Source organism: Oncorhynchus gorbuscha, linkage group LG05 (genome assembly GCF_021184085.1).
Source record: "Oncorhynchus gorbuscha isolate QuinsamMale2020 ecotype Even-year linkage group LG05, OgorEven_v1.0, whole genome shotgun sequence".
In the NCBI taxonomy this organism is placed as follows: domain Eukaryota; kingdom Metazoa; phylum Chordata; class Actinopteri; order Salmoniformes; family Salmonidae; genus Oncorhynchus; species Oncorhynchus gorbuscha.
Window position 1 is genome coordinate 20,350,406 of NC_060177.1, and position 72,089 is coordinate 20,422,494.

At 41.7% G+C, this 72,089-nt stretch overlaps 1 protein-coding gene across 1 annotated transcript; it reads left to right on the plus strand.

Annotated features, from left to right (window-relative positions):
• The first annotated feature begins 28,091 nt into the window (after nt 1-28,091).
• LOC124035425 (mucin-2-like) lies at nt 28,092-58,820 on the plus strand. The gene is made up of 49 exons (XM_046348872.1): nt 28,092-28,143; nt 28,451-28,513; nt 29,538-29,799; nt 30,081-30,195; nt 30,458-30,548; nt 30,646-30,752; nt 31,989-32,205; nt 32,301-32,426; nt 32,826-32,943; nt 33,042-33,180; nt 33,717-33,827; nt 33,968-34,037; nt 34,271-34,408; nt 34,512-34,676; nt 34,786-34,880; nt 35,109-35,235; nt 35,344-35,599; nt 35,773-35,825; nt 36,107-36,207; nt 37,008-37,159; nt 37,236-37,374; nt 37,684-37,794; nt 38,204-38,383; nt 38,525-38,764; nt 38,845-39,001; nt 39,118-39,246; nt 39,944-40,094; nt 40,211-40,254; nt 40,342-40,572; nt 40,768-45,288; nt 48,487-51,684; nt 51,824-52,041; nt 52,175-52,346; nt 52,591-52,838; nt 53,064-53,247; nt 53,335-53,527; nt 53,723-53,901; nt 53,995-54,064; nt 54,153-54,283; nt 54,626-54,660; nt 55,865-56,033; nt 56,183-56,281; nt 56,397-56,437; nt 56,713-56,835; nt 57,075-57,173; nt 57,399-57,527; nt 57,833-57,872; nt 58,022-58,145; nt 58,435-58,820. The coding sequence occupies exons 1-49, from the start codon at nt 28,107-28,109 to the stop codon at nt 58,637-58,639; spliced, it is 14,103 nt and encodes a 4,700-aa protein (XP_046204828.1). The 5' UTR covers nt 28,092-28,106; the 3' UTR covers nt 58,640-58,820.
• The last annotated feature ends 13,269 nt before the right edge of the window (nt 58,821-72,089 follow it).

Here is a 72,089-nt window from a genome sequence, read left to right on the forward strand (position 1 = left end):
AATATTAGTGTGAGAGATTGGAAGTTTTTTTGTCTCACCAAGTGTAATTCATGTGTATCTTGGAGGGTACCAATGAGCTACAAATATTTGCAGAAGAAAAGGGCTGACAAATATTGAAGTATGGACACCCAGCGGAGACTGTGTAATTACATACGCAAACAGACGTATATGTTAAGTGTTTCACCACATAAGGTCTAATGTCCAGAACTGTTGCAACAAATCTGAGTCACTGCTTCCTGACGCTCCCTGCGGGCAGCCACTCCACCTGTGTATCTAGAGGTAGGTAGAACCAGTACCTTGTCATTAGTGATAGAAGCCAAAGTACGAACTTATGCTCGAACATTCCACAATTCCTCAAACAATTTGAGGTTTCTAAATTCTTTATAGCTACGTATAAGTATGTATAGTAAAAACTCAAAAAAAAACATTTGAAGAATATTGTTACTTCTTGGGAGATTAACAAAGCCTTGCATACTAATTTAGGTAACATAACATCTAAAGTGGGAATGAAAAGCTCCCACTTGTAAAGTTAAGATATACAACAAAAAAATAGATTTTTCAGTTGTGAACATCATAACATCACACCAAATGTAGCGTATGTAGCTACCACACTTTGTTTAGTTATGGCTACATATGGTTTTGTCTGCTTGGTTACAATAAAGACGTAGACTAACGCCCAGGTATGTCTGGCTCTCAGTGACACACAATGTACACTGACAATCTCCTCCCAGAAAGCACTACCCACTCCACCCATGTAGTTCTAACCACAGACCTATGGGTTCTAACTGTAAAATGAAAAGCTCTGCGTGCAAAATATCGGAGAGAGGGACACATTGCTAATCATTTCTAAACTGTAAAACAAATATGTATGAAAATACCCTCAAATAAAAGGTGACATTCTGTACTATTGCCTCATGTAAAACATTTGATCTCAAATCCAGAATGCTGGAGTATAGAGCCAAATAAAAAAATGTAGCTTCACTGTACAAATAAATACAAAGGGGAGTGTAAATACACTACCAGTCGAAAGTTTTAGAACACCTACTCATTCAAAGGATTATATTTTTTGGTTACTACATGATTCCATTTGTGTTATTTCATAGTTTTAATGTCTTCACTATTATTCGACAATGTAGAAATAATAAAAAGAAAGAAAAAACATTGAGTAAGTAGGTGTTCATAAACATTTGACTGGAAGTGTATATATATTTTGCTTTATAGCAGAATTGATTAAATAATTCTCCTTTGCACTGCTCTTGAGAAATTGTTGTTCTGATAACTCATGGCAAATATAAGGCCTACTGACCTACATATAAGGGAGGTCTCCCATCAAATGATTAGTTTCAAATGATAATTATATCACATAAATGACATTAAATACAGCTTTAATACTTATTAAATGGACATGTATTCATGAGTGCCAGGATCCAGATCCTGTTCTTGGAAACGTAATGCATACACATTTTGGCACCGCAACCATTGCTATGACCAGCGTAAATATTTACCCTGGTGAGTCTAAGGAGTGGCAGTGAATGAAGTGGGAATGACCATTTAATGGCCATTTCTTCAGGTGATTAATGAGCTATGGGATGATTAGATTGCTTCACCTTTCAATTAAGAGGTTAGGGCGTCAGTGCAGAGTCCAAATTCTCTTGTCTTACATGGCTAGATGGGCTGACATTTCCTCCTATTGATTAAATTAAAATGTTGATATAATTTCAAGATGAATTGAAAGCTGCAATACAGTACATACAGCAAGACATAAAGTTGTTAGATGGTTCCTCATCCAAATAGGAGTCTGTGGGCCAGGATAAACTGTAATCCATTCTCTAAACAGCCACTGTAAATATCAGCTAACTTTAGCCACTGCTTGCAAAATAATTGATGGAACTGGTGGGTGCATGTGTGCAATTGTCAAAATGTCACAGTCAAATAAACGGAAATAATCATCATATTTGGTTTGATGTTAATAAAAGGGGATTTGGCTCATATTGAGGCTCAAACCCAGGACATCTGCCTTGTGAACCTCCTGAAATGTGAACCTCCTGAAATGCATTACATTTACATTACCGTGCAACTGAGGACACTTCAGGCTGTGGAGTAAGTTTCACACAACCCCATGTGCCTTACACATGTCCCTTCCATTGATTGTTAGTTAGTGGTGGCTAATGTCAGCTGAAGTTTGTAGTGGCTGTTTAAAGAAAACCGAAGCATGAAATACATTTTCTCCTGACCCATAGACTACTTCCAGGGTAAGCAACCATCTAACATCAAATTGTTGTAAATGACCGAATTTCCAATGTGAGGTTAGGGCAAGCCTAGTTTGCACTATTGGGACTATTCCATTTGTTCCATTATAACAGGCAAGTTAATCTCAAGTATTTGATGTATGTATTTGACCCAGCTCTGGTATTTGACCCAACTAACTTTGATGTATGGTATATGTACAGTCCTGGATATCTGTACCGATGACCCAAAATAATTATTAAGTTCATTATTGGCCATAGGGATATACAGCATAGAGCTCTCTGGCTGTTGTGTCCAGGTGTGTATGGCCCTTCTAGTGTGTCGTCTCCATGGCACTGTGTGCAAATGACTGAATTTGTAGTATATAAGTGTGTATATACAGTCGAAGTCGGACGTTTACATACACCTTAGCCAAATACATTTAACTCAGTTTTTCACAAATCCTGACATTTAATCCTAGTAAAATGCCCTGTTTAGGTCAGCTAGTATCACCACTTTATTTTAAGAATGTGAAATGTCAGAATAATTGTAGAGAGAAGGATTTATTTCAGCTTTTATTTCTTTCATCACATTCCCAGTGGGTCAGAAGTTTACATACACTCAATTAGTATTTGGTGGCATTGCTTTTAAATTGTTTAACTTGGCTCAAACATTTCGGGTTCACTTCAACAAGCTTCCCACAATAAATTGGGTGAATTTTGGCCCATTCCGCCTGACAGAGCTGGTGTAACTGAGTCTGGTTTGTAGGCCTCCTTGCTCACACACGCTTTTTCAGCCCACAAATGTTCTAATGGATTGAGCTCAGGGCTTCGTGATGGCCACTCCAATACCTTGACTTTGTTGTCAAAGTATTGTTTAGCAATTCTGCTATAACTTTGGAAGTATGCTTGGGGTCATTGTCCATTTGGAAGACCCATTTACGAACAAGCTTTAACTTCCTGACTGATGTCTTGAGATGTTGCTTCAATATATCCACATACTTTTACTGCCTCATGACGCCATCTATTATGTGAAGTGCACCAGTCCCTCCTGCAGCAAAGCACCCCCACAACATGATTCTGCCACCCCTGTGCTTCATGGTTGGGATGGTGTTCTTCGGCTTGCACGCCTCCCCTTTTTCCTCTAAACATAGCAATGGTCATTATGGCCAAACAGTTCCATTTTTGTTTCATCAGACCAGAGGACATTTCTCCAAAAAGTACGATCTTTGTCCCCATTTGCAGTTGCAAACCGTAGTCTAGCTTTTTTTATGCCGTTTTTGGAGCAGTGGCTTCATCCTTAGTGAGCTGCCTTTCAGGTTATGTCGATATAGGACTCATTTTACTGTGGATATAATACTTTTGTAGCTGTTTCCTCCAGCATCTTCACAAGGTCCTTTGCTGTTGTTCTGGGATTGATTTGCACTTTTTGCACCAAAGTACATTCATCTCTAGGAGACAGAACGTGTCTCCTTCCTGAGCAGTATGATGGCTGCTTGGTCGCACGGTGCTTATACATGTTTGTACAGATGAAAGTGGTACCTTCAGGAGTTTGGAAATTGGAAGAACCAGACTTGTGGAGGTCTACAATTTATTTTCTGAGTTCTCCGCTGATTTCTTTTGATTTTCCCATGATGTCAAGCAAAGAGACACTGAGTTTGAAGGTAGGTCTTGAAATACATCCACAGGTACACCTCCAATTGAGTCAAGTAATGTCAATTAGCCTATCAGAAGCTTCTAAAGCCATGACATAGTTTTGGGGAATTTTCTAAGCTTTTTAAAGGTACAGTCAACTTAGTGTATGTAAACTTCTGACCCACTGGAATTGTGATACAGTGAATTATAGATTAAATAATCTGTCTGTAAGCAATTGTTAGAAAAATTACTTGTGTCATGCACAAAGTAGACTTGCCAAAACTATAATTTGTTAAAACCTCTTACAGCTCCCCCCCTACTTTTTTCAATTTCCGCATGAAGACATATCCAAATGTAACTGCCTGTAGCTTAGGCCCAGAACCAAGGATATGCATATTCTTGGTTTCATTTGAAAGAAAACACTCACGTTTGTGTAAATGTGAATTGAATGTAGGAGAATATAACACAATAGATCTAGTTTAGATAATTCAATGAAAAAAACACACGCTTTTTCATTTTTATTGTTGTATCATCTTTAAAATGAACAAGACAAAACAAACATTCAGCTACGATGATGGGGACAATTTCAGTGAAAAACATAAGAGGGCAACAGTACTTGTGCAAAGTTTAAAAATGCTAACTTCCAACATGAGTGTGCTACATGACATTTATCATGAAGTCACCCAGGTGTCCCACACAAGTAGCCCAAATGTACCCAAGTGGCCAAATTGGTGAAGTTATACATTTTGAATGGAATAACTATATACAAAATACCAAAATAGTATTCTAACACACCCCCCCAAAAAATGGAGAAAAAACATGAAAAAAATATATACATTTACAAAATAACACTTTCAATATTTGGAAGACCCTCAGTCCTCTACACAATATTGTGCTGCTGATGCCACGTGCCATAGCAGTCTCTTTCTGCTGTAAAGCAGAGGGTCACCAAGCATGTGGTGCAGGTGATGGGGGACTTCATTTTGCAAAGAACACAGCGACGCCTCCATGCTGTGTCCTTTTGGCCCTGAGGCACATCCATGCCTGCAGAAATACATTTGCGCAGATGAACACCACTTGTGGCAGGAGCAGAAGGGACAGAAGTAGAGGGGCGACAACGTGGTGCTGTGTTGCTGTAGCCAGCACGCTCCTTGATGAGTAGCTCTTTGAAGGCAAGCTGTGACAAGGGGGGCTTTCCACAGCTCTTAGCCATTTCCTTGTGTAGGATGGAAGGTGTTTGGGAGTTTCCATCGGTGCCACGTCGGTGGAAAGTCCAGACCAGGGTTCCACGGTGTGCATTCCCCCCGAGTATGCCGATTTGGCAATCGCTTTCAGTAAAGTGAAAGCGACTAAATTACCACCTTATCGACCGGGAAGGGATTGTACGATAGATCTCCAGGTAAACGCTGCGCTTCCCAAAAGTCACGTGTACCCATTGTCCCAAGAGGAGACATTAGCGATGGAGACATATGTCATGGAGTCTCTGAGACAGGGGTACATTCGGCCCTCCATCTCACCCGTCTCAAGTTTATTTTTTGTGAAGAAAAAGGAGGGAGGTTTGCGTCCGTGTATTGATTATAGAGGTCTAAACGCCATCACAGTGGGGTATAGTTACCCTCTACCTCTCATCGCTATGGTGGTGGAATCATTTCACGGTGCGTATTCGGAAGGGAGACAAGTGGAAAACCGCATTTAGTACCACATCGGGCCACTATGAATACCTCGTCATGCCGTATGGGTTAAAGCACATATGTCAGAGTCAAGGCCCGCGGGCCACATCCGGCCCGCGAGAAGGTTTTTTACGGCCCCTGGGATGATCTTGATTTATTATTAGAACCGGCCCGCAGACCGCAGCAAGCCGGCAGCCCGCAGATCTTTTACACGCACCAATACTACATTTCCCACAATGCAACGGTGACGCACCGAGCAGTAGGCTGCTTCATTTCAATATTTATTGGCACAGCAGTTGTCAGCATCACAGTAAAATTAACTTGAGATGAGATGGAGCTGCCTTGGGAAAAACTCGTGGGTTTGACAACCGACGGAGCACCTGCGATGTGTGGACACAGGAGCGGACTGGTGGCGAAGATACGGGAAAAGATGCAAGAGGAAAATGCGACAGGTGAGCTGACAGCTTATCATTGTATCATACACCAGGAAGCGTTGTGCGGTAAAGCCTTGAAAATGGAGCATGTAATGAGCATCATCACGCGCACAGTTAACTTTATCAGAGCCAAAGGTTTGAATCACCGCCAGTTCAAGGCATTTCTGACGGAGTTAGAAACGGAGCATGGTGATTTGCCTTATCACACAGAGGTGCGATGGCTAAGCCAGGGAAAGGTGCTTCAAAGATGTTTCGAGCTTCGTGAGGAGATTTGTCTGTTCTTGGACAGCAAAGGGAAAGACACAACACAACTCCGAGACGAAATGTTTCTGTGTGAAATGGCTTTTCTGTGTGACATTACGAGTCATCTGAATGCAATGAACTTGCAGCTGCAGGGTCGGGATCGTGTCATCTCTGATATGTACAGTACAGTGAAGGCATTTAAAACCAAACTGACTCTGTGGGAGACGCAGATGCGGAAAGAAAATTTGAGCCACTTTCCCAGCTGCCAGACCATGAAAGAGAAGCTCTCTACCAGTGCGTTCCCGAGCGCACAGTTGGCTGATAAAATAGGTATGCTTGCCGCTGACTTTCGACGCCGATTTGCTGACTTTGAAGCACAAAAAAGCAGGTTGGAACTGCTCGGTAACCCATTTGCTGTTGACGTGGAAAGCTCACCACCAAACCTCCAAATGGAGTTGATTGACCTCCAATGCAATGATGCACTGAGGGCAAAATATGCGGCAGTGGGTGCTGCGGAGTTCGCCCGTTTCCTCCCCGACACAATGCCCCAGCTGCGCATCCAGGCTGCTCAAACGTTGTCTATGTTTGGCAGCACATACCTGTGTGAACAACTGTTTTCTTTGATGAACTTGAACAAAACATCACACAGAAGTCGACTTACTGCTGAACACCTCCACTCAATTCTGAGGATTTCCTCAGCTCAGAGCCTTACCCCGAACATTGATGAACTTGTGGAAAAGATGGGACACCACCAAGTATCACCCTCAACCTCAAACAAGTGAACATTACTGTGCAATCACATATTTAGAGTTTTTACTCAGTTCAAGTTTAAAAGTTAAAGTTTAATATTTGTTTTCACTGCATGTTACTTCTCCTTAAACAAAGTGTTGTTTTTGATTAATAGATTTTTGCACTTTATTTTATTGTATTTCAATCCAATTATATTTTAAAAATATTTCAGTTGAGTGGATGATAGAAAATTGCTATTATTGTTTTTTTCTTTGAAGTAAATTTAGCCCACTTTTGCTAAAATAGAAAATATAGGCTACTGATGGTGCCTTGAATACCGGTTTCTTTCATTTAATGTTCATGTTATGGGGATTTTTATATAAAGGAAATTTGTCTTTTGTGTCTGTTGAAAATTAAAGATTACTGACAGAGCCATAAGAAAATATTGCTTTATTTATCTGATCATATTCGAATATATTTGTTAGGTTTTCAGTAGGTTCAATTAGGTTCACTAGACTATATGCGTCATTTAAAAAATTTTCAATGAACATTCGAACAGTCCGGCCCTCGGCTTGTAGCTAAATTTTTTATTTGGCCCTCCGTCCATTTGACTTTGACACCCCTGGGTTAAAGAATGCTCCAGTCGTTTTTCAATCCTTTGTAGACGAGATTCTCAGAGACCTGTGCGGGCAGGGAGTGGTTGTTTATATCGATGACATTCTGATCTACTCGGCCACTCACACCGCGCATGTGTCTCTGGCACGCAAGGTGCTTGGTAGACTGCTGGAGCATGACCTATACGTCAAGGCGGAGAAATGTGTGTTCTCTAAACGAGCCGTCTCCTTCCTGGGTTATTGCATTTCCACCTCGGGGGTGGTCATGGAGGGTGACCGCATTAGGGCTGTGCGTAATTGGCCGACTCCGACCATGGTAAAAGAAGTGCAGCGGTTTTTGGGTTTTGCCAACTACTACCGGAGGTTTATCCAGGGTTTTGGCCATATAGCTGCTCCCATTACCTCACTGCTGAAGGGGGGCCCAGTGCGGTTACAGTGGTCAGCAGAGGCGGACAGAGCTTTCAACAAGTTGAAGGCGCTGTTCACCGATACACCCGTGTTGGCGCATCCGGACCCCTCTCTAGCATTCATAGTGGAGGTGGACGCGTCCGAGGCTGGGGTGGGTGCCGTGCTATCACAGCGCTCGGGTACGCCACCAAAACTCCGCCCCTGCGCTTTCTTCTCAAGGAAGCTTAGCCCAGCGGAGAGTAACTATGATGTGGGGGACCGGGAGTTGCTAGCGGTGGTCAGAGCTCTGAAGGTGTGGAGACACTGGCTTGAGGGGGCTAAGCACCCTTTCTCATCTGGACCGACCACCAGAATCTGGAGTATATTCGGGCAGCTAGGAGACTTAACCCATGTCAGGCAAGGTGGGCCATATTCTTCACCCGGTTCCGGTTTACATTGTCTTATAGACCGGGCTCCCAGAACGTAAAGGCTGACGCACTGTCCCGCCTTTACGACACGGAGGATAGGTCCACTCCCATCCTTCCCGCCTCAAGGCTGGTAGCACCAGTGGTTTGGGAGGTAGACTCAGACATCGAGCGGGTGTTACGTGCGGAACCCGTGCCTCCTCAGTGTCCGGCGGGGCGAAAGTACGTGCCGCTTGGTGTTTGGGACCAACTGATTCGGTGGGCTCACGTCCTACCCTCCTCGGGTCACCCTGGGGTGACGAGGACAGTTGGGAGCCTTCGGGGGAGGTATTGGTGGCCTACCTTGGCTAAGGACGTTAAGGTTTATGTCTCCTCCTGTTCGGTGTGCGCCCAGAGAAAGGCTCGTAGGCACCTTCCTAGAGGGAAGTTACAACCCCTCCCCGTTCCACAACGGCCATGGTCACATCTATCCGTAGATTTCCTGACCGATCTTCCGCCATCTCAGGGGAACACCACGGCTCTCATGATTGTGGATCGGTTCTCCAAGTCCTGCCGTCTCCTCCCGTTGCCCGGTATCCCTACAGCCCTACAGACTGCGGAGGCATTATTCACCCACATCTTTCGGCACTACGGGGTGCCAGAGAAGATCGTTTCTGATCAGGGCCCCCAATTCACGTCCCGAGTATGGAGGGCAGTCATGGAACGTTTGGGGGTCTCTGTCAGCCTGACCTCCGGTTATCACCCTGAGAGTAATGGGCAGGTGGAGAGAGTGAACCAGAAGGTGGGTAGGTTTCTGCGGTCAGGATCTGGGCCAGAAATCACTACGCCACTCCTCTACTAACGTGTCCCCTTTTCAGTGTGTGTTGGGGTACCAGCCGGTCCTGGCACCATGGCATCCGAGCCAGACCGAAGCTCCTGCGGTGGAGGAATGGGTACAGTTCTCCAAGGAGACCTGGAGGGCCGTCCAGTAATCTCTCCAACAAGCGAGTGGATGGCAGAAGAGGAGTGCTGACCGCCACCGCAGTGAGGTGTTTGTACCGGGGGACAGGGTCTGGCTTTCGACCCGAAACCTGCCCCTTTGCTTGCCCTGCCGGAAGCTGGGTCCGCAGTGTGTAGGGCTCTTTAAAGTCATGTTGAGAATAAACGAGGTGTGTTATCGATTACAACTCCCTTCCTATTATCGTATTAACCCCTCGTTTCTTGTGTCTCTCCTCAAGCCGGTGGTAGCTGGTCCCCTGCAGGACAGTGAGGTGCCGGAGGTCTCCCCCCCTCCTTTGGACATTGAGGGGTCCCCGGCATATACGATACGGGCCATTCTGGACTCAAGACGCCGGGTGAGGGGCCTGCAGTACCTCGTGGACTGGGAGGGGTACGGTCTGGAGGAGAGGTGCTGGGTACCGGTGGGGGACATCTTGGATCCATCAATGTTGAGGGATTTTCATCGCCTCCATCCGAATCGCCCTGCACCTCGCCCTCCGGGGTGACCTCGAGGCCGGTGTCTGCGCGCTGCGGGAGCTGCGTGTCAGGGGGGGGGGGGGTACTGTCACGAGTCTGGTTTCCCTTCCCGGTTGGGTGGCGCTCGGTGGTCGTCGTCACCGGCCTATTATTTGCCACTGATTGTCTTTCCTCCCCCTCCTTGTATGTTTATTGTTAGCACCTGTTTGTGAATCATTAGTTGGGCTTTATTCGGTTATGTAGTAGAGGAATGTGTTATGTAGTAGAGGAACGTGTTTGTTCCTGGTTGTGTATTCTGTTGTACTATTTTCGTCCCCCGTGTTTGGGGCAGTTTGGTTGTGAGCACCCTATGTTGCGTTAGTGCATTAAAGAGCACAGCATTGCACTCTCTGTTTCCTGCGTCTGACTCCACACCCACGACACCCATAGCGTTACACAGACCAGCTGTATCTACTGTCTCCATTTCACTTTGGCCATTGTTGTGGGCCTGCCCTCCCCTCAACAGCCTCAAATAGGCTATTTCATGTGGGGGTGGGTTGGGGTGGAGCAGCAGACACACACATCTCGGCCATGCTCCCTCTAATCCACAATATGTATATATACACACACAAACGTAGGCTATGGGTCACACACATACATACAAACGTACCCCCACCCACAATGTATAGCCAACGTGTACTTTACACGTTTCATTACATTTTTATATATTGCTACTAAAATAAAATAAAAACCACAAATAATATTTGATATTATTAATTTCAAACAACGACATTAGCATGAGAAGAACTTACCAGTCCAAAACGATGTCCTCTCCGTTGAAAGAATATTCCTCCATTTGGGAATCAAAGCTATGCTAGCTAAATGAATCATCCTCCAACAATCTCTGTCTCACTTTCCCGATCAATTTATTCTAAAATTGTGTGTACATCTGTATATCTAGACTTAGATTTAGCTTTCCCTGACTTAGTCGCCATACTGATTGATATATAAACAGCTGAAGATGCGGTTTACCAAAAAAGTGCTGTGCGTAACATGCGCTCCTTCCAGTATGAATCTTCAATGGCGAATGACTCTCTTTACGCCAGAGTTTACTACATGGGTTGGTCTTCCAACACATAACCATTGCATATTGCCATTAACCTCAGCTCATTGGCTATCTACCCAGCTAGATTTCAAGACGATCAGTGGTCATTGGGTTAAAATATAATCAACGAAACAGAGGTCATATCATTGGTGCACAATGATGTCATTACTTTTTGTCTTCAAATCGGTTTCTTTCAGTCAATACATCCCGCAAAATTACCCATAAAGTTTGGTTGTGTTACAAACAAACCAGTTGATTGCAATGAAACCAAACATGACTTGAAAAGTCACGTTTAGTGTGTGTATTTACATCGAATGTGTCGTCGAAAATTGAATGAGACGGAATTCACGACAGAAGCGGTTCACAAAATGTTTCGTGTTAGGTTATAAAAATGGATTTTATCAAACAAAAGACCATACATTGTGTAACAATGAGCATTGGGATTGCAAACAGAGGAAGATCATCAAAGGTAAACAAGTTATTTTATTGCAATTTGTGATTTTGTTACGCCTGTGCTGGTTGAAATAGTTTCTTTTTATGTGGCTCTGTCCTCAGATAATCGCATCGTATGCTTTCGCAGTAAATCCTTTTTTAAATCTGACAACGCAGTTGTATTAGCAAGATACTAGGCTTTCGAAACATGTGAGACACTTGTATTTTCATGAATGTTTAATATGACTATTTATGTAGCGATCACCGTATGTTGTCGAATTTAATCCCGCTAACGGGTTCGGTGCGCAGAGGTTAACAAGAAATTTGTGGAGTGGTTGAAAATGAGTTTTAATGACTCCAACCTACGTGTATGTAAACTTCGAACTTCAACTGTATATACTGTATTTTATACCATCTATAAGAGAGACTGGGAAAAGCAAGAGCTGAGACACAAAAACGCTGGTTGACTTGACAAACAAGACAAACTGACAACAGACAACACAGGTATAAATACACAGGGGAAGACGGGTGACATCTGGAAGGGGGTGTCAACAATCCCAAAGTCAGGTAAAACAGATCAGGGTGTGACAGAGACAGCCTACAGGGAGGAGGTGAGGGTACTCAGAGTGTTGTCTTAGGAAAACAACCTCTCATTCAACGTCAATGAAACAAAGGAGATGATCGTGGACTTCTGGAAAAAGCAGAGGTAGCACCCCCCTATCCACATCGAAGGGACAGCAGTGGAGAAGGTGGAAAGTTTTAAGTTCTTCGGCGTACACATCACAGGCAAACTGAAATGGTCCACCCATACAAACAGTACGGTAAAGAAGGCGCAACTGCGCCTCTTCAACCTCAGGGGACTATTGTGGCGTATTTTCTGTAGGGAAGCTAATGATCCATCATGTATGGCATTCCTGGGAGTGTGTACACTTACATTCTTTATTACCATAGCATTTTTGTATGTTCTTTATAGTTATGTACTTGAAAATGTATACATTGACCAATTTGGCACCTTTGGGCAAACTCCTGGAAGACTTGATACAAAATGTTGTGTAGTGATGTAATTCTTTACTGGATCAGTCTGAAACTTTGCACAAACTGCTGCCATCTGACTCTTATCTCAATGTATGATATTTCTCTTGCATTTCAAAGATGATACTTTTTTTTAAACGCATGTTTTTTTCTATGTATTTTCTTTTACCCGATCTTATGTGTTATATTCTCCTACATTCATTTTACATTTCCACAAACTTCAACGTGTTTTCTTTCAAATGGTATCAATAATATGCATATCCTTGCTTCAGGTCCTGAGTTCAAGGCAGTTAGATTCGGGTATGTCATTTTAGGCTAAAATTTAATCGGATCCCCGTAGCACTCCCTTCTGTCATCATGAAGTGCTTTCAGAGGCCAGTCAAGGATCATATCACCTCCACCTTACCTGTCACCATAGACCCACTTCAATTTGCTTACCGCCCCAATAGGTCCACAGACAATGCAATTGCCATCACACTGCACACTGCCCTATCCCATCTGGCCAAGAGGAATAACTATGTAAGAATGCTGTTCATTGACTAAAGCTCAGCATTCTTAAGCTTGAGGCCCTGGGTCTCAACCCCGCCCTGTGCAATTGGGTCCCGGACTTCCTGACGGCCGCCCACAGGTGGTGAAGGTAGGGAACCACATCTCCACATCGCTGAACCTCAACGCTGGTGTCACAAACCGGCTCGAAAGGGAGACAACGTGGAGATAAAGAATAACAAAATATATTTATTAACTGAAGTAAAGTAAATACAATTAACAATGGTGTGTGTAATCAGTAGTCAGTAGTGGAAGTGAGTGGTTGCGTGTATACATATGGTAATGAGGGGTGTTGAAAGGTGCCAACGCAAACAAACAAAACATCCACAAAAATGCCACAATGAAAATCTGTAAGTGTGTCTGCATGGAGAGAGTATCTCCAATGAATGGGGAAGAGGTGGATTTATCCTGGGACACACTCGAGCCCAGGTGTGTCCCATTTCTCTGACGACCCTCCCGGCTCCGCCCACCGACATCCTATTAAGGAAAACAAGAGCAAAGAGAAAGAATTCGACAGACAGAGTTTGAGAGTCGTCACACTGGGTCCCCACAAAGGTGCGTGCCGATCCCCCTCCTGAACTCCCTGTTCACCCATGACTGCATGGCCATGCACGCCTCCAACTCAATCATCAAGTTTGCAGACAACACAACAGTAGTATGCTTGATTACCAACAACAACAAGAGAGCCTATAGGGAGGAGGTGAGGGCACTGGGATTGTGGTGTCATGAAAACAACCTCTTTCTCAAAGTCGACAAAACAAAGGAGATGATTGTGGACTTCAGGAAACAGTAGAGGGAGTACCCCCCCTATCCACATTGACGGGACAGCAGTGGAGAACACATGACGGAGAAACTTAAATGGTCCACCCACACAGACAGTGTGGTGAAGAAGGCGCAACCGCTCCTCTTCAACCTTAGGAGGCTGAAGAAATTTGGCTTGTCACCTAAAACCCCCACAAACTTTTAGATATGCACAATTGAGAGAATCCTGCCGGGCTATATCACAGCCTGGTACAGCAACTGCACCGCCCACAACCGCAAGGCTCTCCGGAGGGTGGTGCGTTCTGCACATAGCATCACCGTGGGCAAACTAACTGCCCTCCAGGAGACCTAAAGCACCTGATGTCAAAGATCATCAAGGACAACAACCACCCGAGCCAATGTCTGTTCACCCTGTTACCCTCCAGAAGGCGAGGTCAGTACAGGTGCATCAAAGCTGGGATCGAAAGACTGAAAAACAGCTTCTCTCAAGGTCATCAGACTGTTCACCAGCAATCACTAACACAGAGAGGCTGCAGTCTACATACAGACTTGAAATCATTGGCCACTTTAATAAATGGATCACTAATCACTTTAATAATGACACTTTAATAATGTTTACATATCTTGCATTTCTCACCTCATTTATACTGTATTCTATGCTCTCTATTGCATCTTAGTCTATGCCACTCTGTCATTGCTCATATATATTTATATTTACAGTTGAAGTCGGAAGTTTACATACACGCAGGGTGGAGTCATTAAAACTAGTTTTTCAACCACTCCACAAACAAACTATAGTTTTGTCATGTCGGTTAGGACATCAACTTTGTGCATGGCACAAGTCATTTTTCCAATAATTGTTTGCAGGCAGATTATTTCACTTATAATTCACTGTATCACAATTCCAGTGGGTCAGAAGATGACATACACTAAGTTGACTGTGCCTTTAAACAGCTTGGAAAATTCCAGAAAATTATGTCATGGCTTTAGAAGCTTCTGATAGGCTAATTGGCATAATTTGAGTCAATTGGAGGTGTACCTGTGGATGTATTTCTAGGCCGACCTTAAAACTCAGTGCCTCTTTGCTTGACATCATGGGAAAATCAAAATAAACCATCCAAGACCTCAGAAGAAAAACTGTAGACCTCTACAAGTCTGGTTCATCCTTGGGAGCAATTTCCAAACGCCTGAAGGTACCATGTTCATCTGTACAAACAATAGTACGCAAGTATAAACACCATGGGACCACGCAGCCGTCATACCGCTCAGGAAGGAGACGTGTTCTGTCTCCTAGAGATTAACGTATTTTGGTGCGAAAAGTGCAGATCTATCCCAGAACAACAGCAAAGGACCTTGTGAAGATGCTGGAGGAAACAGCTACAAAAGTATTATATCCACAGTAAAATTAGTCCTATATTGACATAACCTGAAAGGCCTCTCAGCAAGGAAGAAGCCACTGCTCCAAAACCGCTATAAAAAAAGCCCGACTATGTTTTGCAACTGCACATGGGGACAAAGATCGTACTTTTTGGAGAAATTACCTCTGGTCTGATGAAACAAAAATAGAACTGTTTGGTCACAATGACCATCATTACGTTTGGAGGGAAAATGGGGAGGCTTGTCAGCCAAAGAACACCCTCCCAACCGTGAAGCACGTGGGTGGCAGCGTCATGTTGTGGGGGTGCTTTGCTGCAGGAGGGACTGACGCACTTCACACAATAGATGGCATCAAGAGGAAGGGAAATTATGTGGATTTATTGAAGCAACATTTCAATACATCAGTCAGGAAGTTAAAGCTTGGTCGCAAATTGGTCTTCTAAATGGACAATGACCCCAAGCATACTTCCAAAGTTGTGGCAGAATGGCTTATGGACAACAAAGTCAAGGTATTGGAGTGGCCATCACAAAGCCCTGACATCAATCCCATAGAAAATTTGTGGGCAGAACTGAAAAGCTTGTGCGTGCAAGGAGGCCGACAAACCTGACTCAATTACACCAGCTCTGTCAGGAGGAATTGGCCAAAATTCACCCAACTTATTGTGGGAAGCTTGTGGAAGGCTACCTGAAACATTTGACCAAAGTTAAACAATTTAAAGGCAATGCTACCAAATACTAATTGAGTGTATGTAAACTTGTGACCCACTGGGAATGTGATAAAAGGAATTAAAGCTGAATTGAATCAGTCCCTCTACTATTATTCTGCCATTTCACATTCTTAAAATAAAGTGTTGATCCAAACTGACCTAAAACAGGACATTCTTACTAGGATTAAAAGTCAGGAATTGTGAAAAACTGAGTTTAAATGTATTTCACTAAGGTGTATGTAAACTTCCGACTTCAACTGTATGTCCTGTTTTGTTTCATGCCAAATTAACTGCATAGGCCAACGGCCTAGGACTGATTTTGCAATTTAGGTCTGTCCAGAAAGGTACATTAGCAGGCCACTCATATCGTGTAGACCTATCTTGTCAGGATTTAGTCCGGTGTTAAGAAAGGCCTACTGTAGGTAAATATGGACCTCTCCTTCAACTTCCCGCCCATTAATGCTGTAGCCTATTTTACATTGGTGTATGCTAATATTAGTGTGAGAGATTTGAAGGTTTTTTGGGGCTCAACAAGTGTTATTCATGTGTATCTTGGAGGGTACCAATGAGCAACAAATATTTGCAGAAGAAAAGAGCTGACAAATATTGAAGTATGGACACCCAGCAGAGACTGTGTAATACACTAACAGATGTATATGTTAAGTGTTTCACCACATCTTCTGTCCAGAACTGTTGCAACAAATCTGAGTCACTGCTTCCTGATGCTCCCTGCGGATAGCCACTCCACCTGTGTATCTAGAGGTGGGTAGAGCTTTTGAACCAGTACCTTGTCATTGGTGATAGAACCCAAAGTTTGAACTGATGCTCGAACGTTCCACAATTCATCAAACACTTGTTTGAGGTGTCATGGCGTTGGCCTGGGGGATAGGTTTATGACAGTCATAAATACCTCTTCCCCCCTTTTCCTCTCTCTACCCTACTGACGTTACATTTGCAAACCCCTTTGGTTAACATAGAGATTCTGGAAGCATCAGAAGGTGGGGGGAAATTAACTATATTCTGGTAATCCGACCAATTGAACATATGCGGTGGTACTTAATGAATATGATGTCAGTTCGGTTGTCATCTGAGACATTCTCATCAATGATAAGATGACATAAACTCTACAGTGGAAAGTCTAGACATCAGAGTTATCGGATTCACATGGAATTGTTGTTCAATTTAAATGTTTGAATATTAAATTATTCGTGATGGGATGAAATATAATTTTAGCTTCTAAAATGTGAGATTTGGGTTTTCATAAGGTTAGGGCTATGCTCAATCAGTGGCCTGCCCCTGTGAAGGGACATGGGCTATAAAAACTCTGGGCAGCACGGCCTTCCATCTACCACCAACCTACTGAAGCACAACTCAGAGTAAATATTAATTACATTTTCCTTTTCCAAATGGGCGGTAATTTAGAATGCATAAGATACTGTATTTATGATAGCACAGCTTCTCCCTGTGTCCCTCAGTCTTCCTGCTCTTTCACTCAACCCCAGCCCCTTTTCTTTTGTGTAACCAGCTGTCATATCTGTTCTGCCCGCTAGGGACGTTTTCCTTTATGATGTAATTTGTAATCAAGTTATGATTAATTATGTGTATGTGTAATTCTGTGTGATTAGTTAAACCCAATTTTGTATTTCTGATTCAACTTGTTAGCCAGGGTTCGTACAGATAACATAGAATTTACAACTTTCAGACTGCTTTTGATGTAAAATATTACTAGGTCTTTAAGAGTTTATTCGGAAGATAACAGCTCTACAAATACTATTTCATGGTGCCCCGACTCTCTAGTTAATTACATTTACACGATTAGCTCAATCAGGTCATATTAATTACGGATAAATGATTTTATAGAATAGCATGTCATATCACTTAATCCGGCATAGCCAAAGACACGACAGAGGTTTCTAAATTCTTTATAGCTACACATATGTAAAGAAAAACTCTTCACACATTTTTTGAGGATATTGTTACATCTTGAGAGGTAAACAAAGCCTTGCATTGTTGTCAGGATTTGGCCAGGGTTGTTCCGGTTTTTGGTCACTAGATGCCCCCATTGTGCCTTTTGACCTTTTGTTTTCCCTTGATCCCCATTATTATTTGCACCTGTGCCTCGTTTCCCCTGATTGTATTTAAACCCTTTGTTTTCCTCTGTTCTTTGCTCTGTGTTTGTATGTTAGCACCCAGCCCTAGTACTCTGAGAACTCTTGTTGATCCCGGTGGACTCTCTTTTGGAATTCTGTTTTTTTTGTTCTTGTTTTTTTTTTTTTTTTGAGTATCTTTTGAGGCTTTTTGAGCTTTACCTTCCACCTTGTGGATTTACCTTTTTTGTCTTGGAGGATTACCTTTGTTCTTGTAGGATTCCTTTTGAGGTTGTGGAGTTACATGTTTTCCTGAAGAACTTCACTTTTTACTTCATTAAATACACCGTCTCAAGTACTGCTGTGTCTGCCTCATCTTCTGGGTTCTGCCGACTATTCATGGCTCAGTTGGTTAAGTGACTGTTTCTCACTCCGGAGACCTGGGTTCGTAACCGGGTCCTGACACATTGTATTATTAATTTATTTGCTCAGAACTAATATAGGCAACGGCATTAACATCTAAAGTGGTAATGAAAAGCTCCCACTTGTAAAATTAAGATATGCAAGCAAACAGAGTTTTTTTTTTTTTAGGTGTCAACATCATAACATTTACACCAAATGTAATGTATGTAGCTACAACACTTTGTTTAGTTATGGCTACATATTGTTTTGTCTGCTTGGTTACAAAAAGACGTAGACAAACGCCCAAGTTTGTCTGGCTCTCGGTGACACGCAATGTACACTGACGATCTCCTCCCAGAAAGAAATCCCCACTCCACCCATGGAGATCTAACCACAGACCTATGGGTTCTAACTGTAAAATGAAAAGCTCTGTGTGTAAAATATCAACATGGTGTGAAGAGAGGGACACATTGCTGATCAGGGTTTTCACTTAGCAAATGTTGTATTAGGCTGAATTTATACTCCCCTAGACATTCTCAGTAGAGGCTTTGTGACATCACCTTTCACTACACAGAGGGCTAAGTACAGAGATTTTGGTGCATGCCGTAAGTTAAAGCTTTAAGTACTGGTGTCTTGCTACCGTGAACGTTTGGTGGAGTATAAACCCAGCTTCAGTCACATGTTTGTTTAAAATACTTATGAAACCTTCAAATGGGGGGACAATATACATCAAGTTATTTAATTTCTAAACTGTTAAACAGATATGTATGAAAATACCCTCAAATAGAAGGTGACATTCTGTAGGCTGGACAATAGAACGAGTCAAAATTCACCCAAGGCTGAAAAACGGCATTAGAATGTTGGCTAAGCTGGAACACTAGCATGAGCCTTGGAATCGAAAGTTCGCAAAACCTGTTTTGACTGGAATGATTCTTAGATTTCCATTTCGCCTAAATGGCACAAAAACATTTAGCCCTTTTTATTTTACCAGTACAATCTGTTCGCTGGACAAAACTGGAAAAAAACAACTTGTGAAGAAAGTGAACATCTGCACTTCGATGATGTCAACTAAGCTTATGCCTGCGTAATGAGTTGGGAAAAAGGAAAACTTCTGACTATTTCTGGTCTAGTGATCGATGACATACGAGCTCGCTGCCCAGACTTACATAATTACAAAGAGGAGATTCTCTCGATTAAAATTGTGCCAGACTTGAAAAAATCTAAATATATACATTCTGAGATATTTGGCGAAATAGACCGGCATGCCTCTCCATAGGAAAACAATGTGGGGAGCTCAGCGTCCCAAGGGCAAAAAGTATTTTGGGGCTAGCATTTGATGACAACCGAGCTCGCTGCCCAGACCTACATAATCAGAAAGAGGAGATTCTCATGATTAAAATGGCGTCCGACTTGAAAAAATCTAAATATACACATTGCTATATTTTCCCTATAGGAATTAATGGGACGACCTCAGAGTTCCATGTGTCATTTTTTGTTTTTGTTTACATTTTAACTATAAACAACGTGAGCAGGTCTCATTCCCAACAATAGCAAAGCAGTCATTGTGACGTAGAACAATATGTTAGGAATAGAATGTTCGGAATGCAAGTTGGTGCCACGGTGTTCAAATGAACTAATAGGAGCTGGCAGGGTGAAAAATACCCTAAAATAAGTAATTACTTCAAAACGACGGCAAGCAGCTGGGAATATGGTCATATTATGAAACTGGGCTCCATGGCGGATGCAATGAACTCGTTTTTATCAGAAAAATGTCACATGTCCAGCCTACATTCTGTACTGTTGACTCGTGTAAACATTTGATCTCGAATCCAAAGTGCTGGAGTATAGAGTCAAATGAAACATTTTAGCTTCACTGTACAAATAAATACGAAGGGGAGTGTATGTCTATATATATTGATTTACAACAGGATTGATTGAGTCTTTGTAAGACTGCCTAAGCGATTCTCCTTTGCACTGCTCTTGAGAAATTGTTGTTCTGATAACTCATGGCTAAATATAAGGCCTACTGACCTACATATAAGGGAGGTCTCCCATCAAATGATTAGTTTCAAATGATAATTATATCACATAAATGACATTAAATACAGCTTTAATACTTATTAAATGGACATGTATTCATGAGTGCCAGGATCCAGATCCTGTTCTTGGAAACGTAATGCATACACATTTTGGCACCGCAACCATTGCTATGACCAGCGTAAATATTTACCCTGGTGAGTCTAAGGAGTGGCAGTGAATGAAGTGGGAATGACCATTTAATGGCCATTTTTTCAAGTGATTAATGAACTATGGTATGATTATATTGCTATATCATTAAAATAAGAGGTTAGGGCATCAGTGCAGTCCAATTTCTCTGGTTAGATGGGCTGACATGTCTTCCTGTTGATGGAATTAAAATGTTGATATAATTTCAAGATTAATTGAAAGCTGCAGTACAGTACATACAGCAAGACATAAAGCAAGAAAGGCTTTATTAAAGGGGACGTTCAGGATATTACAACTTGTTAGATGGTTCCTCATCCTAATAGTAGTCTGTGGACCAGGAGAAACTGTAATCCATTCTCTAAACAGCCACTGTAAATGTCAGCTAACTTTTGCCACCGCTTACAAAAAAAATGATCTAACTGATGGTGGCATGTGTGCAATTGTCAAAATGTCACAGTCAAATAAACTGAAATAATCATCATATTTGGTTTGATGTTAATAAAAGGGGATTTGGCTAATATTGAGGCTCAAACCCAAGATTTCTGCTTTGCCAGCCCTCCCGAAGTGCATTTCCGGTCAGTATCATGCGAAAAGCTGACTATTTGCTTGTGCAAGTGGGGACACTTCTAGCTGAGAAGTAAATTTCACACAACCCCATGTGCCCTTCACATATGCTTCCATTGATTGTTAGCTAGTAGTAGCTAAAGTTAGCTGAAGTGTGTAGTGGCTGTTTAAAGAAAACTGAAGTAAGAGTTACATTTTCTCCTGGCCCACTGACTACTTTCAGGGGAAGAACCATCTAACATCAAATTGTAAAATACCGAATTTCTAATGTGAGGTTTAGCCAAGCCTAGGTTGCACAATTGGGACTATTCCATTAGTTCCATTATAACAGGCAAGTTAATCTAATGTAACTCAAATATTTGACAAATTTATTTGACCCAGGTCTGGTATTCTTCTTGCTTCAACTTTGACCCAGCTAACTTTGGGATCACTAGAAATGTCCTTGTTTTCCATGAATATAAATAAAATAAAATGAGTTGCAAAATGAATAAGAAATATAGTCAAGATGTTGACAAGGTTATAAATAATGATTTTAATTTAAATAATAATTGTGTCCTTCAAACTTTTCTTTCGTCAAAGAATCCTCAATTGCAGCAATTACAGCCTTACCGACCTTTGGCATTCTAGTTATCAATTTGTTGAGGTAATCTGAAGAGATTTCACCCCATGTTTCATGAATTAATTAATCTCAAATTAAACGACGTCCATAGGGTATGGCAGGGCGTTGCAAAATGGTGAATTTCCTTCCTTCTTCAAGATCCCTTTTACCCTGTACTAATCTCCCACTTTACCACCACCAAAGCACCCCCAGACCCTCACATTGCCTCCACCATGCTTGTCAGATGGCGTCAAGCACTCATCCAGCATCTTTTCATTTTTTCTGCGACTCACGAATGTTCTTCTTGTGATTCAAACACCTAAAACGTAGATTTGTCTGTTCATAACACTTTTTCCCCCAATCTTCATCTGACCAGTGTCTGTGTTCTTTTGCCCATCTTAATCCTTTCTTTTTATTGACCAGTCTGAGATATGGCTTTTTCTTTGCAACTCTCCCGAGAAGGCCAGCATCCCGGAGTCGCCTCTTCACTGTTGATGCTGAGACTGGTGTTTTGCGGGCACTATTTAATGAAGCTGCCAGTTGAGGACTTGTGAGCCGTCTGTTTTTCAAACGAGACACTGTAATGTACTTACTCTTGCTCAGTTGTGCACCGGGGCCTCCCACTCCTCTTTCTATTCTGGTTAGAGCCAGTTTGAGCTGTTCTCTGAAGGGAGTAGTACACAGCGTTGTATGAGATCTTCAGTTTTTCGGCAATTTCTCACATGGAATAGCCTTAATTTCTCAGAACAATTATAGACTGATGAGTTTCAGAAGAAAGGTCTTTGTTTCTGGCCATTTTGAGCCTGTAATCAAACCCACAAATGCTGGTACTCCAGATACTCAACTAGTCTAAAGAAGGCAAGTTTTAATGCTTCTTTAATCAGAACAACAGTTTTCATCTGTGCTAACGTAATTGCAAAAGGGTTTTCTAATGATCAATTAGTCTTTTAAAATAATAAACTTGGATTAGCTAACACAACATGCCATTGGAACACAGGAGTGATGGTTGCTGATAATGGGCCTCTGTACACCTATGTAGATATTCCATTAAAAAATCTGCCGTTTCCAGCTACAATAGTCATTTACAGCATTAACAATGTCTACACTGTATTTCTGATCAATTTGATGTTATTTTAATGGACAAAACATTTGCTTTTCTTTCACAAACAAGAACATTTCTAAGTGACTCCAAACTTTTGAACGGTAGTGTATATGTTGTACATGTTAGGGATGCAATGGTACAGTGGGCCACGGTTCGGTATGTATCATGGTTTGTGGGCCACGGTATGGTTTTGGTGTCTTTATATTTAAGAAAAGTGTGTGCTTGTATGAATCTCATACGAGTTTGCAACACGTAGCTCTTCATCTCCCAATCCAGTACATAGTGAACGGTCACAGTGAGGTAGGTTCCAGTACATAGTGAACCGTCACAGTGAGATAGCTTCCAGTACATAGTGAACCGTCACAGTGAGGTAGCTTTGAGTTGCTCTGGAGGTCCAACTATCAATGGTGTGAGCTAGATAGGGTGTCTGTGTCATTTCTTTTTCAATTTCTCTTTGTGATGTTTCATAGTTTGGGAATTACTTTGCTGCTGAAATGTGTATTGGAGAGGACATTGTAACGCGGTTACATTTTTAGCACCAGGTGATGAAATCCCGAGTCAGTAAACCACGAATAGGGCTGCAAATCTTTGGCTATGAATACTCCCACTGCTTTCGTTATTTTATTATGTTTTTCTGAATTTGTTGGAAATTTTTGTTGGAAGGCAGCAGCGAGAAATTGTTGTGTTTTCGCAAACGAGTGAACTCTCCTAGCTCCAGCTCCACCTGCAAGGGATATGGCCGGGTGATTGTGACGTAAATGACACATTATGTAAGAAGTGTTTCCACTCGAGTAGAGGGCAGTGTCAAAGCAATGCTTGCAGACTGTACTTTGTTTGTTTACAGTCTTTTTACCCTCCTCATCGTATTGAACGCTGAATCCAAAATGTTCCCACACAGCAGACTTGAAAGATGGCGGTGCCTCTTAAAAGTTGCTTCTCTCTGTCTTGCTAGCACTCGCCATTGTCACGTTGGAGCTGAGAGAATATTTGTTTTTAGTTTCCCATATCTTCATGGGGCCCCTTTAGGGAGGTTTCCTACTGAGATATCATTGCACGTTGTCCATTGGTTGTTTAATGGGGAAGGGGTTGTGGTTACTGCGGTTGCCACATTTTGAGACATTGCTGTGGAGTATTCTTCTTGTGGCGTTAAAAATGAATACTGGTATAATGTACAAACTGATTTATTTGGTAACACTTTACTTTAAAGTAGGCTACACATACAGTATAAATCAATTATTTGTAGTTTACAAGTGTGTATATAAGTAGCTAAAATGCCTTTATTGTGTCCTATTAGCGATATATTAGGCTCTAGTTAAGTGTTTTCTAATTCAAGTATTATAAGTCATGTGTTAGCCATAATAAAGGCAATATTATTTAATAAAGAGAAAGTTACACAAGAAACATACTTTTTGTAGACATTGTCCCATTCCTCTATTCCCTCATCAACTCATCCCACCCGTCTGACTTCAAAATGGCCCGAGTTGCTTTTCCCCTCAAGAAACCAACACTCATCTAACGTCAAAAACTATATACCTGTATCCCTACTTTCTTTTCTTTCCAAAACACATGAGTGTGCCGTCTCTGATCAACTTTCTCGTTATTTCTTTCCGAACGACCTTCTTGACCCTAACCAGTAAGCCGTCAAGACGGGTCACTCAACCGTGAATGCTCTTCTCTGTTTCACGGAGGCTCTCCGCACTTCCAAAGCTGACTCTCTCTCCTCTGTTCTCATCCTCCTAGGTCTATCTGCTGCCTTCAACATCGTGAACCATCAGATCCTCCTCTCCACCCTCTCAGGGCTGTGGGTGTCAGGATCTGCACACTCTTGGATTGGTTCCTACCTGGCAGGCCGCTCCTACCAGGTGACATTGAGAGGATCTGTGTCTGCATCACATACTCTCACTACTGGTATCCCCCATGGCTCGGTTCTAGGCCCTCTCCTCTTCTCTCTATACGCCAAGTCGGCTCCGTAATATCCTCACATGGTCTCTCCTATCATTGCTATGCTATGACACTCAACTACTTTTCTCCTTCTCCCTTCTGATACCCAGGTGGGGGCACGCATCTGTGCGTGCCTGGCAAATATCTCAACGTGGATATCAGCCCACAACCTCAAACTCAACTCAACAAGACGGAACTGCTCTTCCTCCAGGGGAAGGCCTGCCTGCTCAAATACTTCTCCATTACGGTTGACAACTCCGAAGTGTCGCCCTCTCAGAGTGCAAAGAACCTTGGCGTGACCCTGGACAACATCCTGTCATTCTCTGCAAACATCAAAGCAATGACCCGCTCCTGCATGCTCTACAACATCTGTAGAGTATGACCCAAGTTCTCTCCTGTTACCCCGCTCCTCCGCACACTCCACTGGCTTCCAGTCAAAGCTTGCATCCACTACAAGACCATGGTGCTTACCTACGGAACAGCAATAGGAACTGCCCCTCCCTAACTTCAGGCTATGTTCAAACCCTACACCCCAACCCAAGCACTCCGTTCTGCCACCGCAGGTCTCTTGGCCCTCCCATCCCTACGGGAGGGCAGCTCCTGCTCTGCTCAGGCCAGTCCAAGCTCTTCTCCTCCCCACTGAAAGCTACGTTATTAAGGAAAATTTTACTTTCTATGCCTGTGATATGTGGTTGTCTGTAATGGATTTCCTCCTCCTCTTCCGAAGAGGAGAGGCGAAAAGGATCAGAGGACCAATATGCGGTGTGGTAAGTGTCCATGGTTCTTTTAATACGTAAATGTACACATGAACAACTGAATACAAAAACAAGAAACGTGAAAACCCCAAACAGTCCTATCTGGTGCAAACACAGAGATAGGAACAATCACCCACAAACACAGTGAAACCCAGGCAACCTAAGTATGATTCTCAATCAGAGACAACTAATGACACTTGCCTCTGATTGAGAACCATACTAGGCCGAAACATAGAAATACCCAAATCATAGAAAAACAAACATAGACTGCCCACCCCAACTCACACCCTGACCATACTAAATAATGACAAAACAAAGGAAATAAAGGTCAGAACGTGACATTGTCCCACTGAGCTATCTTAAGATGAATGCAGTAACTGTAAGTCAATCTGGATAAGAGCGTCTGCTAAATGACAAAAATGTAAAAAATATGCAAATGTATTAGCTGTCTCAATGTGGAAATAATAATGACATAGTGTGCTACTTGCAGAAATATTGTCCAGAAATTACCTCATTGGGCAGATCAAATACATATGAAGAGCATCACTATCCAAATTTACATGGAGATCACTGTACACTAGCAGCAAATGCTAATACATAGAGGTCATTCTAATTTAAAGATACTATCAAAGTTTGTTTGCTAATTGTTATTAGATTCTTATGTAGATGCTTTTGAGTACCTAAAAATAACTTGTTACCATTTACTTTCAAGGATACGACTGTATGTTTAAATTGGTATCAATATCCTTAATAATCTTGGCAAAGGTCTAGTTGGGGATACAGTTTATGTAGAATCTTTCTAACCCTTGTGTGAAATTCATGAATAGCTCAGTGACAATTGCATTTTCAAATCATCAATCACATGATGCTTTGCAACAAGAACACATTTTTCAACAATACCTTCCGTTCAATCACAGTTTTAATGGCTGCACTTTTAATCCTAAAGGGAGTTTTCATGGCAAAACACTCATTTTGAACCTCAGTTCTGGGTCGTTCCATTTGATTTCATTCACTTTTTGTCCACACCCCTTTTGATTTGAACAAAACCTTCCATAAATATTTGCCCATGGTAGAAGTGGTACGTAGAATTGCTCAAAGTTTACCTATTTTGCATACCCCATCTTACAATGAGATATCCATGTCTTCAGCACTGGAAAGGGTAAATGGTTGAGTATGTCATCATTTAAAACCTTGCAGACAGTGTTGTAAGACTATTTCAACTTAAATAGGAATGGCTGTTCTATTATCTATATTTCTATGATTTCAATTAGGCTTGTATGGAAGATTGACAAAACAATTTAAAACAACTGATGTTCCCATTCAAGTCAACATTCTCTGATGTGGAGACCTCCAACCATCTTTGTGCTACCATTTGAAAGTAGAAATGTTGATTTTATCTGTCAAAACATGACACTGTTGTCAGTCACAACATAAACACCTCAGATGTTCTAAAATACACTCTTAAGCTACAACATATGCGAAGATTGGAGTACATGCATTTTTAGATAATTGATGTTAGAGGTAAAAAAAAATATTAAAATATTTTTTTCAATTATTATAATAAAATAGTTTGACTACCCTGTTTGCAAGCTTTTCAATAATATCAAATTAAACTGTTGATCTTTTCCAGTGACGAAGACATGGATGTCTTAGGGTAGGTTGGGGTATGAAAAAGGGGTCAATTTTGAGCACCTCTATCTCCTAAATGTTTGGCATTCAGGTCCAAAGGGTTACTTTCTGACTACTTCTACGATGGGCAAAAATGTATAGAAAGTTTTGGTCAAGTTAAAAGAGGTGCAGTCAAAACGTTGTTGAAATCAAATGGAACGACCCTTATACAAGAATATTGATATAAGGACATGAGGTGGTGGAGCTACATTCCACAGCACCACATTATCACATTGTGCATTACAACAATACTAATGGCATTTTGAAAACATTTCGTGTTTATAAAACAATTAATTAGTAATGTAACCAAGGGTTTTCTTTCATATTAAGTCATGAGCAGTATTGCCATTGTGTGTAAAAACTCTTTGTGATAAGAGAAACAATAAGAAATCGTAGCCTCAGTGTAAGGACAATAGATTGAGTCAGTAATCACTCTTATCAGAGGAACACACCTGCAGCGTGTTATGTTGGTCTGTTGAATGAGTCATCAAAAGATAAACAAAACATATTAACACAAACACTTTTTGACCTGTTTTGGTGTTTATTCAGTCCATATATATATATATACACATGTATAAATACAATCAATCTAATGGATAACTAATGCAACAATAATGGTTATGGACAGTGTCTCCTGAATGATGGGTCAGGGATATATCCTCCTGGGTTGTGGTTCAACTGAAGACTAGGTTGACACATGCGTTTATTTGGTTGGTCACGATAAATATTGGAACTTGGTCACAAGATAAACAAATCTAGGAACCACTTGTTGATGACACCTCTTTCTGTGCAATGAGCAAATGGGGTTTAAACCTCTTATACTGAATTGAGAGGGCCATGAACTCCTTTGGATGGAGCCACACCTTCACGTCTATTAGAACTTAAGACCCTCCTTTCACTCAAGTGGTATAAAACTAAGCTAAATACCTTTCTCATACCACCCGTGTTCACTACCCAGAGGATGACCATGGGGACAACACAGACACCCACATGGGTGTTAATATGGATGGCTCTGGCGATTGGTTTAACTGCCTCTCAAAGTGGTAGGTAGAATCCATGATTTTGTTTTACACGAAACCTTGTACTAGTGTTGACAGGGCTAAACTGTATGTTACTGTATGTCATAGCGCTCTCATAATAGCTCCAATGTTTATCTCATTGGACAGCCTAACAATGAGGGAATATGCTCAGTCCTGCCTTTATGTGCCTTTTAAGCATGGGTTATGATTGATGAACAGGTAAATGTAGGATTGGCAAGATAACTACATAACAGAGCCTGAAATATACAGGATTCCATAATGATTTACAGTAAAACTTCATGTAACGTAATAACATACACTTTGATTTCAGAGGATACGTCAAAGGCCACAGTTAACATCATCCCCTCAATGTCAAGGATACCTGAGATTGCAGGTAAGCTTCATAATACATGTGCTATACAGATGCATGAGCCCTGAGGATGATGACAATTATTAACACTGCAGCTTTACATATCTACAATGGTGAAAGGACAATAACCATGATGGAGACAGTCATAACAAGTAGTGCAACAGGTTTTGTGGATTAGCTGCTGTTTAAAAGCAAGAAGTAGGCTAGCTCATTCATTTATGTTTGAAGTTCATAAACATAATAGACATTGGATGTACTTTGAAAAGTCTTGGTATTTTAGTTGATTAAATATTGAATTTGGCGTTTACTACTATAGCCCATAGAAACGCATTGAATAACACATTTATAAATGCCATAAATCTCTGGAGACATAAGAAATCCCAGGAAACATTTGTGTTTTTTTACGCATATTTAACCCCTTTTATTTTGTTGGCACAAAACTACCTCCATACTTCCATTAAGTTGTATGGGTTAACTTCAGACGAGTCCCGTGACACTTGTGGGGGTCGTACACCAAACGGTTCAAACGCAAAAGACAGAAGTTGGCACATCGGAGGTACCGACATAAGACGAGTTCCATGACACCAAAGAGTGGTCATATTAGCTAATAGGCAAAATCGTTAGGACGCTAAAGACGTTTTGGTGAGAATACCGATTTTCAGGATGTCCCCTGGTGTGACAAACAGCTCTGTGCCTCTGCTACTTTCAACCGCAGATACGGAAAGTTGACATATGTGGATGCGGTAGATTGAGACTCAGACCCATGCAAAACAGATATCCTTAGCTTAAACTGACAGATTTTTATGAGGATTTTTTATTATGTTAATTAGATTGACACACTGGTGCGTCAGTAGACTCTTTTGTGAGTGAGTAAAGCATATCTAGCAGTCAACCAATGGACTCCTAGTTAAAAGCAAGGTTTTACGAGGGGCAAAAATCGGAAATAATATCTGCTCCCTGTTACCTATTCATTTCTTTCTAAATATCTAAAGATAAAACCTGCTGAGTTGTATGCTATCATAGCTGAATTGGTTTTCCTTTTTCCCAGGAGTGAGTCCTATACATAATGGCCAAGTCTGCAGTACGTGGGGTAACTACCACTTCAAGACCTTTGACGGAGACATCTTTCAGCTCCCCTCCACCTGCAACTATGTTGTGACCTCACTGTGCCATAGCAGTTATGAGGATTTCAACATCCAGATGAGGAGGCAGGTGGTGGACAACCAGCCCACCATTAGCAAGATCACCATGAAGCTGGATGGCACAGTGGTGGAGCTTTCCAAGGGTTCCATTGTTGTTAATGGGAATAAGTAAGTTCCTCAAGAATTTCTCATGGAACTGTATTTTTTAATCAGTGCTCAAGTAGTTGGATGTCATTTTGTTGTCCCAGTCGCGTTGACTTAACAGATTAGACTCAACCTTATACTGTGTAATTATGCTCAAGCACATATTTACAGTGAAAGAGATGAGAATGTTGTTTTTAAAGTACCAATGAAAATGTCTCAAAATGAAGTCAATTGAGCTAATGTAAAATTGGTTGGTCTGACTAAGTTCTAGTTGAATCTAATGCTTTGTCTTCCTCTTCCTCCAGTGCCACCTTACCATTCAGCCAGTCTGGTATTCTCATTGAAGAGACTCCCTCCTACATCAAGATCAAAGCAAAACTGGGATTGGTAGCCATATGGAACCAGGATGATTCCTTCTTGGTAGTACAACAATTATGCATTTATGAATATTTCTAGGTGGAGTTAGGTTTTGCGGTGTGGTCAATGTCTACATTTGTGCTGTGGTGGGCACTGTGTTAACAACAGTTAAGGTAGTCCTAATCGATAGTTATTTTATTAAGGAATAGGTTGTCACTCCTGTTAAATCTTTGTTTTGTTACAGTCATTTCCCGTTTTTGTCGAGTGTTATGCGGTTATGGAGGTAAAATGTCACCCTGAAATGTCTAATGGTTTTCTATTTCAGGTGGAGATGGACATCAAATTCAGAAATAAGACCTGTGGTCTATGTGGAGATTTTAATGCAATTCAGCAATTTGATGAGTTCTATAGCCATGGTACATTTTCACTGACAATATCAACACATCAAAAATGGCATATTATTTGGAATACAGTTGACATTTAACAATAATTGGATTTATTTTTATGCCAAAGGTATGAAATTGTCCCCTGTCGACTTCGGAAACTTCTGGAAATTGGATGGTCCCACTGAAAGCTGTACTGAAAACACACTGCCTTCAAATCAGAAATGCCCCAATCTGGTAGGTTACACTTTATTGCTTATGATAAGAATAGGGATATTGGCTAGGCTGCTGTGTACTTAACAACATGTGGGGCCTGAAATGACTGACTCCCTTGATAAAGATTTGCAAAAATGACTGTATACTGCTACAGTATATTGTGTGCTCCATTTCTTTGAAAATTATATTATTTTATACTAATACAATTGCTCTGAGAAAGAGATTTGTTTATACGTCATATTTTCTTTCTCTCCAGTCAGGGGTCAAAATAATTGACACCCCTGTTTTCAATACCTTTCAATACCACACCTTGCAAATAATGGCACTGAGCCATTTTCTAAAATGTTTTATGAGTTGAAGAACACATTCTGAGGGATTTTAGACCATTCCTCCATACAGAATCCTTCAAAATCCTTGATATCCTTTGTATGTGCTTATGGACGGCCCTCTTCAATTCAAACCAGAGATTTTCAATGGGTGTCAAGTTCGGGGACAGAGTTGATTTTGAAGACAAATATATATTTATTTGGGGATTTTGATGTGTGCATGGGGTTATTGTATTGCTGGAAGATCCACTGAAGGCCAAGTGGCAGTGGCAACAAGGTTTTGGCAAAAATGTCCAGGTACTGGGTAAAGTTCATGATTGATCTTTACAAGAGCCCCAGGACCAGTGGAAGCAAAATAGCCCCTTTTTGCAATGGCCATCTCAGTCTCTCTTTGAAGCCCATTGGAAATCTGGGTTTGAATTAAAGAGGGCAGTCCATAAGAACAGACAAAGGGACATCAAAGATCCTAAACAGTGAAGGCTGCTGAGGGAAAGACGGCTTGTAATAATGTCGGGAACGGAGTAAAGGGAATACCATTCCACTAATTCCGCTCCAGCCATTACCACGAGCCCGTCCTCCCCAATTAAGTTGCCACCAACCTCCTGTGGTCCTAATTTGTTCTCCAACTCCTAAAACATTTTGGAAAAACGATTATTGCAGTTATCCTCACAAGATGAAGTACTGAAAAAGACAGTGAAATAGGGATGTCAATCATTTTGACCCCTACCTTTCTGAGATTATTTTTATTTACTTTTTAAACAAAATCTATTTCTAGAAGCAATCGTATAAATATAAAATAATATATTTGACCAAATCTGTTTTGCATTTATTTTATACAGTAATTTCTGCTCTTCTTTATCAAGGGTGTCAATCATTTCAGACTCCACTGTATATGTCCTAATTATAACATCTCTCTGTTTTTGTTTGATAGAAACCAGTTTGTGAGCAGTTGCTCTCCGGTCCTGCCTTCAGCAGCTGTAAGGACTTGTTGGCCATCGACTCATTTGTTGAGGCCTGTGTATCTGACCTGTGCCACTGTGATAACAGCACCAACTCCTTCTGCCTGTGCAACACCATCTCAGAGTACTCCCGTCAGTGTGTTCACGCAGGGGGGAAGCCCAAACAATGGAGGACTGAACAGTTCTGCTGTAAGCATGCCCTTACTCCCCGTATCAACATTCAAATCGCACATTGGTTGGTTGCAACAGAGTACTCATATTTTGACATAACCTTGTCTTTGCAGATAAGACATGCCCCTTCAACATGGAGTACCAGGAGTGTGGAAATCCCTGTGTTGACACCTGCTCCAACCCTGAGAGAGGCCAGCTGTGTGAGGACCACTGCTCAGATGGCTGCTTTTGTCCTCCAGGTAGGCAGACATATTTAAACGTTCTCTGCACATCCTCTTCTTCAAAGAGATGTAATAAAAATCCATTGGAATGGAGCAGACTGTATACTGATAGAATGCAAAGCAATTGATTCCATATTGTGGACTGGACTCTGTTGCGTTACAAAGGCAATTACGAGTTTGGTGTTTTGTAATGGCCTGGTATACTATCTGATTAATGTGGTATTTAGTTCCTGACACAAGGACAAGCCAGTTGATCAGAATATGTCATGGAGATTCAGAAATTGTCTGTCGAGACAGAAAAATACTGTGAATTTAGATTTTGGAGTAAAACAAAAGACATCGTTACTAGGTGTTGCCTATGTAGGGCAGTAGGTTGGGATGGAGACATAATAAACACATGTATGCTCTCACCCAAAGGAACTGTTTTTGATGACGTCAACAAGAACGGTTGTATCGCCTTGAGTCAATGCTCCTGCCGCCACAATGGAAAAACCTACGCACCCGGAGAGTCTTATTCAAGCACTTGTAAAGATTGGTAAGAAAACCAGGCTAAGAATTCTGACTTGAGTCTAAAAGGTATTCCAGGGGTGACCATTTGTAAGTTCCATTGAATAATTTATATTTCGCCCTTAGTTCTTGTGCTGGTGGTCAGTGGAAGTGTGTGGACAAGGACTGTCCTGGCACCTGTGCTGTGGAGGGCGGATCCCACATCAACACCTACGATGGAAAAACCTACACCTTCCATGGGGACTGCTCTTATGTTCTGACCAAGGTACAGTACAGTTTCCTCACCAAAGCTCTGTGTGCATGAATCTCATTCACATTAAATACATTTTGAAACTTGCTACCTTCTTTGTAGTTATTATGTCTGTATTACAGCTTTGCCTCCATCTTCTTTACTTTTCTTCTGATATATCCAGTTTTTATGATGAAAATTGTAATATAGAAAAGGGCTTTCCAACCATGTTCCCGGAGTGCTACCCCCCTGTAGGTTTTCACTCCAACCCTAATTTAGCACACCTCATTCTAATATTAAGCTGGTTGATGAGCTGATTCAGGTTAGTTACAACTGCGGAATGAGATAAAACCCACAGGAGAGTAGCTCTCCAGGAACAGAGTTGCGGAGCCCTCATATAGAACAGTACTAATCATCTTGCGTTGATACATTTATCTATGGAGAAATGTGGGTTGTTCATGTTTAGTCTGTCTCTTGTTTTACACTGAGATATTCCTTTTTCAAAATAATTCAAAGGATATTTCCTTTCATTAAGGGAAATATTTGTAACAACTTATTTATGTTTTTTTCAGGACTGTGATGGGATGCAATTCACTGTACTGGGTGATCTGGTGCAGTGTGGGCTTTCTGACAGTGAGACTTGTCTAAAGGCTGTTACCCTGTCCCTCTCAGAAGGAGCCACTGTAAGTATTCTTTGACTGACATGCTATCAGCCTTTGACTGCAGTAAATGGTTTTTCCCTAGTGTTGTTAGGTTTTAGACTTTAATGTATAATTTGAATATCATGAATAAGCATATGGTTAAACAATGCCCCTCTATGCAGGTGATCAACATACAACCCAATGGAAAAGCCTTTGTAAATGGAATCTATTCTCAGCTGCCCCTTTCTGCTGGTAAGTTACAGTTGCACATTAAACATACAGTACAACCAATGTAGTCATGACTAGGCATACATGAAACTTGTGTCCTGCAGTTAAAGCACATCATTGTATGGGGAATACATAATGATACATGGGAATGTTGTGATGGTGATGCAGCTTTATCATTCAACACTGACACATATATATTACTTAACATTAAATTCTGAATCTTACTCATTCCTTCCTCTTCCCTTTGTTCCTTATAGCTGGAGTAACTATTTTCAGAGCCTCCTCATTTTTCGTCATTGTCCAGACCACCTTTGGCCTCCAGTTGGAAATCCAACTCTCACCAATCATGCAGGTCTATATTGCTGCAAGCACCGTTTGGCAGCAGAGAACTTGCGGTATGTCTCATCATCCGTTGACCAACCACCACAGTCCACTGAGGTGTTCATGTTCTGGGAATGATTTATATTCCCTGTATATAAATACATGCTCACCCTACAGGTCTTTGTGGAAACTTCAACAACAACCAAGGAGATGATTTCAAGGTCCTGAGCGGAGTGACTGAGGGCACAGCCATTGGTTTTGCAAACACCTGGAAAACACGAGCCAGCTGCCCAGACATCAAGAGTAGCTTTGAAAGCCCCTGCAGTTTAAGTCTTGACAATGGTATCTGCATGGTTTATCACCTTTCCATGTCTGTTTTAATTGTTATGGAGAACGATGCAAGTGTTTCTTAAAGTTGGCCTAACTGTGGTTTATTTTTTCACTTTTTCAGAGAAATATGCCCAGCACTGGTGCTCTCAGCTGGCTGATCCTAAAGGGTTGTTTGCTAAATGCCACACAGCAATAAGCCCAGACATGTACAAAGAAGTGAGACCATTTCACCATACTATTCATTTCACACAATTTCCTGAGCATAACTAATTCACAAATGTATGTAACGTGATGCCAGCTGTTATGGGGAATTTGAGAATTACGTTGCTTGCTGTTAGGTATTGTGTATCTGCACAGAATTTGTGCATATTATGCACACACAATTAATAAAAACTATTGTACAGTATAATATGGATGCTGGTCTGACTGTGGTTTTCTATTCAGAACTGCATGTATGACAGCTGTAACTGTGAGAAGAGCGAGGACTGCATGTGTGCTGCCGTCTCCTCTTATGTCCACGCTTGTGCTGCCGAGGGTATCCAGCTCACTGGCTGGAGAGACACTATCTGCAGTGAGTGACAATCACACCATAATACCTAAGAAGATGTGTCAATTGTGGGAGAATAAGATACAAATATTATAAATATTTACATCAAACACTAATTGTTGCCATCCCCAGACAAATACTCCACCTCGTGCCCTAGCACCATGGTCTACAGCTACAGCATAAAAAGCAGTGATCGCTCCTGCCGCTGCTACAGCGACTCTGACTTTACCTGTTCAATCACCTTCGAGCCTGTGGATGGGTGTGTCTGTTCTGAGGGAACCTACCTGGATGATGAGGGCAAGTGTGTTCCACCAGCCAGCTGCCCTTGTTATTACAAGGGCTCAGTGGTGTCCCCTGGAGAGGTCATCAGCAAGGATGGAACCATGTGGTATGGGCCGAGTTATTTACCTACCTATACTCAAGCTGTATATCAATGTAATTCACTACACATTTTATTTCAAAGGCATATTTTTGAGACTTTATGAACCAAGAGCCTTGGGCCTTGATTTCCCATAGTGAGCATAGCAACATTCAAGTACCATTAACAACATTTTATTTCAGCACCTGCAAGGAGGGAAAACTCCGTTGCATTGGAGATTCACCCGATCAGCCATGTAAGTTCATATATATTAATTGTCAAAACAACTCACAATTTTGAGCTATTGTACTGTGCCAGGCAACACTGAATTTGAAATAAGTCCATTCTTTTAATGGCAATCTTCCAAATCCTATATACATTTATGGTGTGTGATAATAGTATGCTATTGGCAATATAATCAGGCTATGTGCATGTTGAATTATCATCTCTCCATCCTAGTACACACTTTACAGAGCATATTGATTTGGTGAAAGACACAACAGAGTCATGACACATGAATTCCCTTTATTTTCACAGCATGTGTTGCACCAATGGTTTTCTTCAACTGCTCCAATGCAAGCCCAGGAGTGAGAGGGTTAGAGTGTCAGAAGAGCTGCAACATTCTGGATATGGCCTGTGTAAGTCCCCTATTCACCTCGTCTCCAGGCCATTCTGCACAGCGGATATAAGCTTGTGTACAAAACATTAAAAACACCTTCCTAATATTGATATTAATACGCAATCCGTCTCAATTGTCTCAAGGATTGAAAAATCTTCTTTAACTTTCTCCTTTTCTTCATCTACACTGATTGAAGTGGATTTAGCAAGTGACATCAGTAAGGGATCAATGCTTTCTGGATTCCCCTGGTCAGTCTATGTCATGGAAAGAGGAGGTGTTCTTAATGTTTTCTACACTCAGTGTATAGTCATATAATGCCCATAGGATTGTGAATAGAAATTGAGTGTAAAATATAAACTTTCATTTAAAAAAAAATATATATTTTTATATTAACATACAGTTAACCACATATCCAAGCTATTGCGCACAGAACATATAAGCTTGGTACATCAACGATTTAATTTTGTCCTTAGTGGGAGTAACCATATACTTCCATGGGAGTATCTTTACTGAGTAAAGTATTTGTTATCATTTAATTTGAGCGAACCATACGACTGCTAGGTGTAGCTCTGTGCTTGTGGTGTGCTAACGTATGGGGGAGGGTTAGGAGGAAGGTGTTGTGGGAGATGATTGGTTGGTAGATTAAGCTGAATAAGCCAATGCCTATGCCCTGGGAGTTTCTCCTGGTCTGTCTGTATTGGCTAATGGCTAATGAAGGCCAAGTTTGACCTTCTGGTCCACCAGACTCCACGCATTTGAGCGGAAGTTAACACAATTTTTACACAGCAGATTTTCAAATCAATCATTTTCACTTTACAGATCAGCACAGAGTGCATATCAGGCTGTATGTGTCCCTCTGGACTGGTATCCGATGGAAAAGGAGGCTGCATCAAGCCAGACCTTTGTCCTTGTTCTCACAATGGAGCTACTTACCAACCAGGAGACAGAATCAAGGTCGACTGCAATACCTGGTAAGGTTATCTTGCCTCAATTGGGGTTTTAAACCAATTAAGACTTCAGTCTGATATCTGTTTTTGCCACTTTCAGCACTTGTAAAGACAGAAAATGGCAGTGCACAACTAACCTGTGCCTTGGAACCTGTGCCATTTATGGAGATGGACACTACATTACTTTTGATGGGAAACGATTCACTTTCGAAGGAGACTGTGAATACACACTTACAAAGGTATGCTTGCAGGGTTTCTTGCTAGTCTAAGTGATCATCACCAATATTACATGCTGAACAATAAGGGTTTGTGTTAATTGTTTTAAGGTATATACTGTAGGTGTTTCTGGGGAGTCTGAATAGCAATATTTGAAACTGTTTGGCCATGATCTGCTGTTGCTTTGTAGATGTTGCTGTAGCATTCCCAACAAGCGGAACCTTTTCACTATTTCAGTGATTGACTTACAACATGTATTGTTGGAGATAATGCTCCATCCACCAAAATACTATGTTGGCTGTTGTTAAATTTATGACTGAAACCTTAAACAGGACTACTGTGGTAGCAACAATGCCAACGGCAGCTTCAGGGTCATCACTGAGAACATCCCTTGTGGAACGACAGGCACCACCTGCTCCAAGGCCATTAAGCTCTTCCTGGGGGTAACTAGATTCCTGCTTTCTTTCTGGCACATACCATTACTGAAGCCAAGACTACTAATATTCGGTCATACACACACACACACACACACACACACACACACACACACACACACACACACACACACACACACACACACACACACACACACACACACACACACACACACACACACACACACACACACACACACACACACACACACACACACACACACACACACACACACACACACACACACACACACATACATACATACATACATACATACTATAAAACACATGAATCAAAGCTTCATTAGGCTTGGCAAAAAAATGAACATTATGGCATACATTATAACATGATGAGTAATTACATAAATTAATATCTTAACTGCATACTCAAACTATAAAAAAAAAAATTCTCTTTCAGAACAATGAACTAATTCTGACAGAAGGGAACTACCAAGTCGTTGAGAGAAATACAGGGGAGGCGGTTCCTTACCAGATTCGCACAATGGGCATCTACCTTGTGATTGAAGCCAATAATGGGTTGATTCTCATGTGGGACAGGAAAACAAGCATGTTCATCAAACTGAACCCACAGTTCAAGGTACATTTCAACTTTGATTGGATGACACATTAGATATTAAAATATGGGTGTAGTCAGTTGATGTTCCATCAACTGATATTCACAAGTCTGTTATGACTCCTTTTTATCACTCAACTGAATCTTTTGCTATGTCCTCTTCAGGGACATGTCTGTGGTCTCTGTGGAAACTATGATGGCAATGCAAACAATGACTTCACTACCAGGAGCCAGGCAGTAGTTGTCAACCCTCTAGACTTTGGAAACAGCTGGAAAGTCTCTGCAAGCTGCCCCGATGCAAAGAACAAAAGGAGCCCCTGTACTGCCAACCCTTACAGGCAGTCTTGGTCACAGAAGCAGTGCAGCATCATACAGAGCAAAGTTTTCACAGACTGCCATTCTAAAGTAGGTTTAGACTTTAGTCGTTCACTGAATGTTTTGGAATTTGATGTGATCATGTCAAATAAGATCTGTTTTCCAATTAGGTGGACCCCTCTCCTTTCTACGATGCTTGTGTGACAGACTCGTGTGCTTGCGACAGTGGTGGAGACTGTGAGTGTTTCTGTACCGCTGTGGCAGCTTATGCAGAGGCCTGTAATGAGGCTGGAGCCTGCATAGCCTGGAGAAGCCCACAAATCTGCCGTGAGTTTCTAAATGTTCCATTCATTAAAGTTGTGACATAAAAACAGGCTTAATCCAGTCAGTTTAAACTGAATTGAGGATAATACTTACAGAGAGCTTTTGTCCACCACATACAGCACTGTTCTGTGATTACTACAACCCCCCTGGAGAATGTGAGTGGCACTATAAGGCATGTGGAGCTCAGTGTATGAAGACCTGCAGGAATCCCTCTGGGAGCTGCTCAACTCAGATACCACCTCTTGAAGGTACAGTAGACATTCATTTAGGATCTATTTTGGGTAGCTACAATTTCCTATAACAGGTACTTAGTATTTATTTAATGTTGAAGCTAGAGTCCTTAATTGAAACGATAACAAAGTCGCCACCCCGCCTCTGTTTAGGTAAAAAGCTGAGGGAAGGCCCAGGAAAATTGTAACCACTCTCAAATCCATAGACAGAGCTATGGATGCAAGGGCTGACAATTCATGACATAAAAAGTATTGTTTTAACCATGTTTTGAGGCTATACAGTGTTTGATTTCATTTGTTTTGTTGACAAACATTGGGGTAAAACAAGTGTATATTTTATATGAACGGAATTGGCAGTGTGAAAGAAATGCAGGCTACATCTTTTACCAAACCATGCTAACTGAAAAGTGATCCAGCAAGTATATGGCTCAGCTTGATAGTAAAGAGTTTGTGTGCCTGGTGTTGGTGGTATAACTGTAGTATAAACTTGATCTCTAGAGAACTTGATCTGTAGTCTATTCATTTATTTTGTCTTTTTGTTGGACTATTCCAGTTTTACAATCATCAAGTATTTAGAAGAATAACTGTCTGAGGTCATTTTTAGATATTCTTACATTTTCACTCCCTTTCTATTCACTGTGTTTCTTCACCATATCCCTCTATCAATAAATAGCTTTTTGATCATTAATATTTGACTATTTTTCTTCTTCTTTAGGTTGCTATCCAAAATGTCCTCCTGCTCAACCCTTCTTTGATGAAGATATAATGAAGTGTGTGGAGAAGGAGCAGTGTGGCTGCTATGGCAGAGATGGAAAACACTACAATAATGGAGAAAAAGTACCGACCACAGAAAACTGCCAGACATGGTATGCCTTTTGTAATACAGATAATCTTGGTCTTGGCTAAAATTGTGAACACTGTAACTGTGTTTGAGTGTCAAGAATGAAACTAAGTAGAATTGTAAATGCTTCTTTTTCCAAAGCTATTGTAATTCTGTGACAGTGGACTGCAAATACGATGTACAAGGTATGAACAGATCCTTCAACCAAAACAACAACACATACGTGATTTCTGCAACATTCCAGTACCCTAACATATATCTTATCCTTTCAGCTTGCACTTGCACCTACAATGGGAACAAATACCCCAATGGGCATATCATCTATCACACCACAAATGGGCACGGCAGTTGTATCACAGCCATCTGTGGGAAGAATGGAACCACTCAGAGGGACATTTACCCATGTTCAACTCCAACTCCAACTTTAACTCCATCTGTTCCTAACTCTACTCCATCCTCTACAGTGACAACAACTGTCTTTACTTTCTCAACACCCACAACTGGTGGGTACTTGAGTCTAAGACTTGAATGACTGTGAATTAGTTGAAATATAAAAACTACAGCAGGTATCTTTTGTGATCAAAATGGCTAAGAACATTGCTAATTATGCCCCATAATTAAATGTTTTTACATAATTTAAAATTTTTGTTTGTTTTAAGTTCAACTAAATAACTGTAATGTAATCCCTGATTCTATAGCGCCAACCACAACTTCAACAGAGACAACAGTGTCTCCAACAACCTTTACTACTACATGTGGCTATCCATGTGTGTGGTCACAGTGGTTTGATACCACATTCCCTACACTTGGTACTCCAGGAGGAGACTCTGAAACCTACAACAACATAAGAGCAGAGGGACACGATATATGTGAGAAGCCAAGCAAGATCCAATGCAGAGCCGAGAAGTACCCAAATGTTAGCATAAGCCAAGTAGGCCAAGTGGTGCAGTGTAATGTAGCAGAAGGGTTGACTTGCAGAAATGAAGACCAGTCAGGAAAATTCCCACTGTGCTTTAACTACCAAGTTCGAGTCCTCTGCTGTGATGAAGATCTTTGTACATCTAAGCCTACAACCATTTCACCAACAACTACAAGACCACCTGTTACAACAACAACTACAAACGCAACCACCTCCACTATATCAACGACCACGTTGAATACAAAACCCCCTAACTGCACAGTTTGTGAGTGGTCACCTTGGTATAATGTGGACTATCCTCAATTTGGTCCTGGGGGTGGTGACAATGAATCAATTAAAAAGATTCTAGAATCTGGAAAACATATTTGTGAAAAACCAGTGGATGTCATGTGCCAAGCAGTGCGATATCCAGGGATCCCATTGTCTGAATTAGGACAGAAGGTAGAATGTAATACAAAGGTTGGATTAATATGCCAGAACAAAGATCAAGGTATTCCTCCAATATGCCTTGACTATGAAATTAAGGTGAAGTGTTGCAAGACTGTGAAATGTCACACTACAACACCAGTCCAAACAACTAAACCTACTGTCACAACAACAACAATGTCAGCATCCACATTACCTACAACAACAAGTAAACCAACAACAATCACTACTCTTCCAACCTCAACTCTACCTCTAACCACAACTACAACTCCTACCACTACTCCAACACCAAATACCGCAATCTTAACATCGACTGCACCACCTACCACATCAACAACAGTTACTCATATCACTACTCCTACACCCACGACAAAGACTTCAACATCGACAGCTCCACCTACAACAAAAACAACAACTCAGACTCCCAGCCCTAGTACAACTCCAACCACTACTCCTTCATCAACCTCAACAGGAGTAACACCTACCCAATGCAGTGGTGAAGAAACATGTGTGTGGTCAGACTGGATCAACCTTGGTCAGCCAACGTCTGGCTCTGAAGGTGGAGAAAATGAATCCATTAAGAACATCATTGCTGCTGGTTATCACATTTGCTCAGCTCCAGAGGCAGTTGAATGTAGAGCAAAACAATTCCCTGGACTTCAGATCTCTCAGCTTGGCCAAGATGTGACTTGCAATCCATCTGTTGGACTGATTTGTCAAAACAATAAGCAAGGTCCTCAGCAAAAGTGCTTCGATTACGAGATTCGAGTGAAATGTTGTCAATGTGGAACCACAACACACATCCCAACCACCGCAACAACAACAGTTCCTCTCGTCACTACTCCTACACCCACTACTACAACCTCAACATCGACAGCTCCACCTACAACAAAAACAACAACTCAGACATCCAGCCCTAGTACAACTCCGACCACTACTCCTACATCGCCCTCAACAGGAGTAACACCTACCCAATGCAGTGGTGAAGAAAAATGTGTGTGGTCAGACTGGATCAACCTTGGTCAGCCAACGTCTGGCTCTGAAGGTGGAGAAAATGAATCCATTAAGAACATCATTGCTGCTGGTTATCACATTTGCTCAGCTCCAGAGGCAGTTGAATGTAGAGCAAAACAATTCCCTGGACTTCAGATCTCTCAGCTTGGCCAAGATGTGACTTGCAATCCATCTGTTGGACTGATTTGTGAAAACAATAAGCAAGGTCCTCAGCAAAAGTGCTTCGATTACGAGATTCGAGTGAAATGTTGTCAATGTGGAACCACAACACACATCCCAACCACTGCAACAACAACAGTTCCTCTCGTCACTACTCCTATACCCACTACTACAACCTCAACATCGACAGCTCCACCTACAACAAAAACAACAACTCAGACATCCAGACCTAGTACAACTCCAACCACTACTTCTACATCACCCTCAACAGGAGTAACACCTACCCAATGCAGTGGTGAAGAAACATGTGTGTGGTCAGACTGGATCAACCTTGGTCAGCCAACGTCTGGCTCTGAAGGTGGAGAAAATGAATCCATTAAGAACATCATTGCTGCTGGTTATCACATTTGCTCAGCTCCAGAGGCAGTTGAATGTAGAGCAAAACAATTCCCTGGACTTCAGATCTCTCAGCTTGGCCAAGATGTGACTTGCAATCCATCTGTTGGACTGATTTGTCAAAACAATAAGCAAGGTCCTCAGCAAAAGTGCTTCGATTACGAGATTCGAGTGAAATGTTGTCAATGTGGAACCACAACACACATCCCAACCACCGCAACAACAACAGTTCCTCTCGTCACTACTCCTACACCCACTACTACAACCTCAACATCGACAGCTCCACCTACAACAAAAACAACAACTCAGACATCCAGCCCTAGTACAACTCCGACCACTACTCCTACATCACCCTCAACAGGAGTAACACCTACCCAATGCAGTGGTGAAGAAAAATGTGTGTGGTCAGACTGGATCAACCTTGGTCAGCCAACGTCTGGCTCTGAAGGTGGAGAAAATGAATCCATTAAGAACATCATTGCTGCTGGTTATCACATTTGCTCAGCTCCAGAGGCAGTTGAATGTAGAGCAAAACAATTCCCTGGACTTCAGATCTCTCAGCTTGGCCAAGATGTGACTTGCAATCCATCTGTTGGACTGATTTGTCAAAACAATAAGCAAGGTCCTCAGCAAAAGTGCTTCGATTACGAGATTCGAGTGAAATGTTGTCAATGTGGAACCACAACACACATCCCAACCACCGCAACAACAACAGTTCCTCTCGTCACTACTCCTACACCCACTACTACAACCTCAACATCGACAGCTCCACCTACAACAAAAACAACAACTCAGACATCCAGCCCTAGTACAACTCCAACCACTACTCCTACATCACCCTCAACAGGAGTAACACCTACCCAATGCAGTGGTGAAGAAACATGTGTGTGGTCAGACTGGATCAACCTTGGTCAGCCAACGTCTGGCTCTGAAGGTGGAGAAAATGAATCCATTAAGAACATCATTGCTGCTGGTTATCACATTTGCTCAGCTCCAGAGGCAGTTGAATGTAGAGCAAAACAATTCCCTGGACTTCAGATCTCTCAGCTTGGCCAAGATGTGACTTGCAATCCATCTGTTGGACTGATTTGTCAAAACAATAAGCAAGGTCCTCAGCAAAAGTGCTTCGATTACGAGATTCGAGTGAAATGTTGTCAATGTGGAACCACAACACACATCCCAACCACCGCAACAACAACAGTTCCTCTCGTCACTACTCCTACACCCACTACTACAACCTCAACATCGACAGCTCCACCTACAACAAAAACAACAACTCAGACTCCCAGCCCTAGTACAACTCCAACCACTACTCCTACATCACCCTCAACAAGAGTAACACCTACCCAATGCAGTGGTGAAGAAACATGTGTGTGGTCAGACTGGATCAACCTTGGTCAGCCAACGTCTGGCTCTGAAGGTGGAGAAAATGAATCCATTAAGACCATCATTGCTGCTGGTTATCACATTTGCTCAGCTCCAGAGGCAGTTGAATGTAGAGCAAAACAATTCCCTGGACTTCAGATCTCTCAGCTTGGCCAAGATGTGACTTGCAATCCATCTGTTGGACTGATTTGTCAAAACAATAAGCAAGGTCCTCAGCAAAAGTGCTTCGATTACGAGATTCGAGTGAAATGTTGTCAATGTGGAACCACAACACACATCCCAACCACCGCAACAACAACAGTTCCTCTCGTCACTACTCCTACACCCACTACTACAACCTCAACATCGACAGCTCCACCTACAACAAAAACAACAACTCAGACATCCAGCCCTAGTACAACTCCAACCACTACTCCTACATCAACTTCAACAGGAGTAACACCTACCCAATGCAGTGGTGAAGAAACATGTGTGTGGTCAGACTGGATCAACCTTGGTCAGCCAACGTCTGGCTCTGAAGGTGGAGAAAATGAATCCATTAAGACCATCATTGCTGCTGGTTATCACATTTGCTCAGCTCCAGAGGCAGTTGAATGTAGAGCAAAACAATTCCCTGGACTTCAGATCTCTCAGCTTGGCCAAGATGTGACTTGCAATCCATCTGTTGGACTGATTTGTCAAAACAATAAGCAAGGTCCTCAGCAAAAGTGCTTCGATTACGAGATTCGAGTGAAATGTTGTCAATGTGGAACCACAACACACATCCCAACCACCGCAACAACAACAGTTCCTCTCGTCACTACTCCTACACCCACTACTACAACCTCAACATCGACAGCTCCACCTACAACAAAAACAACAACTCAGACTCCAGCCCTAGTACAACTCCAACCACTACTCCTACATCACCCTCAACAGAGTAACACCTACCCAATGCAGTGGTGAAGAAACATGTGTGTGGTCAGACTGGATCAACCTTGGTCAGCCAACGTCTGGCTCTGAAGGTGGAGAAAATGAATCCATTAAGACCATCATTGCTGCTGGTTATCACATTTGCTCAGCTCCAGAGGCAGTTGAATGTAGAGCAAAACAATTCCCTGGACTTCAGATCTCTCAGCTTGGCCAAGATGTGACTTGCAATCCATCTGTTGGACTGATTTGTCAAAACAATAAGCAAGGTCCTCAGCAAAAGTGCTTCGATTACGAGATTCGAGTGAAATGTTGTCAATGTGGAACCACAACACACATCCCAACCACCGCAACAACAACAGTTCCTCTCGTCACTACTCCTACACCCACTACTACAACCTCAACATCGACAGCTCCACCTACAACAAAAACAACAACTCAGACATCCAGCCCTAGTACAACTCCAACCACTACTCCTACATCAACTTCAACAGGAGTAACACCTACCCAATGCAGTGGTGAAGAAACATGTGTGTGGTCAGACTGGATCAACCTTGGTCAGCCAACGTCTGGCTCTGAAGGTGGAGAAAATGAATCCATTAAGACCATCATTGCTGCTGGTTATCACATTTGCTCAGCTCCAGAGGCAGTTGAATGTAGAGCAAAACAATTCCCTGGACTTCAGATCTCTCAGCTTGGCCAAGATGTGACTTGCAATCCATCTGTTGGACTGATTTGTCAAAACAATAAGCAAGGTCCTCAGCAAAAGTGCTTCGATTACGAGATTCGAGTGAAATGTTGTCAATGTGGAACCACAACACACATCCCAACCACCGCAACAACAACAGTTCCTCTCGTCACTACTCCTACACCCACTACTACAACCTCAACATCGACAGCTCCACCTACAACAAAAACAACAACTCAGACATCCAGCCCTAGTACAACTCCGACCACTACTCCTACATCACCCTCAACAGGAGTAACACCTACCCAATGCAGTGGTGAAGAAAAATGTATGTGGTCAGACTGGATCAACCTTGGTCAGCCAACGTCTGGCTCTGAAGGTGGAGAAAATGAATCCATTAAGAACATCATTGCTGCTGGTTATCACATTTGCTCAGCTCCAGAGGCAGTTGAATGTAGAGCAAAACAATTCCCTGGACTTCAGATCTCTCAGCTTGGCCAAGATGTGACTTGCAATCCATCTGTTGGACTGATTTGTCAAAACAATAAGCAAGGTCCTCAGCAAAAGTGCTTCGATTACGAGATTCGAGTGAAATGTTGTCAATGTGGAACCACAACACACATCCCAACCACCGCAACAACAACAGTTCCTCTCGTCACTACTCCTACACCCACTACTACAACCTCAACATCGACAGCTCCACCTACAACAAAAACAACAACTCAGACTCCCAGCCCTAGTACAACTCCGACCACTACTCCTACATCACCCTCAACAGGAGTAACACCTACCCAATGCAGTGGTGAAGAAACATGTGTGTGGTCAGACTGGATCAACCTTGGTCAGCCAACGTCTGGCTCTGAAGGTGGAGAAAATGAATCCATTAAGAACATCATTGCTGCTGGTTATCACATTTGCTCAGCTCCAGAGGCAGTTGAATGTAGAGCAAAACAATTCCCTGGACTTCAGATCTCTCAGCTTGGCCAAGATGTGACTTGCAATCCATCTGTTGGACTGATATGTCAAAACAATAAGCAAGGTCCTCAGCAAAAGTGCTTCGATTACGAGATTCGACTGAAATGTTGTCAATGTGGAACCACAACACACATCCCAACCACCGCAACAACAACAGTTCCTCTCGTCACTACTCCTACACCCACTACTACAACCTCAACATCGACAGCTCCACCTACAACAAAAACAACAACTCAGACTCCCAGCCCTAGTACAACTCCGACCACTACTCCTACATTACCCTCAACAGGAGTAACACCTACCCAATGCAGTGGTGAAGAAACATGTGTGTGGTCAGACTGGATCAACCTTGGTCAGCCAACGTCTGGCTCTGAAGGTGGAGAAAATGAATCCATTAAGAACATCATTGCTGCTGGTTATCACATTTGCTCAGCTCCAGAGGCAGTTGAATGTAGAGCAAAACAATTCCCTGGACTTCAGATCTCTCAGCTTGGCCAAGATGTGACTTGCAATCCATCTGTTGGACTGATTTGTCAAAACAATAAGCAAGGTCCTCAGCAAAAGTGCTTCGATTACGAGATTCGAGTGAAATGTTGTCAATGTGGAACCACAACACACATCCCAACCATCGCAACAACAACAGTTCCTCTCGTCCCTACACCCACTACTACAACCTCAACATCGACAGCTCCACCTACAACAAAAACAACAACTCAGACTCCCAGCCCTAGTACAACTCCAACCACTACTCCTACATCACCCTCAACAAGAGTAACACCTACCCAATGCAGTGGTGAAGAAACATGTGTGTGGTCAGACTGGATCAACCTTGGTCAGCCAACGTCTGGCTCTGAAGGTGGAGAAAATGAATCCATTAAGAACATCATTGCTGCTGGTTATCACATTTGCTCAGCTCCAGAGGCAGTTGAATGTAGAGCAAAACAATTCCCTGGACTTCAGATCTCTCAGCTTGGCCAACATGTGACTTGCAATCCATCTGTTGGACTGATTTGTCAAAACAATAAGCAAGGTCCTCAGCAAAAGTGCTTCGATTACGAGATTCGAGTGAAATGTTGTCAATGTGGAACCACAACACACATCCCAACCACCCCAACAACAACAGTTCCTCTCGTCACTACTCCTACACCCACTACTACAACCTCAACATCGACAGCTCCACCTACAACAAAAACAACAACTCAGACTCCCAGCCCTAGTAGAACTCCAACCACTACTCCTACATTACCCTCAACAGGAGTAACACCTACCCAATGCAGTGGTGAAGAAACATGTGTGTGGTCAGACTGGATCAACCTTGGTCAGCCAACGTCTGGCTCTGAAGGTGGAGAAAATGAATCCATTAAGAACATCATTGCTGCTGGTTATCACATTTGCTCAGCTCCAGAGGCAGTTGAATGTAGAGCAAAACAATTCCCTGGACTTCAGATCTCTCAGCTTGGCCAAGATGTGACTTGCAATCCATCTGTTGGACTGATTTGTCAAAACAATAAGCAAGGTCCTCAGCAAAAGTGCTTCGATTACGAGATTCGAGTGAAATGTGTTGTCAATGTGGAACCACAACACACATCCCAACCACCGCAACAACAACAGTTCCTCTCGTCACTACTCCTACACCCACTACTACAACCTCAACATCGACAGCTCCACCTACAACAAAAACAACAACTCAGACATCCAGACCTAGTACAACTCCAACCACTCCTCCTACATCAACTTCAACAGGAGTAACACCTACCCAATGCAGTGGTGAAGAAACATGTGTGTGGTCAGACTGGATCAACCTTGGTCAGCCAACGTCTGGCTCTGAGGGTGGAGAAAATGAATCCATTAAGAACATCATTGCTGCTGGTTATCACATTTGCTCAGCTCCAGAGGCAGTTGAATGTAGAGCAAAACAATTCCCTGGACGTCAGATCTCTCAGCTTGGCCAAGATGTGACTTGCAATCCATCTGTTGGACTGATTTGTCAAAACAATAAGCAAGGTCCTCAGCAAAAGTGCTTCGATTACGAGATTCGAGTGAAATGTTGTCAATGTGGAACCACAACACACATCCCAACCACCGCAACAACAACAGTTCCTCTCGTCACTACTCCTACACCCACTACTACAACCTCAACATCGACAGCTCCACCTACAACAAAAACAACAACTCAGACTCCCAGCCCTAGTACAACTCCAACCACTACTCCTACATCACCCTCAACAAGAGTAACACCTACCCAATGCAGTGGTGAAGAAACATGTGTGTGGTCAGACTGGATCAACCTTGGTCAGCCAACGTCTAGCTCTGAAGGTGGAGAAAATGAATCCATTAAGAACATCATTGCTGCTGGTTATCACATTTGCTCAGCTCCAGAGGCAGTTGAATGTAGAGCAAAACAATTCCCTGGACTTCAGATCTCTCAGCTTGGCCAAGATGTGACTTGCAATCCATCTGTTGGACTGATTTGTCAAAACAATAAGCAAGGTCCTCAGCAAAAGTGCTTCGATTACGAGATTCGAGTGAAATGTTGTCAATGTGGAACCACAACACACATCCCAACCACCGCAACAACAACAGTTCCTCTCGTCACTACTCCTACACCCACTACTACAACCTCAACATCGACAGCTCCACCTACAACAAAAACAACAACTCAGACTCCCAGCCCTAGTACAACTCCAACCACTACTCCTACATCACCCTCAACAAGAGTAACACCTACCCAATGCAGTGGTGAAGAAACATGTGTGTGGTCAGACTGGATCAACCTTGGTCAGCCAACGTCTGGCTCTGAAGGTGGAGAAAATGAATCCATTAAGAACATCATTGCTGCTGGTTATCACATTTGCTCAGCTCCAGAGGCAGTTGAATGTAGAGCAAAACAATTCCCTGGACTTCAGATCTCTCAGCTTGGCCAAGATGTGACTTGCAATCCATCTGTTGGACTGATTTGTCAAAACAATAAGCAAGGTCCTCAGCAAAAGTGCTTCGATTACGAGATTCGAGTGAAATGTTGTCAATGTGGAACCACAACACACATCCCAACCACCGCAACAACAACAGTTCCTCTCGTCACTACTCCTACACCCACTACTACAACCTCAACATCGACAGCTCCACCTACAACAAAAACAACAACTCAGACTCCCAGCCCTAGTAGAACTCCAACCACTACTCCTACATCACCCTCAACAAGAGTAACACCTACCCAATGCAGTGGTGAAGAAACATGTGTGTGGTCAGACTGGATCAACCTTGGTCAGCCAACGTCTAGCTCTGAAGGTGGAGAAAATGAATCCATTAAGAACATCATTGCTGCTGGTTATCACATTTGCTCAGCTCCAGAGGCAGTTGAATGTAGAGCAAAACAATTCCCTGGACTTCAGATCTCTCAGCTTGGCCAAGATGTGACTTGCAATCCATCTGTTGGACTGATTTGTCAAAACAATAAGCAAGGTCCTCAGCAAAAGTGCTTCGATTACGAGATTCGAGTGAAATGTTGTCAATGTGGAACCACAACACACATCCCAACCACCGCAACAACAACAGTTCCTCTCGTCACTACTCCTACACCCACTACTACAACCTCAACATCGACAGCTCCACCTACAACAAAAACAACAACTCAGACATCCAGACCTAGTACAACTCCAACCACTCCTCCTACATCAACTTCAACAGGAGTAACACCTACCCAATGCAGTGGTGAAGAAACATGTGTGTGGTCAGACTGGATCAACCTTGGTCAGCCAACGTCTGGCTCTGAGGGTGGAGAAAATGAATCCATTAAGAACATCATTGCTGCTGGTTATCACATTTGCTCAGCTCCAGAGGCAGTTGAATGTAGAGCAAAACAATTCCCTGGACTTCAGATCTCTCAGCTTGGCCAAGATGTGACTTGCAATCCATCTGTTGGACTGATTTGTCAAAACAATAAGCAAGGTCCTCAGCAAAAGTGCTTCGATTACGAGATTCGAGTGAAATGTTGTCAATGTGGAACCACAACACACATCCCAACCACCGCAACAACAACAGTTCCTCTCGTCACTACTCCTACACCCACTACTACAACCTCAACATCGACAGCTCCACCTACAACAAAAACAACAACTCAGACTCCCAGCCCTAGTACAACTCCAACCACTACTCCTACATCACCCTCAACAAGAGTAACACCTACCCAATGCAGTGGTGAAGAAACATGTGTGTGGTCAGACTGGATCAACCTTGGTCAGCCAACGTCTGGCTCTGAAGGTGGAGAAAATGAATCCATTAAGAACATCATTGCTGCTGGTTATCACATTTGCTCAGCTCCAGAGGCAGTTGAATGTAGAGCAAAACAATTCCCTGGACTTCAGATCTCTCAGCTTGGCCAAGATGTGACTTGCAATCCATCTGTTGGACTGATTTGTCAAAACAATAAGCAAGGTCCTCAGCAAAAGTGCTTCGATTACGAGATTCGAGTGAAATGTTGTCAATGTGGAACCACAACACACATTCCAACCACCACCACATCAACGACAGGTCCTCATATCACTACTCCTACACCCACTACTACAACCTCAACGTCAACAGTTCCATCTACAACAAAAACAACAACTCTGCCTCCCACCACTACTATTATTCCTACAACTCCTTTTTTTGTAATAACTGGTGAAACAGCGAAACCATCGATTCCAGTTACAATCCCCCTTTATTGTTCTTTTTGCCATTTCAATCATACTGATTTCCTCATTGGTAAGTTTTACTTTTCACCTTTCCAAGTTTTAAACCTTTTGTACTATTAGTTCAGCTGTTAGTGATGTTCAGTTTGTATGTCATTTTACATGTTAAGTTGGAAAACTTGCTTAATGATTACACCTCAAATTACTTTCAGGCTCAATTGTTTATAATGTCTCTGACCATGATGGATGGTGCTACATTGGTCTCTGCAACAAGACTTGTGAAATAGAAACACATTTGACCAGCTGTGGTACATCAACTACCCCAGTTACTCCTACTTCACCAACCACTTCACAGCCCCCAACAACAACAGTTCCACATGTAACATATCCATCTGAGAAGAACTGTGACCATGACCATCCTCCAAGACAGGTTTTACTCTGCTATAGATAATAACTTTTGTTCCAAAGGAATTATTATTTACAAAGGGATGATTACATTACAAAAATAATTGAATGATTTTATGGACATTTCATGTAGGCCTAATATATTTCTGTGTTTGTAGAATGGTGACAGCTGGAAACATAACCAATGCACCAACGGAACATGCGCCAACGGGAAAGTTATTTATGAGCATGTACATTGTGAGACTCCGAAGCCTATAGCATGTGAAAATAACTATCCTCCAATCCAAGTGTTTGACGAATCTGGATGCTGTTTCCACTATGAGTGTCAATGTAAGTTTACCACCTCCCACCCCAAAAATAGATATGTTTATTCTTTGTGTCACAAAATCCACTTTAGCCATTGATTTTAGTTCAAAATTATTCTTACTATTTGCCTTGTTTATCTAATAGTTACCAGCAGTAAATGTATATGAATGTCTAACATTGGAAAACGTTCAGCACAGCACCATTAATTTAGCATAAAACATTCCACATCCGTGTCCTTTTAAATGCTAATCATTCTCTTCTTACTAAGGTATATGCTATGGTTGGGGAGACCCTCACTATGTCACCTTTGATGGAACGTACTATGGCTTCCAAGGAAATTGTTCTTACGTCTTGGTCAAAGAAATCCTGCCAAAGTACAACTTCAGTGTTGTAATCGACAATTACTATTGTGATGCCCCAGATGGACTTTCCTGTCCTCAGTCTCTGACCATTTTTTATCAATCTTACAAGATATTCATGACCAAGAAGGACGTTGATGGAGTTTTCACAAGTCTGGTAATTAAAATATCTCAAATACTGTATATTCAAGAGAATTTCAGTTGTTTTTTCGTTTAAGAGGGATTAGTTTTGGGTTTAGCTTAGATATTGATTAGCTTCCATTTAAGATTGATATACTTCCTTTATGTGTTAGATATAGGATATAGTTCTAGAATACTATTGGGTATAAAAATATTGAATTATTGTAACCATTTTGTCCATCTCTTAATATTTTTGTCCTAGATTTATGTAAACCAGAAACGCATCATCCCAGCATATGAGACCAAGGACTTCCGCATCACAGACAACGGAATTGAGACCCTTTTAGTCATACCAGCAATTAATGCCAAGGTGTCTTTCACTGGTCTTATGTTTAGCATATACCTGCCCTGGGACAAGTTCAGTGGCAACACTGAGGGACAGTGTGGTGAGTACAGGTGTTTTATGGTCACTTTGTTACGATGATTACCCCATGATGTCTCATTGTCTAACAATGGTTTTCAATATTATTCAGGTACATGTGACAACAACCGGACAGATGACTGCCGCTTGCCAAATGGGACTATCGATTCATCTTGTCCTGACATGGCACACCAATGGTATGTGGCTGACCACAATAACAGTCAGTGCACACCACCACCACCAGAGCCGATACCAACACCACCACCAGGCTGTGATCCACCCATTTGTCATCTCATTCAAAGCAAGTAAGTAGCCATTAGTATTTACAGTAAACCTAGCTCTTCTGTAGGATCGATAACCTCACAATCATAATAATCTCAGTGCCATCAGTAACTTGACATACTAAAACACGGCAATCATTTGACAAAGTCTGATGACAAAACAAAGTGAATTATCATATTTAAGTATCTACTCTAACTGAAGCGTGACATCTTTTCTAGGGTCTTTGAGAGTTGCCATAAGATAATCCCCTACGAGCCATTCCTTGTGGCATGTATCTTTGATGCGTGTTATATGGATGATGTTACCATTGGCTGCACCAGCTTGCAGACCTATGCTGATGCATGTGCACAAGCAGGAGTCTGTATTGAGTGGAGAAATTATACAAATGGACAATGTGGTAAGTAGGTCACTCCTCAAGACCATAAAGGTCACATAGCCTCTCTATGATTTTGCTTATTGGTTATTAACCTTTTTATCTCCCCCGCTACAGACTTCACATGTGAGAAACCCAAGGTTTATAAAGCCTGCGGTCCACAAGTTGAACCAACCTGTAATGCCTGGTATGTATAATGTTGTTGTTCAGTGGATGGGTATAATGATGGGCAAAAGTCTTTCAGCTATTGAAACATTTTTTGAATATCTCTGCAGGTACAATTTCAAATTCATCCAGACTCAAAATGAGTTCAGTGTCATGGGAGATAAACAATTGGAGGGATGTTATTGTCCCCCTGGGACCACTCTTATGAGTTCCAGCTCAAACTACTGTATCCCCAGCTGTGGTAAGAATTGTCAAATAACAGCATTGTATAATGAGGGTGTGGTGACTTACTGTATGGTGCTGTGATAGTAGCTGACCTTCACTTTGGGAAGCACAAAGTGTTAATTGTTCGTTGCTACTGTAGTGGTCTTTTGAAAGCTGGTTCAGCTATTTGTATAACAAACAAAAAATATCCACAGCATTTTTCACAGATACTTCAATTGTGCGGGTTTTGGTTTATTTTGATTGATATTGATTTCATCAAGTGCTTCCGGTATATAAAATGGATTATCAAAATGAAGTTGTGGAATGTATTTCAATTACTTAGTTTTTGTAATGTATTTTTTTCTGTTTGGTTCATTAGATATTTGCCCATTGCCAAATGGAGAATGGAAAGAGGTAAAATTGTGTTTGAATTTCACTCACAGGTTTAAGCAGGGAAGAGAAACTATTAATTTCTGATATACACATTAACTTGAGGATCGGCGTCCCATCAATGGGACAGTTGTAAATCATGCAGCGCGTTATGTCAAAATTGCACATTTTAGAGAAACAACAAACGTTGGTAAATATAAGTGTCTTATATCGGCTGAAAGCTTAAATTCCTGTTAATATAACTGCACTGTCCAATTTACAGTAGCTATTACTGCAAAAAAAATGCCATGCAATTGTTTGAGGAGAGCTCCTAACAACAAAACAATTTTTTCACTGTGATAGGTTTGATAAATTCACCTCTGAAGGTAAAATGTATACTTATATTCTGAAATCTTACTCTGATTCACTATCCAAAGGGTCCCAGAGATAACATGAAGTGTCGTTTTGTTTAATAAAATCCATTTTCCTATCCTAAAAAGGTCCATATAGCACGCACAATCTATTTTGTATTTCCACTCGTTCAATTTGCAAAGAAAGAATCTGTGAAAATCTTACCTTAAATGTTGTTTCAACGAGTCAAATTACGTTCGTATGTATTCAGAGATCCTAGAAGGTAACAAGACTTCACTATATCATTAGGGGTGTAGTATATCCTATAGAACACCATATTTGGTCAGAGAGCGACGCCTTCATGGCTCGCCGATGACTCGGGCAGCCATCACTTGAACAACTGTATCTTTGTCAAATAAGCACCAATCGGGGTCAAACAAAGCTAGCTAGATAGCCAATGAGCTGGGCTTAACGGGAGTATCCGGAAACCATGTATATGTCGTAAACTGTAGCTACTAACCTTGCACGACAGCATGCCTTTTTCATTTTTGACAAAAATTTCCACAAACTTCAAAGTGTTTCCGTTCAAATGGTACCAATAATATGCATATCCTTGCTTCAGTGACTGAGCTACAGGCAGTTAGATTTGAGTATGTAATATAGACGAAAATTGAAAAAAAAAAAGGTAATGTAGTTTGTATTTCACTTTTGGCAATCATGTATAGTAATGTATGCAATAATAATAATTATAATAATAATAATGCATTACAATTCTTTAGTGCTTTCATAAAACCTCAAAGCGCTTCAGTAATTACTAATTCCACACACTGAATGATTGAACTTTGTACTGGTAGTGTCCATACAAACCTTAGTGTACTTAAATTGTTCCTCATTGCAGGCTAATGAGACCTGGGTGAGCAACTGCCAGGAGTGTGTGTGTGACCCGTACAGTCTGGAAATCCAGTGCCAGCCTATGGCATGCCAACATCAGCCTCCTCTCACCTGTAATCAGGAGGGCCAAGTTAAGGGCGTAGAAACCGTTGACTGTTGTCAAAAGGACAAATGCGGTGAGTGACTTGTTTGGATAATGTGCTTTATATGTGGGCTTTTTAACATCTCGGTAAAAACGTTAACATTTTCGGTGATTACCTAATATATCCAACCACTGTGGCCATTTGCAAAGTTTTTAAAACAATCGTTTTTTCTTTCCAAACAGAGTGTGATGTCACACGATGCTCTACTTCCAAGATAACTTGCCCAGTCGGATTCGAGACAGAGGCAACTATGGGAGTCTGCTGCCTAACTTATCAATGTGGTGAGTTTGCGTCTGCATGTGTTTGAGTGTGCGTGTACAGTATTTGTGCATATCCTAGAAATCCCAACATGTTAGTTGCAGTATTGAATGATTATCCATGTTCCTTGCCCCACAGTGCCAAAGAATGTCTGTGTGTTTAACAACACTGAATATCAGGTGAGAATGCATTCTATGCTATTTTCATTTTGGCCAGTCCCACCACTTCTAAATTATCAACTTAATAAAAGAGTGCAACGTTATTTTTACTTGCATACATAAATTAAAAAACTACACAAAAAAACTACACAAATTCCTCCTTTCAGCAATTAGAGGCCTCTATCAGGGTGCCAACAAATGTTTTTGGTCAATCCATTTATGAGATTAGATAGGACAAAAAAAAAATGTCTCAATTCATAGACTTTCAATATAAATTTTATATTTTCTCATTCCAGCCTGGTGCCAATGTTCCTGGGGACAAGTGTAAGAATTGTGTGTGTGGTGACAGTGTAGATGCCCAAAGCCATCTACATATCATTGAGTGTCATCCTACTGAATGTGACACTCATTGCCAGCAGGTAAGTGATCTCCATTGAAACATTGACACCCTTTGGCCTCATTCTGTAATTCAACATACTTAGTGTAACGTGAGTTCTTATCCATGTCAGAATATTATAATAACACGGATTCCTCTGTGTCCACTATTGGACTACTTCTGGATAAGTGTAATTACTAGTGAGTTACAAGGATCACACAAGAGAGATCATGTGCACATCATAAAGGTTTTCTCCTCTCTGGTCTGTCTTCTTCCTTTCAGGGCTATGATCATCAAGCCGTTCCTGGGCAGTGTTGTGGGAAGTGTGTACAGACAAGCTGTGTGGTTATGCTGCCAGATAACACAACACACACTATTCAGGTAAAATAGCATCAAGACGCATTATTTATCTCTCACAGATTCTCAAATGTTTTTTTTTTTTTACAATACGTAAAACATATCAGTCCTATTTCACATGATTATTTAAAAACATCAACATGTAATTTTACAGTAGCAATAAAGTTTTATGTAAAATATCTATCTTAGCAATTTGAAGAAAATTTGAAGAATCTCCTGTTGATATCTTTCATATTCGCACCTCTACAGCCTGGTTCCGTCTGGATACCATCGGGAGACAAGTGTCTCAAGTATGAGTGCGTAAAGATTCAGGAGCAATTCATCCCAATCGAGGCTAAGACTGTGTGCCCTGTCTTCCACCCAGAAGACTGCGTACCCGTGAGTTACAATAACCATCTGGCAAATGATCTGGGTCCAGATAACTGGCCCATTTAAAAACAACTGGACAATGTGCAAAATCATATTTGTGAAATAAAGTTTAAACATGCCCAGTCACTCAGACCAAGGCCTGTTGCTTAATATAGTATGTCTACTGTGTATTTATGTGAGGTTATTGACACCTGTTGCTTTAAGTGAACAATACAAGAACACTGCACTGAAAAACATGTGGAGACAGTTTGGTAAACGCTACGTCAGTGACTTAAAAATGTTCTTGTTTTTTCTTCCATTTTCTTGTTTTTAAGGGAACTGAAGTCATTGCTCCAGATGGTTGCTGCCATGTCTGTGAGTGTCTTTTTAACACTATCCTTTTTGATATACATTTGTAAATCATTCTTGCCCTTTATCAGGCATTGGGGAAAGTGTTTTAGCTATTGCCATGGTCCTCAGGATGATTAACGTTAATTCATTTGAAAATGTCACTTTATGTGCAGGTATTCCAATAACTAAGCCATGCAATGTGACAAAGAGCAAAGTGTACCTGGACAGCAATGGCTGCAAGTCTGCAAACAAGGTGGAAGTGACAACATGCAGTGGATCCTGTGTCACCTACGCCATGTGAGTATTTTGATCATTCCTGAAATATTTCAGGAACACTAACACATTATTCCTCCCAATAAATGCAATCTACAAATTATATTTTCAGTATTATGTTATGTTACAATGGCTGTGTTTACAAAGGCAGCCCAATTCTGATATTTTTCCCAATTATTGGCAAAAGAGCTCATCTGATTGGTCAAAAGATCAGAATTAGGTAGCCTGTGTAAACGCAGCCAATGTTATATAATTACAACTGCGACCATCATTGCTCCCACATAATGACATCGTCTCTCCTTTCTGTTTTCAGGTATTCTCTTGAGGCCAACATGATGGAGCGCTCTTGTACCTGCTGTCGGGAAGAATCCACCACCAAGAAGGAAGTGGAGATGATCTGCCCAGACGGTTCAAAGTTCAACCACTCCTACATTCACATCAATAAATGTGGCTGCCAGAGGACAGAGTGCGTGACCCCGGAGGAGACCCAGGTCACAAGGTCACGACGCAGAAGATGAATGACTCTCCACTACCATCCCTTTACTGCTTAGATTAGTTCTCTATTTATGTTCAACTTGTTCATGTTCCTGCAAAGTAATCTGCTAAACATAGGAGAAGTCATTTCAGCTTCTTATTCATTTTTTATTTTATTTTAGCCATTCAAAACAATTAAATAAAGTTGGCAATAGGCTGTGCATATATACATCGTTCTTGTTTTCATTCCTTTTGAAACTCTATTAAGAAATATTTGATTTCAGACACCCAGTTCAACAATGGCTTATCCTCATCCAGATAAACAACCACAATTCAAAGACATGGGGCTTGTGTGATTATATAAAACAAAGGGAATTACATGGGGCTTGTGTGATTATATAAAACAAAGGGAATTACATGGGGCTTGTGTGATTATATAAAACAAAGGGAATTACATGGGGCTTGTGTGATTATATAAAACAAAAGGGAATTACATGGGGCTTGTGTGATTATATAAAACAAAGGGAATTACATGGGGCATGTGTGATTATATAAAACAAAGGGAATTACATGGGGCTTGTGTGATTATATAAAACACAGGGAAATACACTGGGCTTGTGTGATTATATAAAACAAAGGGAATTACATGGGGCTTGTGTGATTATGTAAAATAAAGGGAATTACATGGGGCTCGTGTGATTATATAAAACAAAGGGAATTACATGGGGCTTGTGTGATTATATAAAACAAAGGGAATTACATGGGGCTTGTGTGATTATATAAAACAAAGGGAATTACAAGGGGCTTGTGTGATTATATAAAACAAAGGGAATTACATTGGGCTTGTGTGATTATATAAAACAAAGGGAATTACATGGGGCTTGTGTGATTATATAAAACAAAGGGAATTAGGTGGGGCTTGTATGATTATATAAAACAAAGGGAATTACATGGGGCTTGTGTAATTATATAAAACAAAGGGAATTACATGGGGCTTGTGTGATTATATAAAACAAAGGGAATTACATGGGGCTTGTGTGATTATATAAAACAAAGGGAATTACATGGGGCTTGTGTGATTATATAAAACAAAGGGAATTACATGGGGCATGTGTGATTATATAAAACAAAAGGGAATTACATGGGGCTTGTGTGATTATATAAAACAAAGGGAATTACATGGGGCATGTGTGATTATATAAAACAAAGGGAATTACATGGGGCAAGTGTGATTATATAAAACAAAGGGAATTACATGGGGCTTGTGTGATTATATAAAACACAGGGAAATACATTGGGCTTGTGTGATTATATAAAACAAAGGCAATTACATGGGGCTTGTGTGATTATATAAAACAAAGGGAATTACATGGGGCATGTGTGATTATATAAAACAAAGGGAATTACATGGGGCTTGTGTGATTATATAAAACAAAGGGAATTACATGGGGCTTGTGTGATTATATAAAACAAAGGGAATTACATGGGGCTTGTGTGATTATATAAAACAAAGGGAATTACATGGGGCTTGTGTGATTATATAAAACAAAGGGAATTACATGGGGCTTGTGTGATTATATAAAACAAAGGGAATTACATGGGGCTTGTGTGATTAGGTAAAACAAAGGGAATTACATGGGGCTTGTGTGATTATATAAAACAAAAGGGAATTACATGGGGCATGTGTGATTATATAAAACAAAGGGAATTACATGGGGCATGTGTGATTATATAAAACAAAGGGAATTACATGGGGCTTGTGTGATTATATAAAACACAGGGAAATACATTGGGCTTTTGTGATTATATAAAACAAAGGCAATTACATGGGGCTTGTGTGATTATACAAAACAAAGGGAATTACATGGGGCTTGTGTGATTATATAAAACAAAAAACAAAGGGAATTACATGGGGCTTGTGTGATTATATAAAACAAAGGGAATTACATGGGGCTTGTGTGATTATATAAAACAAAGGGAATTACATGGGGCTTGTGTGATTATATAAAACAAAGGGAATTACATTGGGCTTGTGTGATTATATAAAACAAAGGGAATTACATGGGGCTTGTGTGATTATATAAAACAAAGGGAATTACATGGGGCTTGTGTGATTATTTAAAACAAAGAGAATTACATGGGGCTTGTGTGATTATTTGAAACAAAGAGAATTACATGGGGCTTGTGTGATTATATAAAACAAAGGAAATTACATGGGGCTTGTGTGATTATATAAAACAAAGGAATTACATGGGGCATGTGTGATTATATAAAACAAAGGGAATTACATGGGGCATGTGTGATTATATAAAACAAAGGGAATTACATGGGGCTTGTGTGATTATGTAAAAAAAAAGTGAAATACATGGGGCTTGTGTGATTATATAAAACAAAGTGAAATACATGGGGCTTGTGTGATTATATAAAACAAAGGGAATTACATGGGGCTTGTGTGATTATATAACACAAAGGGAATTACATGGGGCTTGTGTGATTATGTAAAAAAAGTGAAATACATGGTGCTTGTGTGATTATATAAAACAAAGGGAATTACATGGGGCTTGTGTGATTATATAAAACAAAGTGAATTACATGGGGCTTGTGTGATTATATAAAACAAAGTGAATTACATGGGGCTTGTGTGATTATATAAAACAAAGTGAAATACATGGGGCTTGTGTGATTATATAAAACAAAGGGAATTACATGGGGCTGTGTGATTATATAAAACAAAGGGAATTACATGGGGCTTGTGTGTGTCACGCCTTGGTCATTGTATCTTGTGTTTTTGTTATATGTTTGGGTAGGCCAGGGTGTGACATGGGTTTATATGTTGTATTTCGTATTGGGGTTTGTATTATTTGGGAGTGTGTATTAGTAGGGGTGTGTCTAGTTAGGCTTGGCTGCCTGAGGCGATTCCTAATTGGAGTCAGCTGATTCTAGTTGTCTCGGATTGGGAACCGTATTTAGGTAGCTTGAGTGCGCGTTGTAATTCGTGGGTGATTGTACCTGTCTCTGTGTTAGTCACCAGATAGGCTGTAATTAGTTTCACTCGTTTGTTGTTTTCTTATTTTCAGTTATTTCATGTACCGCTATTTTCTTCATTAAAAGTCATGAGTAACCTACACGCTGCATTTCGGTCTGACTCTCTCCAAACAACAGACGAACTACATTACAGTGTGATTATATAAAACAAAGGGAATTACATGGGGCTTGTGTGATTATATAAAACAAAGGGAATTACATGAGGCATGTGTGATTATATAAAACAAAGTGAAATACATGGGGCTTGTGTGATTATATAAAACAAAGGGAATTACATGGGCCATGTGTGATTATATAACACAAAGGGAATTACATGGGGCTTGTGTGATTATATAAAACAAAGGGAATTACATGGGGCTTGTGTGATTATATAAAACAAAGGGAATTACATGGGGCTTGTGTGATTATATAAAACAAATGGAATTGCATGGGGCTTGTGTGATTATATAAAACAAAGGGAATTGCATGGGGCTTGTGTGATTATATAAAACAAAGTGAAATACATGGGGCTTGTGTGATTATATAAAACAAAGGGAATTACATGGTGCTTGTGTGATTATATAAAACAAAGGGAATTACATGGGGCTTGTGTGATTATGTAAAACAAAGTGAAATACATGGGGCTTGTGTGATTATGTAAAACAAAGGGAATTACATGGGGCTTGTGTGATTATGTAAAACAAAGTGAAATACATGGGGCTTGTGTGATTATATAAAACAAAGTGAATTACATGGGGCTTGTGTGATTATATAAAACAAAGGAAATTACATGGGGCTTGTGTGATTATATAAAACAAAGGGAATTACATGGGGCTTGTGTGATTATACAAAACAAAGGGAATTACATGGGGCTTGTGTGATTATATAAAACAAAGGGAATTACATGGGGCTTGTGTGTTTATATAAAACAAAAGGAATTACATGGGGCTTGTGTGATTATATAAAACAAAGGGAATTGCATGAGGCATGTGTGATTATATAAAACAAAGTGAAATACATGGGGCATGTGTGATTATATAAAACAAAGGGAATTACATGGGGCTTGTGTGTTTATATAAAACAAAAGGAATTACATGGGGCTTGTGTGATTATATAAAACAAAGGGAATTGCATGAGGCATGTGTGATTATATAAAACAAAGTGAAATACATGGGGCATGTGTGATTATATAAAACAAAGGGAATTGCATGAGGCATGTGTGATTATATAAAACAAAGGGAATTACATGGGGCATGTGTGATTATATAAAACAAAGGGAATTGCATGAGGCTTGTGTGATTATATAAAACAAAGGGAATTACATGTGGCTTGTGTGATTATATAAAACAAAGGGAATTACGTGGGGCTTGTGTGATTATATAAAACAAAGGGAATTACATGGGGCTTGTGTGATTATATAAAACAAAGGGAATTACATGGGGCATGTGTGATTATATAAAACAAAGGGAATTACATGGGGCTTGTGTGATTATATAAAACAAAGGGAATTACATAGGGCTTGTGTGTTTATATAAAACAAAAGGAATTACATGGGGCTTGTGTGATTATATAAAACAAAGGGAATTACATGGGCCTTGTGTGATTATATAAAACAAAGGGAATTACATGGGGCTTGTGTGATTATATAAAACAAAGGGAATTACATGGGGCATGTGTGATTATATAAAACAAAGGGAATTACATAGGGCTTGTGTGATTATATAAAACAAAGGGAATTACATAGGGCTTGTGTGTTTATATAAAACAAAAGGAATTACATGGGGCTTGTGTGATTATATAAAACAAAGGGAATTACATGGGCCTTGTGTGATTATATAAAACAAAGTGAAATACATGGGGCTTGTGTGATTATATAAAACAAAGGGAATTACATGGGGCATGTGTGATTATATAAAACAAAGGGAATTACATGGGGCTTGTGTGATTATATAAAACAAAGGGAATTACTTGGGGCTTGTGTGATTATATAAAACAAAGGGAATTACATGGGGCATGTGTGATTATATAAAACAAAGGGAATTACATGGGGCTTGTGTGATTATTTAAAACAAAGGGAATTACATGGGGCTTGTGTGATTATATAAAACAAAGGGAATTACATGGGGCATGTGTGATTATATAAAACAAAGGGAATTACATGGGCCTTGTGTGATTATATAAAACAAAGGGAATTACATGGGGCTTGTGTGATTATATAAAACAAAGGGAATTACATGGGGCTTGTGTGATTATATAAAACAAAGGGAATTACATGGGGCTTGTGTGATTATATAAAACAAAGGGAATTACATGGGGCATGTGTGATTATATAAAACAAAGGGAATTACATAGGGCTTGTGTGATTATATAAAACAAAGGGAATTACATAGGGCTTGTGTGTTTATATAAAACAAAAGGAATTACATGGGGCTTGTGTGATTATATAAAACAAAGGGAATTACATGGGCCTTGTGTGATTATATAAAACAAAGTGAAATACATGGGGCTTGTGTGATTATATAAAACAAAGGGAATTACATGGGGCATGTGTGATTATATAAAACAAAGGGAATTACATGGGGCTTGTGTGATTATATAAAACAAAGGGAATTACTTGGGGCTTGTGTGATTATATAAAACAAAGGGAATTACATGGGGCATGTGTGATTATATAAAACAAAGGGAATTACATGGGGCTTGTGTGATTATTTAAAACAAAGGGAATTACATGGGGCTTGTGTGATTATATAAAACAAAGGGAATTACATGGGGCATGTGTGATTATATAAAACAAAGGGAATTACATGGGCCTTGTGTGATTATATAAAACAAAGGGAATTACATGGGGCTTGTGTGATTATATAAAACAAAGGGAATTACATGGGGCTTGTGTGATTATATAAAACAAACACAGTATTATTATGCACTTAAACTATTTCTTTCAAATGATTTTGATAGTGTTTTTGTCAAACTGTGTGAACAGAAATGGGAAGGTTCCCACTTTAGTTGGAGGAAATTATAAAACTATTTTGCTATTATAACCAGTCCTCTGTTACAGATGCCTTATCTTACTGATGTTGTAGCCTCACAACAATCACACAAAAAGTGGATCAATATACTCATTCAAATCAAAACTAATATTGCAGAAAAGAGCACTCTGCCTGCTTTATAGCATGATCATGTTATACTGACTTGTCTACAACTGGTACAAGTGTTGGTGTCCAAAGGGACATTTTGCTGACAGCTTTTGGTTAGTTGAGGCTTCAATGGCTCTTTAAAATGAGAAATACTCTCTACATTTTCTTGAAACACCGTATCTTAAACAGAATGATGGATAATGGAAAAATGGGCCCTTCAATAGACCACCACAGTCAAAGCACTTGACAAACAATTTCGATTTCAATCAAAGTCAGTGTAGTGCCAATTGCTATGGACAGGACAGGACAGATATTTAGAAGATTATGCCTTGAAGTGCCACAGTGGATTAGATATGCATTTAAATTGTAATTAGATCAATAATTGTATTGACTATGAATCAACATTGAGCAACATGCCAGAAATCTTGCTTGTTTTTAGGTGACCAAATACTTATTTTTCGCCATAATTTGCAAATAAATTCATAAAAAAATCCTACAATGTATTTTCTGGATTTTTTTTCTCCTTTTGTCTGTCATAGTTGAAGTGTACCTATGATGAAAATTACAGGCCTCTCTCATCTTTTTAAATGGGAGAACTTGCACAATTGGTGGCTGACTAAATACTTTTTTGCCCCACTGTATGTTGCTCAAATGTGTGCTCCACACTGGACAGTTAATTATGATTCATTTCTCCCACTCTATTCAACATGTTTTAATATTACACTTACTTTTACATAAAGGTTCCTGTTTCAACCTACCTCAATCTAACCTGTAGTTACACTTAACATTAAGCTCTCACCCATAAATCATCACAGTTTGTTTGAGTTATTCAGAGTGCTCATCAGCTTGCTCTGTATGATATTACTTCTGTATGCTGAATTGAGTTTACTCTCAACCTCAGTCTATTTACCAAGATCTTGTGTAATAATGGTTCTATACAAAAACCAAGTATAGCTATGACGATAGAAAAGCCAAATATGTAACACAGAGCTGCTAAAATCATCAAGCCTTTGGGTAAGGTTGAACCGCACACAGCCTCTGGCAAGACCTAGGTGGAGATGCGTGGGGAAGGGTGGATAGGCTATTCAGTCAGCGAAGGCTTTGTTAAGAAAGAAACCACCTGGGGTGTAGACACAAGGGCATATGACATAGCCTAGGCAGTGTGAAAGACATTGAAAGGTTGGGACAGTTATCAGGCATAAATCAGTCAATAGCATTTTGGAAGAGCGCCCTAGGTGCGGTAGTGAGGTTTGAGCTCTGTATGAATTCCAGACTGACCACAATGAATATTCCATTGTCAATGTAAAGATGGGTCAGATACAAAAAGTACTAACCTACAAACCTGTAACAGATTCTTCCCTTTAGCAGATTAATGTAGACATGATCATATACAGATATGATAATTTCACACATAGGTCGACTCTGTCAGCAATGGATCATAGAATTCCTGTTAGGCAAGTTAGATGATTGACTTAATAAGAAAAGGCAATTCTTCAACAAATATGAATCAACTGATAGTACAATATTTCATATCGTGTTACATTCATATCAGGAAAACCAAGCAGGATTTGGCTTGGTTTGAACACAGAACTGCTAAAATGAAGGAAGCTCCGACATAAAGTGTCTTAATAAGGCATTGGGCCACCATAAGCTGCCAGAACCGCTTCAATGCAACTTGGCATAGATATTTCAAGTGTCTGGAACTTTATTGGAGGGATGCAACAACATTTCTATAATGCCAAGGTGGTGTCACCCCGAACTAGCGGAGGATTCTCTACTACGAGTCGAACCTGCGAGCCACTACGCCAGCCTATCCATCAGTCCGCCCAGGTCAGTGATGGCCGATTGTGCCTCCCGGACAAATATGACGGGACGCCATCTAAATCCTATGGCTTTCTATTCCAGTGCTCCCTCTATATCGACCATCAGATGGGAGCCCCCACCACCGAGAGGTCCAAGGTTGCCACGGTTATTTCCCTGTTGACCGGACGGGCGTTGGAGTGGGCTACAACCATCTGGGAGAAGATGAGCTGGATTCCTATGAGAGGTTCAGGGCTCTGTTCAGGGGTTTCTTAGATCATCCACCGGAAAGTAGAGAGGGGGGTGAGCTCCTACTCCAACTACAGCAGGAGTGCCAGATCGCTGCAGAGTACCCACTCACTGTCCGGACAGTGGAAGCATCCAGAGGACGGAATGAGCCGGCGCTCTACACCCTATTCAGAAGGGGACTGCACGAAGAGGTCCAGACAGAGTTGGCCTGCCAAGACGACACCCTCTCCTTGGATGCATTCATCACGATGGCCAGCCGTCTGGATAACCTCCTTTGGGAGCGTCAACACCTCCATCACCGCTCTCCTTCCACCATTGACCATTCTGAGTCAGAGCCTGAACCAATGGAGGTAGGGGCATATGCCTCCCTGCGGCTGAGTGACACCATCGGAGACAGCTTTGGGTCTGTCCCTATTACGGTCAGGAGGGGCACCAGCTTCAACGGTGTCCGGAATGTTCCAACCTGGGGTTCACGAGAGGCAGAGGGACAGCCCCATGATCATCTGTCTCCTGGGTTAGGAGTGAGTATTCCATCACTTTCTGCCAAACCCTTTCTAGTACTGATTTCACTGGCTGCCTGTCCCTCATTTGTTGTTTCTACAGATCTAGTGGACTCCGGTGCCGCAGGGAATTTTATGGACCAGGTCCTTGCCTCCTCCCTGAGCATCACCTCATATCTGCTTTCCTCTCCATTTCTGGTTCAAGTGCTGGATCGTGGGCCACTGGGATCCGGGACTATCACACACATCACAGCACCACTCAGCCTCACCGATGACCTGCTTTCTCTTCCTCTGTGGTTCCATGTCGGTCAAGAGTCCTGTGGTTGCCCTTCAGCCCAACATCCCAGAGGTATACCAAGACCTGCGGGAGGTTTTCTCCAAGACCCGTGCCATCTGTCTCCGTCCTCATTGCCCCTTGGGATTGTGCCGTTGATCTGCATGCAAGCTCTGCGCCTCCATGCAGCCGCATCTACCCTCTGTCGGTGGCTGAAACCAAGGCTATGGAGGAATACATTCATGAGGCTCCAACAGGGTTTCATTCGCAGTCCTTCTTTTTCATGGCCAAGAAGGATGGAGGGTTATGCCCATGCATTGATTACAGAGGTCTGAATTCCATCACCACAAGGTACCGCTACCATCTCCCGTTGGTGCTGGCCACGATCGAACAACTCTTTACCAAATTGGACCTGCGGAGTTCCTACAATCTTATATGCATTCAGGAGCATGAATGGAAAACGGCTTTCAGCACAATGTCTGGTCACTACGAGTACTTTGTGATGCCTTATGGATTAGCCAATGCTCCCTTCAGTGTTCCAGGCATTAGTCAACGAGGTGTTCTGGGGCATGCTCGGAAACCAGGTGGTCATGTATATCGATGACATCCTGGTCTACTTGGCTAACTTGGAGGATCACATCGCTTAAGCTCCTGGCCAACCATCTGTATGTCAAAGCGAAGTGCCATTCCATCAGGATGCTGTCTCCTTTTTGGGTTACCAGATCGGCCTTCAAAGAGTGGTGGATGGTAAAAAGGTCGATGCTGTCAGGTTATGGCCAGTCCTAACCACCATAAAGGATTTTGGGGTATGCCAACTTCTATCGCCGTTTCATTAAGAATTTTAGCTCTATCGCCTCTCCTCAAGGGTGGTCCCCGTAAGTTGGGGTGAAGTAATGCAGCCAACGAAAACTTCCACCTACTGAAGGGACGTTTCTAGTTGCTCAAACACCCAAATCATATGCTGCCCTTCATGGTGGAGTTGGACGCTTCAGAAGTGGATGTGGGGGCTGTCCTGTCACAATGACAAGGTAATCCACAGAAATTGTATCAATGTGCATATTACTCAGAAAAAATGTCTCTTGTTAAGAGGAACTATTATGTCGGAGATCGGGACCACCTGGTGATGAAGTTGGCATTAGAGGAGTGGAGACACTGGCTGGAGGGCGCCAAGGATTTCTCATCCTCACTGACCATCGGAACCTGGAGTACATACGGACAGTGTGTCATGTTTTGTCATATATTGTCATGTCTTGTCCCTGTGCTTTCTCTTCTATTCGTTTCCCCCTGCTGGTCTTATTAGGTTTCTTTCCCTCTCTCTTTCCCTCTCTCTCTCTATCGTTCCGTTCCTGCTCCCAGCTGTTCCTCATTCTCCTAACGACCTCGTTTACTCTTTCACACCTGTCCCCTATTTTGCCCTCTGATTAAGTCTCTATTTCTCTCTTCGTTTCTGCTTCTGTCCTGGTCGGATCCTTGTTTGCTGTGCTGTGTTCTTGTTCCGTCCTGTCGTGTTTTTGCCTTCATCAGATGCTGCGTGTGAGCAGGTGTCTCTGTCAGCTACGGCCTGCGCCTACCCGAAGCGACCTGCAGTCTGTGGCCGCTTATCCTGTTATTCCCCTCTACAGACTAGAGGATTTCTGTTATTCCCCGTTTGGACATTTCCTGTTAAGGATTCAGGATTTGTTATTTTCTGTTTGGACTTGAATAAACTCTGTTTCTGTTAAGTCGCTTTTGGGTCCTCACTCACCTGCATAACAGAAGGATCCGACCAAGAATGGACCCAGCGACTACGGATCCTCGCGACTCAGCCGTCGAGATCCAGGGAGCGATGCTCGGCAGACACGAGCAGGAATTGTCTGCTGCTCGTCATGCCGTTGAGACCCTGGCCGCTCAGGTCTCCGACCTCTCAAGACAGTTTCACAATCTCCGTCTCGATCCACCAGCTACTTCCTAGGCTTCCGAGTCTCCGGAACCAAGAATTAATAACCCACCGTGTTACTCTGGGCAGCCCACTGAATGCCGCTCGTTTCTCACCCAGTGTGATATTGTGTTCTCTCTCCAGCCCAACACATACTCAAGGGGTAGAGCTCGTATCGCCTACGTCATATCTCTCCTTACTGGACGGCCTCGTGAGTGGGGCACGGCTATCTGGGAGGCAAGGGCTGAGTGTACTAACGAGTATCAGAACTTTAAAGAGGAGATGATACGGGTTTTTGATCGTTCAGTTTTTGGGAAGGAGGCTTCCAGGGCCCTGGCTTCCCTATGTCAAGGTGATCGATCCATAACGGATTACTCTATAGAGTTTCGCACTCTTGCTGCCTCCAGTGACTGGAACGAGCCGGCGTTGCTCGCTCATTTTCTGGAGGGACTCCACGCTGAGGTTAAGGATGAGATTCTCTCCCGGGAGGTTCCTTCCAGCGTGGATTCTTTGATTGAACTCGCCATCCGCATAGAACGACGGGTAGATCTTCGTCACCGAGCTCGTGGAAGAGAGCTCGCGTTAACGGTGTCCCCCCTCTCCGCATCACTACCATCTCCCCCCACTGGCTCAGGTGTTGAGCCCATGCAGCTGGGAGGTATTCGCATCTCGACTAAGGAGAGGGAACGGAGAATCACCAACCGCCTCTGTCTCTATTGCGGTTCTGCTGGACATTTTGTCATTTCATGTCCAGTAAAAGCCAGAGCTCATCAGTAAGCGGAGGGCTACTGGTGAGCGCTACTACTCAGGTCTCTCCATCAAGATCCTGTACTACCTTGTCGGTCCATCTACGCTGGACCGGTTCGGCAGCTTCCTGCAGTGCCTTGATAGACTCTGGGGCTGAGGGCTGTTTTATGGACGAAGCATGGGCTCGGGAACATGACATTCCTCTCAGACAGTTAGGGGAGCCCACGGCCATGTTCGCCTTGGATGGTAGTCCTCTCCCCAGTATATTATGTGAAACACTACCTTTAACCCTCACAGTATCTGGTAACCAAAGTGAGACCATTTCTTTTTTGATTTTTCGTTCACCTTTTACACCTGTTGTTTTGGGTCATCCCTGGCTAGTGTGTCATAATCCTTCTATTAATTGGTCTAGTAATTCTATCCTATCCTGGAACGTTTCTTGTCATGTGAAATGTTTAATGTCTGCTATTCCTCCTGTTTCTTCTGTCCCCTCTTCACAGGAGGAACCTGGTGATTTGACAGGGGTGCCGGAGGAATATCATGATCTGCGCACGGTCTTCAGTCGGTCCAGAGCCACCTCCCTTCCTCCTCACCGGTCGTATGATTGTAGTATTGATCTCCTTCCGGGGACCACTCCCCCCCGGGGTAGACTATACTCTCTGTCGGCTCCCGAACGTAAGGCTCTCGAAGATTATCTCTCTGTTGCTCTCGACACCGGTACCGTTGTGCCTTCTTACTCTCCCGCCGGAGCGGGGTTTTTTTTTGTTAAGAAGAAGGACGGTACCCTGCACCCCTGCGTGGATTATCGAGGGCTGAATGACATAACGGTTAAGAATCGTTATCCGCTTCCCCTTATGTCGTCAGCCTTCGAGATTCTGCAGGGAGCCAGGTTCTTTACTAAGTTGGACCTTCGTAACGCTTACCATCTCGTGCGTATCAGGGAGGGGGACGAGTGGAAAACTGCGTTTAACACTCCGTTAGGACATTTTGAATACCGGGTTCTGCCGTTCGGTCTCGCTAATGCTCCAGCTGTCTTTCAGGCATTAGTGAATGATGTACTGAGAGACATGCTGAACATCTTTGTTTTCGTTTACCTTGACGATATCCTGATTTTTTCACCGTCACTCCAGATTCATGTTCAGCACGTTCGACGTGTTCTCCAGCGCCTTTTAGAGAATTGTCTTTATGTGAAGGCTGAGAAGTGCGCTTTTCATGTCTCCTCCGTCACATTTCTCGGTTCTGTTATTTCCGCTGAAGGCATTCAGATGGATCCCGCTAAGGTCCATGCTGTCAGCGATTGGCCCGTCCCTAAGTCACGTGTTGAGTTGCAGCGCTTTCTCGGTTTCGCGAATTTCTATCGGCGTTTCATTCGTAATTTCGGTCAAGTGGCAGCTCCTCTCACAGCCCTTACTTCTGTCAAGACGTGCTTTAAGTGGTCCGTTTCCGCCCAGGGAGCTTTTGATCTCCTCAAGAAGCGTTTTACATCCGCTCCTATCCTTGTTACTCCTGACGTCACTAAACAATTCATTGTCGAGGTTGACGCGTCAGAGGTGGGCGTGGGAGCCATTCTGTCCCAGCGCTCCCATTCTGACGATAAGGTCCATCCTTGCACGTATTTTTCTCATCGCCTGTCGCCGTCGGAACGTAACTATGATGTGGGAAACCGCGAACTGCTCGCCATCCGCTTAGCCCTAGGCGAATAGCGACAGTGGTTGGAGGGGGCGACCGTTCCTTTTGTCGTTTGGACTGACCATAAGAACCTTGAGTACATCCGTTCTGCCAAACGACTCAATGCGCGTCAGGCTCGTTGGGCGTTGTTTTTCGCTCGTTTCGAGTTCGTGATTTCTT

Coding starts and splice junctions, on each gene's coding strand:
- LOC124035425 (XM_046348872.1), top strand. CDS start 28,107: ATGGCTCTGGCGATTGGTTTAACTGCCTCTCAAAGTG. Junction 37,375..37,683: donor GTGAATACACACTTACAAAG/GTATGCTTGCAG, acceptor AACCTTAAACAG/GACTACTGTGGTAGCAACAA. Junction 54,661..55,864: donor CAAATGGAGAATGGAAAGAG/GTAAAATTGTGT, acceptor TCCTCATTGCAG/GCTAATGAGACCTGGGTGAG.